Source organism: Notamacropus eugenii, chromosome 7, assembly GCF_028372415.1.
Source record: "Notamacropus eugenii isolate mMacEug1 chromosome 7, mMacEug1.pri_v2, whole genome shotgun sequence".
NCBI classification, from domain to species: Eukaryota; Metazoa; Chordata; class Mammalia; order Diprotodontia; family Macropodidae; genus Notamacropus; species Notamacropus eugenii.
In genome coordinates this window covers 150041964-150111803 of record NC_092878.1, presented here as the reverse complement: position 1 = coordinate 150111803, position 69840 = coordinate 150041964, and the positions used below count along the sequence as shown (strand labels likewise).

Sequence of the window (69840 nt, the reverse complement as noted above, 5' to 3'; positions counted from 1 at the left end):
TTTTTCCCCCATTACATGTTAAAACTATTTCTAAACTTTTTCAGTTTTGAGTTCCAAATTGTATCTGTCCCTCTCCAATCCTTTGCCTGGAACAGTAAGCAATCAGATATAGATTACACATGTGCTACTATGTCAAAAACAGTTCCGTATTACTCATTTTGTACAAGAAGACGAGCAAAAAGAAAAAGACTTAAGGACTGATGTTTTGTCCTAGTTAGAGGCTGAAATCTACCTTAAATTTAGAGCAAGCCTGCTTTTCTCTTGATTTTTGAAGTTAAAAATGAACATCTAAAGGGACATTTCTATATATAAATAATAAAAAGGCTTGATACTGTGAATTTATTCCTATAGCTCTTTAATGTGTCTTCATCTGAAAATGATATCTAATATAGAAGCACTTATTTGCCCTTTTATAGGTCATGACAGCAGGTATGCATGGTGCCTGGTTGGAGCTGAACTAAAGGGTGGGACTTCCCTAGCACTTACCCTCTAGCAGATAATCTGGAAAGGAACCCTAAGTAATGATATAACTGTAGAGAAACAGAAGTAAGCTTTCAACCCAGACTTGTACAAAATTCAGAAGCCCCAGTGGAAACTAGGAGGGGAGTTTCACTGGGAAGTAATGTGAACTCTGTTAAGCATGCCAGGAACAAGCTGGAGCTCTGAAGAGGGTAGGAAGGAGGCTGTGAGCTCTAGTAATGGAGAAGATGAAGCCACATCCTAGTCCTGACCTGTCAGACCTGATAAGGGGAGAGAAGGAATTGTGGGGTTTATGTAGTACCCATGATGTGGTGGGCACTGTTAGAGCAGTAAGTGCTTTTACAAATTTACTTTGATCCTCACAACAGTGCTGAAAGCTGGGTGCTATTCACATTTTACAGTGGAGGAAACTTAGAAAGTTTGTGAAAGTTGCTCAGGGTCACATCTTGCCTGAGGCCAGGTAAAGTAACTCCAGGCCGAACACTATCTGCTGTGCCACCAGCTGCCTCGAGTGGGAGGCCTTTGGTCCCTGTAGGTGTACAAGGGGGTCAGGGATGAGCCTCAACAAGAGTTAGTGTCAACTTCAGTGTCTGTGCAAGGGTGCCTTCATGGGTCCCTAAGAGAGGTCAGCACTACAAGCTGGGATGGAGCCATCTCCTGATTGTGGTTTGTGTAAGATGACTGAGGGAGTGGGCCTAAGTCATCCTAAGTCTAGAATGGCAGTGACACAGGTGTCCGGAGTATAGAGGAAGCAGGACCGAGTAATCCTATGTAGTTGACCCAGTCTAGGGTATTAAGAGACGGTAGAACCGGACTGGCATAAGGTCCCAAGCTCTGAAGGAAAACAACACAAATACCATGGGTCAAGAGATTCCAAAGAAATAAACCAGAAGAGGATAACTCCTTAAAAATTACAAACTGAGAAAAAAAAATGTTCAATACTTTTTAAGTATAGTTGGGAAGAAATAATTCTGGGGAGGAAAAATTGGATGGAGAAAAAATAGCTTAAAACAGAAGATGGAAAAGATTATTCAAGTGGCAAATGCACTAAAAATTTGAATTAGCTTATCAAACAATTCAGTGACTCCAGGATAAGAAATAGAATAAGATCAAGGAAGAGGTAAGGCATCTGTCTACTATAAAAACTAGAAAACGGTTCTATGAGAAATAACCACTGGACTCTGGAAATCATGACCAAACAAAAACCTATACACCATGTTTCAAGAAATAAGATGCTAGAAGGAAATAACCAGAGAACATGAAAATAAGAGACCCCAAACTGAAAACACCAAGGAAAGTCATAGCGAAGATCCAGACTTGCCAGGTCAAAGGGAAAATTGCAAGTAGAGAGGAAAAAAAAATTCATGAACTAAGGAAACAAGATTTCCCTTCCAGGTTTCCCAAGACTTGGAAGGGACTGCTACAAAGTAGAGATAACCTTGGAATATGATACTCCAAAAGAAGAAGGACAGTGGCTTAAAACCAGTTTGCCTTGCAACACAGGACTGGGGAAGGAAACGGCAGTCGCTCTAGAGAGTGTCTTTGCCAAGAAAGCCCTAAATGGGGTTACAAAGAGATGGACATGACTGAAAAATGACTGGAAAAACACTGATGGAGTAATTGCATTTTAACAGAAAGAGTGGTGTCCTTTGAGACATGGCTTGGGTGTGGTTTTGTTCCTTTTAAGACAAAAAAGAAGAAGGAATACACAGCAGAAGAAAATAAGGCACAAGGGAGATGATCTTAACTATTTTGCAAAATTGAATTGTACAAAAAAGGCATGCAAGCGTGGAGGAAGGACTGGGATAGAATGGACAGTCTCATTTGGACTGACTAAAGGAGGGTTGAACACCTATAGTTTGGAGTGTGAATATATCAAACTCAGCAGGGAAAAGGGATGAGCAAAGTGGAAGAACAGTAAAAAATAAAACAGTTGTAATTACAGAGGGTGTGATTAAAAGAGATTAAAAGTAAAAACCGGGGTTTGGTGAAGAAGGAAGAGCGAAAGGAATTGGAGCAATGCTAATCATGTTCCTTCTCTTTATTTCTATATAAAAAGGGGGACATACTGGAGAAGAAGCGAAGCCAAGTTGTCTAATTGATAGTGATTTAGAGCATTTTTCCATGTGACTATTGATAGCTTTGATTTCTTTTTCTGAAAACTACCTGTTCGTATCCTTTGACCATATCCCAAATGGGAAATGGCTCTTATTTTTGTATATTTGTAGATTTATAAAATATAAATATTTGTATAAATATAAGTATATTTTTATACATTTTTATAAATATGATCGTTCCCTGTGTATTTGAGAAATGAGGCCTTGTTTAGAGAAACTTGCAGTAATTTTTTTTTTTGATTCCTTGTTTTTCCTTCTGTTTTCAGCTGTATTGGTTTTGTTCAAAAGTTTTTTAATTTCATGTAATCAAAATTATCCATTTTACTTCCTGTGATGCTCTCTATATCTTGTTTGGTCATCAACTTTTCCCTTACCCATAGATCTGACAGATTCATTTTCCCATGCTCCTCTAATTTACTTATGATATCACTCTTAGACTTAGTCTAACTCATTTATCCACTGTGATCTTGGTATATGGTATGAGATATTGATCTATACTTAGTTTCTTCCAAACTGTTTTCCAGTTTTCCCAGAAATTTTTGTCAAATGGTGAGGTCTTGCCTCTAAAATCATGGGTCATTGGATTTATCAAACTCATTCACTGTGCCACCTACCTACCCCATCGTTTATTAGAGAAATGCAAATGAAAATAATTCTGAGGTGCCACCTCACACCTATCAGATTGACCAACAAGAAAGAAAAGGAAAATTAAAAATGTGGGAACACAGAAAAAATTGAGATACTAGTGCATTGTTGGTTGAGTTGTGAATTGGTCCAGTAATTCTGGAGAAGAATTTGGAACTATACTAAAAGGCCTATGAAACCCTTTGTCCCAGGAATACCACTACTAAGTCTGTATTCCACAGAGATTGAAGAAAAAGAAAAAGGATCTACTTGTACAAAAATACTTACAGCAGCTTTTTTTATTGTCTTGGAAAAAAAATGGAAACAGCAAGGATGCCCGTCTTCTGAAGAATGTCTAAACATTTTGTGACAGATGATTGTCATTGAATACTATTGTGTTATAAGAAATGACGAACAAGATGGTTTCAGAAAAACCCGGGAAGATATTTATGAACTGATACAAAATGAAGTGAGCAGAGCTAGAAGAACGTTTTGTATAGTAACAGCAGTAATGATGATCAACTCTGAAAGATTTAGCTGCTCTGATCAATACAGTGATCCAGGATAATATTGATGGCCTCATGAAGAAAATAGTATCCATCTCCAGAGAGTGATGTCTGAGTTAGATTGAAAAATAATTTTTTCACTTAATTTGCTCACCTTATTTTTTTGCAACATTGCTAATGTGAAAATATGTTTTGCATGATTTCCCATATTTCTTGCCTTCTCAATGTGTGATGGAGGAGCTGGAGGAAGGGAGAGTATTCATAACCCAAAATTTTTAAAAAGTGAACTTTAAAAATAATACATGTATTAAAAAGGAATACATGATAACTGATATATAGTTAACAAAAGAATAAAAGGGCGGTTTTTTTTTTTAGGATATAAATGTATGGTCATGCAAACCATTTCCATAATAGTCATGTTGTGAAAAAAAAAGCAGACCCCCAAAAAATCTCAAGAAAAATAAAGTTAAAAAAATATGCTTTAATCTGTATTCAGACACCATCAGTTCTTTATCTGGGTATGAATGTCATTCATCATAAGTCCTTCTGAGTTGTCCTGGATCATTATACTGCTAAGTCAGCACTTAATTGTCTTACAATATTGCTATTACTTTGTACACAGTACATTTCACTTTGCATCAGATCTCCTGACCTGTGCTCTGGTCTGTGAGTGACCGCAAGTACTCTTTTCTGCATGGCTCCACCGCAAGCCCTGGTGAGCTAGTGCTTCCCCTTATCCTGGTACCCAGGTCTGGGACCCAGATCTAAGTATGGGCAAAACAGCAGAGTCTTGCCTCAGACCCTGGTAATCTCTTTCTGATCAGTTGTTCGATCCCCTTACTGTGTGTTATCTAAGATCTCCAGAAGTTGATTCAGCGGCTTCCAAGGCCTGCTTCTAGTTTGCTGGGGCCTGTTCTGTGCTGGTATACCTTGCACTGGACCATGCTCCATTTTTCCACAGGTATGACAGACCTTTCTATGTTGTCTTTGAGCTGGAAAATTATTTCATTCCATCCTTTTGTGGATTCTGCTGCTTCGGCAATTGTTTTATGGCGTTATTGAAAGGTGTTTGGAGAGGTTTTGGGGAGAGTTCAGGCGAATCACTACCTTTTCTCCTCATCCTGGCTCCACCCCCCAGATTTGTTGATGTTTATCAAGTTTAGAATAGTAAAAAGGAGAATTCTCTAACAACTGGTTCTGGGAGAAACATAACAAGATGGTTCCTTGGGTGCCTCTTGCTGGACTACCAAGTATAGGAACTGTGGAGTAGTCTTGAAAATTATATATAGGCACACGGGGGTTTATGCAGACCTCTGCAGAGTTTTCACTTATTCATTCATTTCTCTAGATGTGTCATTTGGAAGTAGTCTTCATAGAGATCTAAAAAATATTTAGCCGCCATACCACAGTTGGCAAACTTGTTACCAATAATGTAGTAATGTAAATGTAATAGGCTCTTCTCAGTCTGCATCCTCCTTGGCCTCTCTGAAGCCTTTGGCAGCGTTGACCACCTTCTTCTCCTAGACATTCTGCTCTAGGTTTAGATACTGCTCTCTCCAAATTTTCTCTATGAACCTGTTGACTACTCCTTAGTCTCCTTTGTTAGACCTTCCTCCAAATTTTACCCATGTAAGTGCCCCCCAAGCGTCTGTTCTTTGGCTTTGTTTTCTCCTCCTCTGTTGTCTCAGTTGGTGAATAGTGGTGATCAGCTCTCAGGGTTCATTGATCATCTTTATGTGGATTATTATCAGTTTACTTATTGACCCTTAACCTCTCACCCAGATTCCAGTCTTGCAATACCAACTGCCTGTTGATCACATTGAACTGGTTTTCCCATAGACATCTTAAACTCACTATGTCCAATACTAAACTCATTCTCTTTCCTCTCCTTCCGGACTTTCTGTTGAGGGTGTCACTAACAAAGTTCACGACCTTGCTGTCATCCTTGATTCCTCACTGCCACTCACAGACATATCCAATCTGTTGTCAACCCTTATTGCTTGAACCTTCATATCTCTTGGACACATCAGCCACATGGCCACTGTCCTGATACAGACCTTCATCGTCCCACACCTGGACAATTGCAGTGGCCCTCTGGTTCATTTCTCTGCCTCGAGTCTCCACCATATTAAAGCATGAAGTAGCTAAATGGGACCCAGAAAACTAACTTGCAAGGTGAAGTCAATCGCTCAATCAATATTTATAAAGGGCCTACTACGTCAGGTCCTGTGCTGGGGATACCAAAGGAGGCCAAAGGCAGTCTCTGTCCTCAAGGATCTTACAAACTGAAGCCTCAAGAAATCTGACCTGAAATGGATAAGGTTTAAATATTCTGAGATTTAGCCTACTTAGGCTTTGATAACTTTTAGAATGTTTTAATGACATTCTGATGAACCGAATTTAATTCAGATAGCCAAGGCAATGTTAAACACTAATCTTTTTCTTAAAATTCCACTTTGTTAGTTCAGCATAATTATGAGCATATGTTCAGTGTTTTGTACACCCTATAAGGAATGGAAAGCCTTGAAGTCGAGGAGAAATAGATCTTCAGGCTCAATATTTGGCCCATTGGTCAGGCCCAAATTATTCATTTACTTCTTTATACAAAATGATTAATTAGTCTGTAAAGATTTGAAGTTGGCTAAGCTATTCATTAATGCTCAGAGTCTTAACTTTTGTAGTGCTTGAACTGTCTGGAATTTTGTAAATTTAGCCAGTTTTGCCTTTTAACCAATAATACTCATAGAACATCACCCTTATTGTATGTTTCTCATCAGTCAGAAAATACTTATTGAGCTTTTGGTGCCTAGACTGACTAGAATAGTTTGGCTGTCCTGAACTTGGTCTTTGTCAAAGGACCAGAGGGGAAGGGTGCGCTGACAGTGGGTTTTGCAAACTTTTATTGTCATTAACATGTTTAAAAATTTCAGCTTCACCCCCCCAGCCCCTGCAAACTGGTAGACTTATAAAGATTGCTGTTGAGTTTTGCTGAGTTAAGCAGTAGTGAAATGGAAATAGATAAATAAATGGGGAATGAGACTACACATATAAAAATTTAAAAACTAATTTTTGAAATGGAACTAATTAGAAAACTAATATTACCTCTATATACATACATATCCATAAATATGTGTATATATACACATAGATATACATACATATGTACACACATATATGTTTTTTCTTGCCCCACAATATACTTTGGAGTAAAAAATCTGGTAACCTGTTATTTTCTTGCGTATTCCAAGAGTGTTATGCCTATATAGACATATATATATATATATATATGTATGTATGTATATAAAAATAAAATCATTACTTGAGAGTTCTGATTATTCTCAGTTTTGCCATATCTTACAACCTACCAGCTATTTTCTATTATGTTAATACTAATGAACACTTTCAGACGGATCAAAGGTAATTTCTTAAGCATTATTCACGTGTGAGTATTTTAAAATGATTGTTTTTCTCAGGTTAGAGTTTCTGGTCAAGAAAGTATTGATTTTTGAAGTACAGCTGTTTGGTTGTTGATCAGAGCTGCCACCTGAAGGGAGGAACTTTAGAAAGGAGAAAGGTGAATATGGAAAGTGAACAGCTGGTGTCATGAAGCAATTAGAGAAGCAGAGATTGCTTTATTTTTGTACTTGTAATTTTGTGCTTGTGCCCCCAGTGGTACCTGGCACGTGAAGGTGCTTAATAAATACTTTTACCACTTCATACCTATCAGATTGGCTAATATGACAGAAAAGGAAAATGATAAATGTTGGACATGTGGGAGAACTGGAACTTTGATGCACTGCTGTTGAAGTTGTGAACTGATTCAACCATTCTGGAGAGCAATTTGGAACTGTGGCCAAAGGGTAATCAGAGTATGATCCAGCAATATCGATTCTAGGTCAGTATCCCAAAGAAATCTTAAAAAAAAGATGTACAAAAATATTTATAGCCACTTCTTTGTGTTGGCAAAGAACTGGAAATTGGGGGGATGCCCATCAATTGGAGAATGGCTGGACAAGTTGTGGTATATGAATATGGTATACTGTTGTGCTATAAGAAATAATGAGGGGGCTGGTTTCAGAAAAACCTAGAGGGACTTACAGGAACTGATCCCAAGGGAAGTGACCAGAAACAGGAGTACATACAAGTAACACTGTGCATTGGTCAGCTATGACTTAGCCCTTCTCAGCAACGCAATGATCTGAGACAATTTCATAAGACTCGTGATGGAAAATGCTCTCCACATGCAGAGAAAGAACTAAGGAGTCTGAATGCAGATCAAAGTAGACTATTTTCACTTTTTTTTTTTTGCTCTGTTCCTTCCTTTGCAACATGACTGTGGAAATATGTTTTACTTTATTGCACATGTATAATCTATATCTGTTTACTTTCTGTCTTGGGGAGGGGAGAGAGGAGGGGAAGGAAGGAGGGAGAAAAAACTCAAAATCTTTCAAAAATGAATATCGAAAATTGTCTTATATGTAATTAGAAAAAAAATAAAATACTATTAAATGAAAAAAATATTTTTGATTTATTGGACAAGGGCTTTAGATACAAAAAGGATACACAGTCAAGTGTGTGTCAGACGTTCCTGACTCTCCGACCTCTTGGGCCTTGGTTTCTTCATTTGTAAAGAGGAGTTGGAGATCTTCAAAGTCCTCTCTGACTTAATATCCTGTGATTCTATCAGCATTGGGGCATCTCCTGACTTGTATGTGGGTCCCCTAGACAAGGGAATCTCAAGTTCAAGGTGCTTTGTAGATTTATCTTTGCTTAATGTTTATGTGACCATACTGATGAGTTTACTTCTGTCAGTCAGAAGACACGATTAGTATAAGCAAAGACTTTTGAAATAGTAGAGCACACCTGAACTCAAGTCAAAGAGGCTAGGAAGTGACGTGAGAGAGAATGCTAAGAAAAGAAGCAACACAATAGTTTTACTCTCAGATGGGCAACTGAGTGGCACTGTGGAGAGAGTGCAGACCTAGAGTCAGGAAGACTCATCTTCATGAGCTTCAATCTACTATGTGACCCTGGGCCAGTCACTTAATCCTGTTTGCCTCTGTTTCCACATCTGTAAAATGACCTGGAGTAGGAAGTGACAAACCACTCCAGTACCTTTGCCAAGAAAACCCCAAATGGGGTCACCACTGATACATGATGGCACAACAAAACTCTTTCAAGCTGGCCCGATATCCCCAATGGGGCTTCCCTTGTTCCTCCTTCTTTGCTGTTGCTGCTGGAAGTCCTGGCCCTGAGGATACACTATTCTGATTAAAGAGAGGGCCCCCAGCAGACCCCCAATCATGCTGTATGCTTCACTTTCCCTTCCCCTTCCCCCGTTTTCTGCCTCTTGCTCTGGGGATAGATGTTTGATCAGCACTGCCATCGCTGCTGTCCTCTGGGTCTTCTCTGCCCTGGGTTAGAATGTAAAGTTGAGGAAAGGAACTATCTCTTATATTTGTATCCCCAGCACTTAGCACAGTGCCTGACAAATAAGTATTTGAATGCTTTTTCATCTATTCATTGTCTCTTTCCCCTATAAATGTTGCCTGGAGAAAAGGTGATTCCCTACTCCAGGAGTTAAGCTCTTTGGAATATAGAATATCCCATCTAACAAGTGCCTTTGTGCCTCCCCTTAAATTACCACTCACTTTCTGCAGTTTCAGTCAGAAACCACAATCTGATTTAGGGTTAGAAATTCCTTGTGGTTTTCTACTTCCTGTCCAACTGGTAAACTGATGAGTTGTATCAGTCAGCAGCAGTTTAGCAACTACCCTTTCAACAAGTTCTGAAAGCCTTTTGGGTTGGGAGCATCCCAAGTCTCTAACTCAGGGTTATTTTCATTTCTCATGTAAATGACTAGAAAAGGAAAAGGCTCAGAAACGTAACTAAATGTAGGGGGCAAAGTTTTCTTGCTGTTTGGTGGTATTGTCTCTACTATCTAGAGGACACATGCCCAACAAGGTCTAGTACACTGAAGCCTATATGATGGGCTGGGGTATTTATTGTCATGTTAGTAAAACTTTTGTACCTTGGATACAATGCCATCTCAGAGAAAGCGTTAAAGGAATTAAAAATCTGTTATTTGTGCTGAAGGAGAGGATGAGTATTTGTTGATTAGGAGAAAGAAGGAAGGGGTTTGGATGCTAAAGAAAGAAAACTATGCTAAAAGTAAACCAAGTACCTTGATTTCTAAGTCTTAAAGTTTGTATAAAAGAGGAATGTATAAATAGCCTTGCTATATATACTTAAGTGTCTCTATCTCAGGATTACAGATTTAGAGGTGGCCGGGACCATCAAGGTCAATTAGTTCAACCTCTTTATTTTAAATTATTTTTATTTATATCATTAAATACTTCCCAATTACATGCATAATTTTTAAACAATCATTTAAAAAATTTAGAGTTCCTAATTCTCTCTCTCCTTCCTGCCCCTTACCCCTCCTTGAGAATGCAATTTGATTTGGATTATACATGTGAGGTCATGCAAAACACATTTCATATTAGCCATGTCACAAAAGAAAACATGCACAAAATAAAACAATAAGAAAGTTAAAGAAAGTATGCTTCAATTTGCATTCAGAGTTTGTCCATTCTCTCTCTGGAAGTAGATAGCATTTTTCATCATGGATCCTTTGGAATTGTCTTGGATCATTGTGTTGATCAGAAGAGCTAAACTTTTCACAATAGGTCATCCTTAAAGGAGCAATAAATATTTCTTCAATTGTTTAACTGTCTTTGTATGAAAAGTGTCTTGTAATTGTGTTTATATAATCCCTAGGTTTGTCTTGGCTGGTTTCTCCCAAGTATTTTACATTGTCTGCAGTTATTTTAAGTGGGATGTCTCTTATTTCTTCCTGCTGTGTTTTGTTGGTAGTATAGAAAAGTGCTAATAATTTTTGTGGGTTTATTTTATTTGCTGAAATTTTGCTGAAGTTGTGAATCATTTCAACGAATTTTTCATTGATCCTCCAAGGTTCCTAGTTCTGTTTCCTCATTACCTATATTTATTTCTTCAATTTCTTTTTCTTGTCTTATGTCTATAGCTAGCATTTAAATACAATATTGTATTTCTAGGGCATTTCTAGTACAAGATTGAATAATAGCGATAATGGACATCTTTGCTTCACTGTTGATTTTGTTGGGAAGGCTTCACGTTTATCCCTATTACAGATAATGCTTGCTCTTGGTTTTAGATAGATACTACTTATCATTTTAAGAAAGGCTCCATTGATTTTTATGCATTCTAGCGTTTTTAATGGGTGTTGTATTTTGGCAAAGACTTTTTCTGTATCTATTGACATGATCAGATGATTTTTGTTGTTTTGTTAGTGATATGGCCAATTACGTGGACAGTTTTCCTAATATTGAACCAGCTCTGCAGTTCTGGGGGAGCACTCCTGAAGCTTCTGCTTCTGTTACCACCATCTAGAACCACTAGTGGTGTTTAATCTACTTGGGTTCTGGGCCAGTTTCCCCTCCCATGTTCTAGTTGTCTTGCACTGGATGGATGTCTCATTCTGACCCTCTGTTGACTCTGCCACTCCAGAATTCAATTTGAGGCATTATTTTAAAGTTGTTTGGAGGGGAATGTTGGGAGAGCTTGGCCGAGTGCTTCTTTACTCCACCATCTTGGTTCCCCCCCTCCCCGCAACCTCTTAATTTTAAAGACAAGAAATTGAGGCCCAGGGAGGTGGGGGATCTTGCAGTCAGAGGCCAAAACAATTTCACTTTATACAATTCATCATGCTTTCAATTGCATTATTCTTGAGGGTCACTTGTTTTTTCAAAAGAAGGAAAAAAGGCTAAAACAACGTCAAATAATGGGGTTGGCTAAATAGTTTCATCCAAATAAGTAGTAGGTAAGTTGGAAGTTCTAAGAATCAAAGAAGTATAAAGGGAGGCTTAGAAGTAATAGAGATGGGACTAGAGAAATGGAGGAGGTACAAAGATGCATTCAAGGATGTTGGAGGAGGCAGGCTGCTTAGGCAGCACAATTCAAAGCTCTCACCTTTCCCAAAGGCCCATAATATGCTACATTGTAACACCCACAGTGAAAAAGGATGCCCTAATCAAGAGGCTACAAAACTCTCCAATCATGTTTTAGCAATTTATTTGAGGTGTTACTTGGGAGATATATTTCTTAAAGGTTCAAACTGGAATAACATTTGTACTTAAAAGAATGATGATGATTATTATGAAAATGGATGATAGAATTATGATAATTTTGTAGTTTCTCCACCAAATCTTCTTAGAAGTCTTTGTTGTTGTTTTTTGGAAGGCTTTAGTCTGAAATGAAAATCATATAAACAGAGTTAGTTTTTTTCTAGTGACTGGATAGTAGGCATCCCCTCATGTTAAAGAAGTGATTTTTATAAACACACTATCAAAGGGATGTCATATGAAATAATGAATGTAATTCAAGCTTGATCTTAATATAGAGAAGTCCTACTTCCACAGCTGAATGGACTTGAGATCTCACTGGCATAGATAGTCCCTTCACTGGTATAATTGGAACCCCATCTATGTCCTCTCATCTTATGTGACTCTTCTCCAAGACTTTCCATAAATTCTGCATGGATAATATGCTAAAATATGCTAAAATGCTATGCTATATGCTAAAAGCCATCTTCTAATTTCTTTAATGTGCTATAAGCTGCCAGTAAGTAAGTCCAGGGCTTGGCATAGAGGGGATGCTTACATATTTTTTCACTCATTCATTTATTCATTCAGTTGGTTATTCTTTTCTCTTGCAGTTCTTTTCCAGTCATGCATGCCCTTGATATCTCTTTTATGCCACATTCAGATACAAAATCTGCACTTTTAATGTGTTATCTGGTAATGTGCCCCTTGTATAACTTTTCACACATTTATAGACAAAAATTTTTTTTTAAGTGGCCCAGGAGGTGTTTTCAAAGTCTTGTGCTGGGGCAGAGTCAAGATGGCAGAGAGAGGCAGCAACCGAGATGAACCTTCCCAATATTCCCCTCCAAACAATTTTAATATGATGCCTCAGATTAAATTTTGGAGAGGCAGAGCCCACAAAAGGCCAGGATGAGACGTTTTCCAGCCTAAGAGAACTGAAGAAGTCAGCAGAAGTCTGTGACACAAAGTGGAGGGCAGGCCTAGAGGACACACGGAGACAGCACTAACAGGGGGCCTTAGAGGTGACTGTGATGGTGGCAGCAGCATCTCTGGGTGCCCTGAGCCTGGAGAAGGTAAGAAGATCAGACAACTGGTCAGAAAGAGATCATAGGGATTACAGATGACAGATTACATTTGTTGGCACTGGGTGCAGCTGGTGCTGACTGGCATATTGCCCACACACTGTTATGGGTCACGGTTTCAGGGTAGAGAAGAGCACTTGTGGTTGGCCACAAAGGGTCAGGGGCCCTGGTCACAGTTCCAAGGCAGAGAGGAACTCTAGTGCTTGTGTCCACAAGAGAGCAGAGGACTTGGTCACAGTTCCAGGGCCAAGAGGAACACTATCACTTGTGGCTGCAGAGGAGTTGTGACCCTTTTTGGGTAGAGAGCAGGACACAGACTAGGAAAGCAGTGACCACACCTTTCCCAGGGTCACACCACTTTAATAGTACCAAAAACTTGCAGATTTTCAAAAGCAGCTCTGAAAAGCACAAAAAAGCCAGAAGCTTGGAACAGTGCCTCCCCTCTCCAAGGTGAACAAAGCTCAACTTTAGCATAAAGTTCAAAGTCAAGAAATAGGCTGGAAAAATGAGCAAATAACAAAAAAAGAACCCAACCATAAAAAGCTACCCAGGGTAGCAAAGAAGAGTAAAACACAAACTCAGAAGACAGTAATGTGAAAATAGCTACATGGCAAGCCTCAAAGAAAAATGCAAATTGAACACAAGCCCAACAAGAATTCCTGGAAGAATTAAAGAAAGAGATAAGAATGGTAGAAAAAATTGGGAAAACAAATGACAGTATTGCAAGAAAATTATGAAAAGAGAACTAACAACTTGGCAAAAAAAAGTCCTCAAAAATACTGAAGAAAATACACCTTAAGAAACAGAATTTACTAAAAGGATAAAAGAAGCACAGAAATTTACTGAAGAAAACAACTCTATAGAAAGCAGAATTGGCCAAATGGAAAAAAAAGTATAAAAGCTCACTTAAGAAAATCATTCCTTAAAAAGTAGAATTGAGCAACTGGAAGCTTATGATTCCATGAGACACCAAGAAACAATAAAACAAAGTCAAAGTAATGAGAAAAATAGAAGAAAATGTGAAATACATCTGTGGAAAAACAACTGATATGGAAAATAGATCAAGAAGAGATCTTTTAAGATTTGGACTACCTGAAAGCCATGATCAAAGAAAGAACTTAGACATCATATTTCAAGAAATTATCAAGAAAAATTGCCTTGATATCTTAGCTCCAGAGGGTAAAATAGAAATTGAAAGAATCTGCCAATCACCTGCTGCTGACCATTGCTAACGACTTAGAGTATTAGGCCTTTGGACCATAGAATGCTCTTCTACTCAGTACAAGAATCACTTTGGCAGGTAAGCCAGAATAGCTGCAATGCTGCTATGGAAATATTATCTTTTAAACCCAAGATTATTCTAGGCAGCCTGATGAAAAATATTCTTTGTGTAAATATTTACTAAAGCCTCTTTCATTCTTAAATCAAATTGTCTCTTTTATCTCCAGTGATCCTCTCTATCCACATTTGCTCAAGAATTCTTTCTCTGTTTATAGTTGCAAAAGTGATCTCCTTTCCTGCTTATCTGGTTGACTTTTTATTGGCACTCAAGAGGACAAAGACAGGAAAAGTAGCCAGGTCAGATCAAGCATCTAAGGGGGGATCCTTGATTGAGGTGATACGATTGTGAAGGCATTGAGAGACAGCTGTGTAAGTTAGTTGAAGGAGGGGAAGAATCAAAAAGGGTGGAAAAAATCTTGGACATTGTTACTGCCCAAAAAGATGACTAAGAGAAAAATCAATGACTATCAACCTATGTGTCCACTCCCGCATCTACATAAAATCTTTATGAAAGTCATTTATATGCAAATTCACGGCAAACTCAATGAGGGTATTAGCATAAGATCTTTAAAGCCTCACAACTGCCCAGAAGATGCAGAAAACAAACGATCTCATTATTTATGTTCTTGGTTGATTGCAAAAAATAAAATCTACCTGGCAAAAAAAATACCAACTTAGAAGCTCATTTACAACAATACGATCCATGTATCCATGTATCATGTATCAAGGTCATTCAGGATTTCTTGGAAGATTCAGTAACAGAGATGACTTTGGTTAGTGACCCTCAGATAATAAGTCCTGGACATATGAAGCCTAAGCCAGTGAGATATATGCTCACCAAAAGTATTTGCCATTGTGACAGAAGAGATCCCAAGCAGAGTCTAGATAGAGGAAGGATTCCCTGGGGTGGTAAGATTGTCCAGATAGTCCCATTTGCAGATGAAATTACATTTACTGTATCAAGCCTCAAGATCTTGCAGAAACTCCTAGAAGACATCTGTAATCACTCAAAGACTTTGGCTTGTCCATCCACACAGGGAAGACCAAATAGATGAAGAATTTGTATTAGAGTTACATGGTACAGTGATGAACTTTGGAGTAAGGAAGACGAGTTCAAATCCAGCTTTACACACGTTCGTAGGATGGCCATATTCTGAGACCCTTAAGGATCTCAAACAGGCATGAAGCACATGTTGTTGATGGATTATTTCAAGCAAGTATGTCCTTTGCTCTGTCCAATACCATCTACCAGCTGTGAAGAACAGAGTATTGGAGGTGATGTTGAGATCTTGCCAGTCTCTGGTGTCTTCTGACAGCAGCAACTAAAGTCCCTGCAACCTCTCCCTTGGTTTTCAGAGCAAGGCCAAGGTAGAGAAGCTTACAGCAGTCTAGTATAGAGTACAATGGCCTTACACTACCATCTGACACAGTGGAAGGTAAGATTCAGGGTAAAAGAAGTTTTAGTTTTTAAAATTTTATTTGCTGTACTTATTTATAGTACTGTAGATTTCATATGTTGTGAAAATGAATATTGCCAGAAATGATTGTTTTTATTGAGATGTTAGGACAAAAGGTCACAGAATTCTAGGGAATTACTAGTGAGAAAAATGTTTTTCATGTTATCAATTTATTTTGCATACTTCATTTTATGGGTAATTTCATGGCTACTGTGTTAGGAAAAGCACATATTATCAGAATTTTTTTTTGTTGTTATAAAGAATTGTATGCAGAAAAGTGTATTTTCAGCAATCTCTAGTGAAAGATTATAGTTTTGGGTGGTTGCAGGAACCTAACCTCCTATTAACCATAGGTTCAACGTATCAACATTGGCTTTTTTTTTTGAGCAATTTTTAGGGAATATTACTAGGAAAGTTGAAGATTGACTGTACTTATTATATACATACAATCCTTTCTCTTCTTTATGCATAAAAAGGTTCATGCTTTTGATGTTGACTAAATTTATAATAAAAAAGAAAACTTAAATAAAAAAGACCACAAATGACTCTTAGAACTTTTGTTGCTGAAGGTTTGACCTACTCTTATGTGTACGTCAGGATTATTACACTGTACAAAGTTTGCCACAATTTTAAAATCTTGAGCTTTTGTCAAATTTCTATATCAATACAAAGCTGATATGTGTAACCATGTTAAACATTAAGCATGCTTTTGTTTCACATGTCAACTGTACCTATTCCTTTCAGAACAAAGGTTCATTACTATTTTGCTGGAATGATTTCTTCCACATCGAGAAGGGAAATGTTAAATATGATTGAAATATCAAGTGCTTCTGCAGGGAAATGAGAAGATCCTTAGAGAAAGAGAAATGAGGTATGTATTGGCAGCAAACCTAATTTTTATGTGTTCAAAAGTAATGCAAAATCTTAATTCTCTCAGAGGTGAAATAAGTTCTGTACCCTTTTGAATCCTGACATATCTTATTAATCTTTCAGTCAGCAAGCCTGTATTAAACCTATATTCCAGACAAAGTCTGTTTATGACAGTTATACTGTACAGTGTTAAGTTAATAAAAGGTCATGCAGATTGGGCAAACTTTTGTGAGTAAGCTGATACATGAAGATAATGGAGAGAAGGTACCTCATTTTGCAGTGTTAATGAATTATTCTCCATGGAGGCTTGATGTGGAGGTGATCCTGGGTTCTCAAAGGCATTAGATTGCAAATTCTACTAAACCGGAAAGACATTAATTAAGTAAATCCTCAGTGATAGACTGTATTGCACATGATTTGTTGTATTGACTGACTGCTGCCTATTTATGATTCACAAGGGTATGAACAATACCATCAGAAGGAAGCTAGAGAACAGTGATAATATTTACAAAGTGTTGGGCAAGAAATTGAAGACTTTAGGGGTATGGATGGTATTTTTTTTTTTAATCATTGCTGCCCATGGAATACAGGGATTTTGAAAAGACAGAGATCTGAGAAGTCAATAAATAGCTGGTTAAGAAGTTATTATCAGAGAATAGAATTTAGATTTCTTGACTGTAGCTGAAAACATAGGAATAATTTGCTTTTACCCAAGGAGAGAGGACACCTAGCAAAGGCTAATAAAATACTTGTCTAAAATCTTTGCAATCTAAATAAAAGAAAATTAAATGGAAAAGAAAAGGACATTGAGAAAGGTGACTGTATATCCAGTAGGAGGTAGCTACAGTGTAGAAAGACTAACAGTAGAGACACCTCAAAATTCACGAGACAAAAATCAAGAGGATCCAGCAATAAAACTCATCATTTGTCTAGACAGAAATGCACAAAGCAGCAAGCAAGATGAGTGAGAGATAATGATGCGAAGAAGCAAAGGTGACATCATAGATATCACTGTGACTTGGTGGGATGAAGGTCATGAATGGAATATGGCTCTAGATGTTAAACCTTATTCAAAAGAAATTAAGATTACTGGAAGGAGTGGAGCCAAGATGGCGAAGTAACAGTATGGTCTTTCTAGAGCACTGCCCCCAAGCCCAGTCAAATACCTGTAAAAAATGATTCTAAACAAATTCTGGAGTTGCAGAACCCACAGAATGAAGGAGTGAAGCAAATCTCCAAACCAAGACAGCATAGAAAGTTGTCGGGAAGTGTTTATCTTGCCACAGTGGGGGCAGGGCCCAGTCTAGAGTGGGCCACACTGGCACAGACAGGACCTGAGCAGGCCTTGGGGAGACTGAGTCTCTCACACCTGTGGCAGTTTCCAGATTTCAGGATCCCAAAATGCTGAGAACAAATTGGAAGGTCAGTGGAAAAAGCCTGTGGAGTGGAGTGGTCCAGCCCCAGCCCCATGGCTGTAGAGGGGGGAGGGAGTGGAGGAACCTATGGTAGCCATAGCAGAAGCAGGGGTATGAACTGTTTCTGGAGCACTAGGCCCACAGACTGTGGGGGGATTGAGCAACTGACAGTACACCCCCCACCCCGACTGGAAGCAGAGATCTACCTTGATAAAGAACTCAAAAGTGTGAAAATGAACAAAAACCGAAAAAAGAATCAGACTATAGAATCTTACTTTGGTGACAAGGAAGACCAAAACATGCAAACAGAAGACAGTGAAGTCAAAGCTCCTCCATCCAAAGACTCCAAGAAAAATATGAATTGGTTTCAGGCCATGGAAGAGCTCAAAAAGAATTTCGAAAATCAAGTAAGAGAAATAGAACAAAAATTGGGAAGAAAAATGAGAGTGATGCAACAAAATTATGAAAAATGAGTCAACTACTTGCTAAAGGAGACCCAGAAAAATGCTGAAGAAAATAATATTGTAAAAAATAGAGTAACCCAAATGACAAAAAAGATCAAAAAGCCAATGAGGAGAAGAATGCCTTAAAAAGCAGAATTGGCCAGATGGAAAAGGAGATCCAAAAGCTCACTGAAGAAAACAATTCCGTAAAGATTAGAATGGAGCAGGGGGAAGCTAATGAGTTTATGAAAAATCAAAAAATTATAAAACAAAACCAAAGGAATGAAAAAATAGCAGGCAATGTGAAATATCTCATTGGAAAAACAACTGACCTGGAAAGCAGATCCAGGAGAGACAATTTAAAAATTATGGGACTACCTGAAAGCCATGATCAAAAAAAGAGCCTAGACATCATCTTTCAAGAAATTATCAAGGAAAGCTGCCCTGATATTCTAGAACCAGAGGGTAAAATAAATATTGAAAGAATCCACTGATCACCTCCTGAAAGAGAGCCAAAAAGAAAAATTCCTAGGAATATTGTAACCAAATTCCAAAGTTCCCAGGTCAAGGAGAAAATATTGCCAGCAGCCAGAAAGAAACAATTAGAATATTGTGGAAATACAATCAGGGATAATACAAGATCTAGCAGCTTCTACGTTAAGGGATCACAGGGCTTAGAATGATATTCCAGAAGTCAAAGGAACTAGGATTAATACCAAGAATCATCTACCCAGCAAAACTGAGTGTAATACTTCAGGAGGAAAAATGGTCACTCAATGAAAGAGAAGACTTTCAAGCATTCTTGATGAAAAGACCAGAGCTGAATGGAAAATTTGATTTTCAAACACAAGAAGCAAGAGAAGCATGCAAGAGTAAACAGGAAAGAAAAATCATAAAGGATTTCTAAAGTTGAACTGTTTATTTTCCTACATGGAAAGATAATATTTATAACTCTTGAGACTTTTCTCAGTACTAAGGTAGTTGGAGGGATTATATACATTTAGACAGAGGGCACAGGGTGAGTTGAATAGGAAGGGATGATATCTAAAAAAGTAAACTTAAGGAGTGAGAGAGGAATATATTGGGAGAAGAAAGGGAAAAATAGAATGGGGCAAATTAGCTCTCACATAAAAGAGGCAAGAAAAAGCTTTTTCAATGGAAGGGAAGAAAGGGGAGGTAAGAGGGAAAAAGTGAACCTTACTCTTGTCACATTTGGTTAAAGGAAGGAATAACATGCATACTCAATTTGGTATGAAACTCTATCTTTCACTACAGGAAAGTAGGGGAGAAGGGAAAGAGAGGGGACTGGGGGGATGATAGAAGGAAGGGCAAATGAGAGGAGGGTGTAATTAGGAGAAAATATTTTAAAAGAGGGATAGGGTCAAAAGAGAGAATAGAAAAAATGGGGGGCAGGATGGGATGGAGGGAAATATAGTTAGTCTTTCACAACACAACTTTTATGGAAGTCTTTTGCATAATTACACATTTACAACATGTATCAAATTGCTTGCCTTTTTAGTGGGGATAGGTGGGGAGGGAGAAAGGGTGAGAAGTTGGAAATCAAAGTTTTAAAAATGAATGTTAAAAATTCTTTTTACATGCAACTGGGAAATAAGATATACAGGCAGTGGGGTATAGAAATCTCTCTTGCCCTCCAAGAAAACAGAGGGATGTACATAAAAGAAGTGAGGGGTGTAATAGGAGGGAGAACAGATTGGGGGGATGGGGTAATCAGAATGCATGTTGTCTTGGGGTGGGTGGAGAGGAGAGATGGGGAGAAAATTTGGAACTCAAAATCTTGTGGAAATATTGAAAATTAAAAATAAATAAATTAGAATTAAAAAAAGAAATTAGGATTGTTAATGGGTAGAGTAAAAATGTATATTAAGGAGAATTGGTTAGGAAATACAGGAAGGGGAGCATGGTGGAGAGTATTTGGGTGAAAATCAATGAAGGATCCAATAAAAGTGACATTTCTTTGGAACATACCCCAGACACATGGACACAAACAGGGCCCCCCAGCTGATATGTGTCAAAGGCTGGGTTTGATCCCAGTTTTTCCTGGCTTGAGAGCAGCTCCCTCCCCACCACACCATACTGGGCTCTGAGAAGCTGTCAGAAACAAGTGATGGTCTGACACCCAAGTTCATAGTCAAGGTGTTTGAGTTTTGCTATGGAATCTCGGTGTGCAAGGAAGACAACACTCAGAGACCTGCAGAGAAAATCTATCATGGCCATGCCTTCCCTCGTGGGCAGTCAGACTACCTGTGAGTAGAAGGATGGATCACTAGAAGGTCATTCATGGACACTTCTTGCCAGTCTGAGGAGGGCCTTTTCCTCAATGGCACAGAGAATCTCAGAGCTAGAGAAAACAGTTTGGAAGCTGACTGTGTGAAGCAGTTGGTGTTGGTCCCAGATGGAAGGGCAGGCAATCAACCAACTCTGCCTTGACCCTGGGAAGACCGCTATTGGGACAGAAGAGAAAGGCTGATCCTGGGGGTACTGATTTCTTTTTCTAATGCTCCAATTGCAGACACATCTCAGGAACACAAGGGGTATCCAGTGATATCTCTTGAGGACAGAGATAGAGCCTCATTCTGAGAGGTGTGAGAACACTGACTGGCAGCCTGAACCAGCCACAAACCGAGGAGGTCATGGTAGACTTACTGGGCAGGCTTACAGATGCTGCTTCCTCTGTGTTCATATGATATTGAGAGTCCCAGCACAGTAAAGCTGGTATTATTTATAATTGCAACATATGTTTGTTGGCCAGGCAGCATACTTTTTCAATGTCATCATCGTATATGCTAGAGGGCAATGGGGATGTATTGTCTATTTCTCTATGTGATCTAGGATTGGGGTGGGGAACCTGTGGCCCCCAGGCCACATGTGGCCCTCCAGGTCCTCAAGTGTGGCCCTTTGATTCAAAGACCTAGAGAGGTGTATGGTCACTCTTATGAGAGCCCATGTATTTATTACTGTGCTGAGCTTTGTGTCTTAAGTTTCTCTCCCAGGAAGACCATTCTATCCCTATAACCCATTCCTCCATCTGTTCCATTCTTTCTGGAACCTTCATATTGAAGGAAGTAGCCACTGTTACGCTAGCCATGTTCCCCCTTCACTGGCCTTTGGGTTCCCCTCCTGACTTCTTTCTCTCCTGTGCTCCCATCTGGCAATCTTCTCCCCTGCCGCCTTTTCTGTCTCCTTTTTCTGCGTTGTCTTCCCCATTAGGATGTAAGCTTGGATGGCAGGGACTGCCTTTCTTTTTGCACGCATCTGTAACCCAAACACTCAGCACAAAGTTGGTGCTTAATAAATGCTTGTTGACTTGACTTTTGTCTTTAGTTTAATGTATAATTTCGTACACACTATTGGCAGTTCCTGATGCACAACGTTCTAGTGTGAATGGTAGAGATTAGGTCCTTGCATGTTCATGGTACTCTGTAACTGAATGTCATGCTTAGATGTTGATCTATCAGATCACAGATTTAGAGCCCTGTGGGACCTTAGAACAAGCTTGCTCTGACCCCTTCTTTGGAGATGAGGAGCTGAGATGTGTAGCTCATGTGGACCGACTTGCCCACAAGTCACGGAAGCAGATTTTCATTGGTATTTCATGTAATTTGCTGGGACTGAAATTTATTCACTGGGAGAATATGAAGGGAGACAGTGGGGTTTTTGTTGATCACAATATAGGCCCAAAGCAATGAGAGCTTTGGTTGCTGCTGTCAGATGCTCACGGTAAAGGTGGAAATGCAGGTTGGGAGGTGGGCAACAATGACTTTGCCTCAGTTTATTTCTTGTTCTGGCTCAAAACCATACGTGTGCTATGCCAGAGAGCATCTGAACATGCCTAACCCTAAGTGCAGACTTACAGGGCTGTGATCGGAAGGCAGACATAGGAGCCAAAAAGCAGACTTTGTTGGAGCCTGAGGTCACTCTGCTTGGGAACCTGGGACTGAGCTGGATGGGTCTGTTAGTAGAAACAGTGCCCAGTGCAGACTGTATGGCTGGCCATTCCCAGGAGAGAGCAGAAGAGCCTTTTCTAGCTGAGACTCTCTGCCTCCAGTGATGGCCAGTGAAGCAAAGAGGACAGTGGAGACACTGCACCGAGGAGGCAGGTATAGCAAGAGTGGTCCAATGATGTCACCGGAAACCACTGCTGGTCCCTTGTATGTCTTGGGGTTTGTGGGGGGAGAAGAGGGGCTGCTCATGCAGTTCATTCTATGCCGTGATCTCTTACTTTCCCTATGAGTGTGCCCTTCCTACACGAGTGCTAGGAGCATCACTCTCCCCTCTGAGGTATGTGTATCTGTGGGAGGGTGTGCCCAAGGTGGATTGTGATTTTTTAAAATTGTGACTTTTCTTACTATGATTTCACTCAGTGCCTCTGCTTTGCACTAATTGGTTCTGGCTCACTATTGGTGGGAGTTTGTGAGCTGCTGTTTTGAGTGATGCTCCCTCCTCAGGTATACTGCACTGCTTTCCTGGTTCCATGGGCTCCAGGGACTAGACTCCACAAGGCTTGCTTCTCCCCACCTCCTCCGATCCTCTAGTACCCTCCACAGCCCAAGGATGAACCCTGTGGATGATAATAACATTCCTGAAGTCATGCCTTAACGATGAACATATTTTCACCCTGTCGTACACATCCCACCCCAGTGGTTCTGAACCCCCATTGACATTGTTCAAATTCCATTTTCCATTCCCTATTCACAGCTCCCTTAGACACGGACCCCTATTCAATCCCAGCCTAGAGCTGTCCAGCCCTTTCCCTATGCTCTCTGGAGTGCCTGTTCCATAGTTAACCAATGGGATTTTTATCTTTAACCTTTCTGTCTCTTCATCCCTCCATTTTTTTGCACTCACTGAGACCTGGCTCCCTCCTGAGGGCATGGACTTCTAGTTACCCTTTCCAACACTGATTGTGCTTCCACTCATATCCCCTGACTGTCATGGTGAGAGTATTGGATTACTCCTGGCTCCCCCTCTTTTTTTTTGAGGTTTGTTCAATATAGGTCTATAGACCTCCAGGACACTCACCTTTCTTCCTCAGTGAATTTAGTGCCTGGCTCCCATTCTTTATCTCTTGCCTAACTCCTGTCCTCATGCTAGGGGACTTCAAAATACATACTTTTGCTCCCTCTAATGCCATAATCTCTTAATTTCTCAACTTCCTTTCCCCTCCTACTTCTTCTGCCCCTCCACAGCTACACACAGAGATGCCCTTCATCTTGCCATCACTCATACATGTTCCATATCCATGGTCATGAATTCTGAAATACTTTTTTTCTGATCATAATCTGTTGTCAATCTACCTCTCCCTGTGTTCTTCATCCTTCCCATGACTTCCAATCCCTCCACCTCTAATTTCTCTTCCAGGAATAATGATTCCTTCATTGGCTACACTCTCTTTCTCTCCCCATCTTAACCCCTTGGTGAACTAGTCCAACTGTGCACTGTCTCTTGAGTCCTTTGTCCCCTTTTCTTATTGAAGATTGTGTCCTTCCAAACCCAAACCTTGAGTTAATCCACTCGCACTCATGCATTACTGAATGAAATTAGAGAAAATCACTAAGCCATGACTGGTCTACTCAAGTTTAGGTTACATAATCTCAACTGGAACCTAGGGCAGCAAGGTGTTCCTTTCAAACCTTCCTTATTGCTTCATAGTGATCTCATTCACTGCAGCATTTTTTCTAAACCTTTTCATTCTCCTCACATCTTTCATGGCTCCCCTTTCTCCACCCCCTCAGCTGAGAACTTTGCCTCATATTTCACAAAAAAATTTGAGGCAACTCACCATGAGCTCCCACCTCATGTCACATCACTGAGCTGCCTTCTGCCCTTGTCTCCTTCACCCCAAGCTCACATGGAGAGATGGTCCCTCTCTTTGCCAAGCCATACTCCTTTATGTACGTAAATTATCTCATTCTAACATCCCCTTTCTCTCACTAATTTTCAGTCATTCCCTGTCTACTGGCTCCTTCCCCATTGCCTAGAAACATGCTCCCATTCCTTGATCTGACAAAGCTGTGCCCCTTGATCCCTCCCTCCTCACTAGCTATCACTCTCCATTTCTCCTCCTTTTTGTAGCTAACCTTATGGAAGAAACTACAACAGGTGCCTCCTCTCCCTTTCCTTTCATTTTCTTAACTCTTTGTAGTCTGACTTCTAACCTCGTCATTCAGTTGATACCGTTCTCTCCAAAGTTACTAATGATCTTAAATTGCCAAAATGAATGACTTTTCCTCAAATCCTCATCCTTTTTGACTTCTCTCAAGGCTTTTGCCACTGTCAGTCCTCTTCTTGATGCTCCTTGGTCCAAGTTCTACTCTCCTGACTCTCCTCCTCCCAGCCTGCCTGCTCCTTCTCTGTCTCCTCTGCCAGATCTTTATCTATGTCACCACCCCTAACCAGGGATATCCTTTAGGGACTTTGTCTTGGACCCTTTTCTGTCACTCTATTATTTCACTTAGTGACCTCATCAGCCCCCATGGATTCAACGATCTCTATGCAGATGTTTCTAAGATCTATTGGTCCAGCCTTAACTTCTTTGCTGATTTTCATTTTCACATCTCCAACTGCTTACTGGACATCTCAAATTGAATGTGCCTTAGAAATCTTAAATCCATCATGTCTAAAACTGTACTCATTATTTCCCCCTCAACCCTCTTATCTTCCTAATTTCCCTATTACTATCCAGGGCTCTATTATCCCCTCAGGCTCACATCCTAGGTGTCCTTACTCTCTCTCACTCCCATATCCAATCTGTTGCCAAATCCTGTGGTTTCTGCCTTGGTCACATCTCTTGTACATTTCCCCTCCTCTCCTCTGACATTGATGTAAGCCCTCTTCACCTCAGGCTTAGAGTACTGCAGTGGCCTGCTGGCTTGTATTCCTGCTTTTTCCTCTACTCAACTGTCAAACTGACCCTTCCAAAAAGGCAAGTCTTTCTCCCTTCCCCTCCTCTGCCTCCCCCATGACATCAACTCCAGCGGTTCCCTGTTATATGCAGGATCAAATATAAAATCTTCTATTAAGCTTTTAAAGTCCTCCAGAACCTGGTCCCTTCCTATCTTTCCATCTTCTTATACCTTACTCTTCTTCACCTACTCTATGATACAGCGACATTGGCCTCCCTCTTGTCTTCACATCTTAGCTTCCCTGGTTTCCTTCAAGACTCAACTAAAGCCCCAGATTCTCCAAGAAACCTTTCCTAATCCTCCTTAATTTTAGTGCCTTTCTTCTGAGATTACTCATTTTATCCTCTATATCAGTGGTTTCAATTTAGAACAGAAACAGGGGAACTGTGCATAAGGATCCCTGTGGGTCACAGATTGACTTAGAAAAATACATTAACCTAGTCTTACATATTACTAATATTAACATTATCTTTGTTCTGTTGTATTTTTGTTTGGTTAAATGTTTCCCAGTTGCATTTGCTGTAGTTCATTTTGCTCGAGTTCAGGCTGTTCAACACGTGGGCTGTATATATCTTGCTTATACTTAGTTATTTGCATGTTGTCTCCTAGAATCCCTCCTGCCCCCTTTAGCCTGCAGGCTTCTTCAAAACAATGATTTTATTCCTTTTTTGTTTTGTATCCCCAGTCCCTGGCACATAATAAACACTTAATAAATGCTTGTTGACTCTTCCCCTCTCCTCAAGTACTTTGTATATTTTGCATGTTGACTTCTAGCCTCTTGCCCGCTGCCAATCCCTATGGGAAACAATCAGCACCTGGCCTCTCCAGTATGACCAGAAACAGATTAAGATGTGATTGGGAAATATTTAACAAAAAAACTAAAAGTAGAATAAAACTCTAAGTCAATATGCTGCCTGCAGGAATCCCTAGGCATGGATCTGTGTGGCCTCATTGCTGGTGGAGTTTGACACTTCTGTACCTTCCCAACTTGGCACCTTCATACTCCCAATTTGGCACCTTTGTACCCCCAATTTTGCACCTTTGTACCCCCAATTTGGCCTAGAGATTTTCTGATCAAGCTCCTGTCAAATGACTGAACCTCAGAAACTGACATGCTTCTATCAGTAGAAAGGACATCACAGAAGAAGTCTGATCATCTGCCTGGTAGCTGAACCTTCCCTCTGTTTCCCCATTTGAATATCCCGGAGGACAGCGACCAGCTGACTCCTCCATTGGTATTCTCAGTGCTCAGGGAAGTACTGACACACAGGACGTGCCTAATAAAGGCTTCCATCGTTCATTTCTTTTGCATATACATACATGTATATATGTATGTACATGCTCTCTCCCCTTATTAGAAGGTAAGAGTCATGTAGGGAGGGACCTTTAACTTGTGTCCTGGTCATCCCAGTGACTGGCATACTGCTTGATACTTAATAGAGGGGCAGTAATGAAGATAATAGAGCAGACAGAAAGACACAAGAGCATCAGGTTTGAGGGATGACGGTGTGCAAGTCGTGTGAAGGATAGATTAGAGAAGGCTCATGGGATCCTTATGAGGCAGGATTTGAAGCCAGGTCTTCCTGACTCCAAGGTCAGTACTTTCTACTGCACCTTGGTGACATGCCTGCAAGCAGGGGTGCCAATTAGGAAGCTATTGCAATAGCCTAGGTCACAGGTGGTAAGGCCAGAACTAGGGTAAGACTGACTTTGAGTGGTGAGAGATGTTGTGATTCACCAGCCTTGGTGGTGATGATGATGACGATGACGATGATGATGACGACACCAACAATATAAACCCTTCAAGGGTTTACAAAATCTTTTCTGCAGCAGAGTGCTATAGGGGCAGGATGACTGGATTTGGAGTCCTGCCTATGCCATAAACTACTTGTGTAGCAAATGTTATTCAAGCTGCTCTGATTAGTCAGCTTGCTTGGTCCTGTTTCCTCGTCTTTAAAATGAGGGAGTAGGGTCAGTTATGTCTAAGGTTCCTTCTAGCTCTCTCATTCTAAGGTACAATGTTCCATTTTTAGGGGGTATAGTAATTTTCCTTCCCCTAATTTTGCTCCACTAAAAATTAATGCTTGTAAAACACTCTCATTTTTTTTTTATTTAAAATGGAAAAAAAACAATTCTAGCCACAGAGGAGCTAGTGAGTGAGGCAGGGCCCTCCTATAGGCCTGCTTTGCAGTGAGGGGACTTTACTTGCTGCTTTCCTCAGGGGTTAGGTTTGGAGACCCCTTGAGCACCCTGCTTCCCCAGTCCTTTCCAAATGAAGCTCACGGGTGACTGCTTTCTGGCCTTTTCACAAAAGGGAAGGGAAACAGGCCCAGGGTTTGAACTGGTCTTGAGTGGTCTCTAAGGTGATGAAACTATGGGCCCCAGGCACTCTTCTCCTCTCCCTGGGCTGGTCACAAGCAGTTCCCTCTGAGGGCCCCGACTGCAGCTGTCTTCCCAGGCCAGCCCACCACTATAAAGTCTAATTTGCTTGCTGGTTTTATGCAAGTTGTGGATAAAGGTGCAACAGACTCTCATCCAAGTGTAATCTACTTTCCCTGGTTATTTAATTCCATTGGCTGGAACCCTTTGCTCCTCCCAGACTAATTAAGGACCCCTAGTTTAGTGCTATTGATTGATTCAGTAGAGCTGCTGGACCACAGAGCATCCCATGAAGTGACTGACTCAATTGGCCACCACCCTGACAAAGCCTGGCTGCCTCTGTAAAATCAACCATCCCAAGGAGAAGGAGGGGACCCCTCTTTATTGACACCCAGAAGGTGTCTTGGTAGGCATGGAGAAAAGGTGATGGGTTTTAGGGTTGGACTAGGAACACTGCAACTGACTTTTTGAGAAAGGTGAGGTTAATCACGACCCTCTATAACAATTAAAGAATGTTAATTGTTTTATGGGACACATCTGTATTTTGCAGCCTTTGCTGGGGTATTCCAACCACCAGACTTGCAGTCTCCTTGGAAGAGATGGAAAAGCTCTTGTTATTACACAAAGACAAACAAGGACTGACAAAATATCTTTTGGGAGTGGTACCAAGTTAACTTGTTGGCCTTAACAGATACCAAGGAAGTATCCGAGGGAGCAATGGTTTGCAAGATATCAACTTTTCATTTAAACTAACTTTAAGCTAATTCCAAGGGAAAACAGAATTTCCGAGTTCAATTCAAGGACATAGAAAGATGGCTTTGGGCAGATGCAGACTCAATTATAAAATTAATACTGCATAAAAATCAATTACATTGTAGAATCAATACAGTAGAAATCCACACAGTAGAAACTAGAGCTAATATTAATTTTTGTCTTAAAATGTAAAGTATCCAAAGGAGAGAAAAATGTCAGGGTTTTGGAAAAAATCAAAACAAACCCCAAACCAGAGAGAGACCTTGAAAAAGGGAAGGGAATAAGTGTATGTGCCAGGAACTGTGCTAATAATGATCTCATTTTATCCTCACAACCACCCTTTGAGATAAGTGCTATTATTATCCCTACTTTATTACTGAAGAAACTGAGGCAAACAAAGGTGAAGTGACTTGCTTAGAGTTACACAGCTCCTTGAGTGTCTCAAGCTGAATTTGAACCATGGTCTTCCTGACTCCGGGCCTGGTGCTCCATCTATTTCACCACCAGCAGCCTTAAAACATTGACTGACTTTTATGCCTACTCTCCCATCTCTATCTATGTAAGGATGTAGGCCTCCTTGGTGAGGGGATTAGCAGAGCATGGCAGGCTGTTGAAGGCAACATTTAGTATGGCTTCATCAAGAACAGGTCATGCCAGTGTAGACTCATTTCCTCTTCTGACAGAGGAAGACATGAAGAATGTTGTGGACATAGTTTACCTAGACTTTAGCAAAGGTTTTGATGAATTATACCATACTCTTTTTTGTGGAAAAGATAAAGATATGAATTACAAGAGAATACAATCAGATGGATGCAGAATTGGTTGGATTGGCCAGATGCCAAGAGCTGCCATTGATGGTCCGATATCAAGGTGGTAGGATGTCTCCAGTGGAGAACCACATGGATCTGTGCTCTTTGACATTTTTATCAATGACAGATAAAAGCGTAGAAAATATGCTCATCAAATTTGGAGAAGATTCAAGTTGGAAGGAGGAGTCAAGACACTGGATTAAAGGGTCAGGATCCATCCAAAAGGATCTTAAGAAGCCAACACAAGGCTGAATCTAAGAAGATGAAATTCAGTCTAGATAAATATAAATTCTTGTACTTAGGTAACTAAAAATTAGCTTTACAAGTGCGAGATGGGGGAGACCTGGGTTGATAGCATGTGTTCTGAAAAAAGATCTATGTAGTGGATTGAAATTACAGTTATTCCTTCCACATTGCAACTTTCTCCATTGTGGTTTCAATATATTTTGGGTCGGCATAAGAAACTAAATGGGAATTTGGGGGGAGTTTTGTAAAAGTGGCAACAACATGTGAAGACCAGCCAACAACACAGAGTCTATGAGCAAATACTTAACCCAAATATAAAATAAGGTACCGTAAACACCGCATAAAAAAAAAAAGGAAAAATTCAGATGTCTTCTTTGGAACGCAGAGAGGGCCAAAAAATTTTACTCGGATTTTCTGGATTGTGGGGTGCCAGGCCCCTACCCCCCCAAATGTGGAAGGGATAACTGTATAAGTTCCATGTGAGTCAGCACTGAGAAGAGGCAACCAACAGAAAGAATTCCACCTTGTTCTGCATTCAAGGGGAAGGTTCTTTCCTGCCAAGAAGCATGGTTAAGTAAAACACCCTGCCTCTGGGTCTTTCTTTGTCACTGGTTTTCCTCCCCCACGTGTGACCCGTCCTTCTGAGGCCACTTTCTGGGGACATCATTCTTATCACAACCATTTCCCACCGTGGCATGTCAGAGGGCTGAGTCAAGGAGGTAGAAAGTAGAAACAAGGCAAACCTTCCTAATAGCAAACAGTCAGACACCGACAGATGCGGCCCAGCAGGTTCCTATCTGTGGGGATAAATGGAAATCAATGGAAAAGCCCCCATGGGAATAAAGAATCTATGAGGTCCACAGAGCTCCAGGCCTTCCTGATACTGGTTTATAGAGGATTCAGCAAAGAGCAGTTCTCAGGGCCTTGGGCCCCTGGGCTCCAGGTCTCCATGACACAGGGCTCCTCTGTGCCCAAGGCCAGGCCCTGGTTCTGGGCATTGAGGATGAACACCCCAAGGAAGCTGCCTACATGCCCACTAAATAAAGGGCAAAGAGATCACAGCCATGGGCACTCCCCCTCTCCCCCCCAGGCAGGACGACGGAAGACTGCTGGGGGCAGGGGGGAGGAACCAGGCAGCAGGGCTGACCAGAGGGCCTGATCGGCCGGACCGTGGGGGTGACCAGATGACTGGAATAACCCAGCTGGCAGGAGTGGCCGGAGGGGGTTGGGGCCGTGGTGACCGACTGGCAGCGGTGGCCCGACGGGGGATGGATGTGATGACCGGACGGCGGGGGTGACCAGACTAACAGCTGCACAGCGGGCCGAGAGCCGGGCTCGCCGAGGTCTGCCCCCTCTCCTCTTCCTGGATTTTTACCCACACACTGGGCAGACGATGAAGGAGGAGGCAATGTCTCCTCCCGGCCTTTGGGTCTGAACTCGAGCTGTTTACCCTGCCTCCCCTCCCACTCTGCCTTCAGACCTCGTCATTCCTCCAAAGTTAATAACCACCCCTTCAGTGCCAAACCCCAGAGCCCCACAGAAGACCAGGCAGGGGAGGCGGGGGAGCAGCGCAGAGGCCCCTAGGGCTTTGGGCTCTTGTAGCCCCCCTTCAAAGAGAGGGTTGGGACGGGAAGGGGGGCGCCCAAGGCCGGCTGCGCCCCCACTCTCGTGCCCCACCTCCCATGTCCCAGGGCACCGCTTTGAGCAGCCGGCATGGCCGAAGCTGGCTCAGCCTCACTTGTCCCCGGGCTGCTCCCAGAGGGTGCCACCCTGCATTGTTGAGAGTCTTCCTTTCCTGGGAGTTTCCCCTGTCAATGAAACCCAGGTCTGTCCCATCCTGGTCCCTATCATGTTACTGAAAAGGGATCAACCATATTTCAGACACAATAAAAAGACCACTATTTAAAGAAACACGGATGAATCCTAAAGTGAAAAATTCCTTTGTCATGCACATGATCACCCTCTAAATTCTTATTTTTTTGGACTCTGAAAATTAGATTTTCTGACAACTCTGAGATGAAGAAGGGGCTTACAGAAAGTCTGCCACCTTCACTTTCACCAAAATCCCCTTAAAAGCACTCAGTGGAGGCAAATGACCTATGGGCCCTAGCATGGAGGGATGGCAGGAGAGGAGGCAGAGACTTACAGCCACTTGAAGATTGTTGGTTCTGTCAATAAGTATATTCAGTTTTTCTTCTCTTTTCAACATTTTGTCAATATTCTGTGACATTGAATTTTTGACATCCATCACTTGACTTTTCAGACCAGAAATCATGAATTCACCTTGACTTTGATTGTATTTCATCTGTGAGAAAAAGAAGAGGCTTATTTTGTACAAATATCCTTCATGTACATGTACATGTAGCCATTGAAGCACAGGTGCAGAAAACTTGTCTCAGGTGAGGGAGACACCCACAAGGCGCAAGGAAGGCAGTAAACATCCAATTCCAAAAAAGCGCAAAAGCATTGGATTGGCTCGACCCCACGCCACACCTCTAAAAGGTAATAGGGGATCAATATCAGCATATTCAATAAGTATTCGATCAAGTCTGTCTAAGTAAACTACCTTTGTCATCTTCCTGTAGGTGACATTGAAGCAGACTCGGAGGGGCACTCATTATGTCAGACCTCTGGTCTGTAAGGTGGGAGCTGAGAAAAAGCCCCGAGGAAGCTGGAACTTGACTTAGAGCATCAATAGATGGGGGGTTGGAAGATGGGTTGAATTCCCTCTCCCTCCCTCTGTGGCCAGTTCAAGGCTTGTTTCGGACATGTCCCATTTCGGCACTCCTCCATCCACTCTGCACCTTTCCATGGATGGCCTTTTCTGGTTGTGGGTAGGAAGGAGGTAACTTAACTCTACTCACCTGGGACCCAAGCAGCTGCACACACAATTTTCCACCACCCCTGTACCCAGCCTGTCCCCAGATCATGATAGTGTTGGGCTCTGGGCTTCAGGTGCCCAGTACATACAATCTATTCCTTCCCCTAATATATACATACACACATACATACATCCATTACCCCCCTCTTCCTTTTTGTAGAGGCAGCTGGTGAAGCCCTGTATAGAGTACTGGGCCTGGACTCAGGAAGACATGAGCTCAAATCCTCAAATCCAGCCTCAGATACTTACTAGTTGTGTGACCCTGGGTAAGTCACAGGACCTAGCACATAGTACGTTGCTATATAAATGCTTCTCTTTTCCCTCTCCTCCTCTCCCCTCCCCTCTTCTCCCCTTCCCTCCCCTGGGAAACAGAGAGTAGTATAAGAAGAGCAAGCAGGGATTGATTACAATGACATTATCTTTTCCCTAAACCCACACATGTGAGAGAAATTATTATTTCTTTTATATTAATAACCAAGTATTAATTGAAATGAAGGTTTTCCCTTTTTTTCTCATTCAGAAATAAGCCCCTGTAGGGTACGTAGCCAGTCTCTAAAAGGACATTGCTGATAGATGAGTTTGCCCAAATCCTTGGGGTACGTGCTTATACCATCTTGGGTTGGACCCTTTCCAAAGAGAAAACCTTACAAAGAGAACGTAATCTAAGAGAAATTTGACTCTTGTGCCACTCAGGCAGACTTGGGTAGAGGTAAATCCCTTTGCCTAGATTGCCCAAGGCAGAATAAAGACGAGTAAAGATGAATAAGAGGGATATAAACCAGTCAAGTCCCTCAACCCTCATTAGAATATCCCTGCCTCTCATTATAATATTCATTTTCTCATTGTTAACCAATCCGGGTTGATTTCCACTGTTGGAAACAATCTTCCAAGGGCATATAAACACTGAGAGTCCTCCATGATTCTTTGGTTTAGGAGAGAAAGCTAACTGGCTATTTTATTATCTTCTAGCCACAATTAATAAAATTATTAATTACCCAGAAACTCTCTCAGACTTTTCATCCATGTTTTCACACGTTTTCCTTCTAATTTTATTTGCATTCATTTTGCTTTTCAACTTTAAGGAATCAAATTTATCTATTTTACATACTATGATCTCTATTTATCTGTAATTGTGCTAAGTATTTCCTCAGCTCCTCTAATTTGTGACAAAACCTTATATTTAGGTCATATTGGAGCTTATTTATATTATATGGTATAATATATTGTCCTAACTCTAAATTTTGCCAGATTGCTTTTTCAGTTTTCCCAGGAGATTTGGTAAAGAGTGAATCTTTACCCTAGTAGGCAGGGTCTTTGGGTGTAATGAACATCCGGCTATATTTTGATTTTTCTATTGGTTGATGTTCCTATTTTTAAAGAAGCTCAAGAGAATTTTGATTATTGTTTTTTAGTAAAGTTTGAGATTTGGCACTGCTAGGTCTCTTCTTTATTTTTCATTTTTCATTATTTTCCTTGATATTTTTGTCCTTTTGTTCCTCCAGGTAAATTTATTATTATTTTTTGAGCTCTATAAAGTAGTCCTTTGGTAGTTTGATTGATAAGGCACTTAAAAACTGAATTTAGTTAATGTCATTTTTATTATATTGGCTCAGTCTACCCATGGGCAATTAGTGCTTTCCTAATTATTTAGGTCTGTTTTTGTTTCTGTAAAGAGTGTTTTGTAGTTCTATTTATAAAATTCCTATGTATGCCTCAAATATCGCATCTATTACGCAGTTATTTTGAACGGAATTTGTCTCTTCCTGCTAGGTTTTGTTGGTAACATATAGAAAAGTTGATGATTTGTCTGGGTTTGTTTTACATTTCACCACTTTGCAAAAGTCATTAATTTTTCCAAATTTTTTTTTGTGCTTGGATCTCTAGTCCTCAAAGTTAAATATGATTTGGAGAAAGTGACAATAAAAGCATCTTAAAGGTTAAAGAGGTACCATCAGTACTTCTGCTTCTTATCCTCTCACTTCTTAGCTCTTTGTAAGCTGGATTCTGACCTCATCATTCACCTAAACCTGCTCTAACCAAAGATACCGATGTTCTTTTAACTACCTGATCTACTGGCCTTTCCTCAATCCTCATCCTTCTTGACGTGCTTGCTTGTTAGCCTCTGAAACTGTGGATCTTCCTCTTTTCCTTGACAATCTCTTGATAATAACTTTTCATGATATTGCTCTGTCCTGATTCTCTACTCTGGCTGGATCTTCACAGGTCATTTCCACTAAATGTGGGTCTCCACTAGACTCTGTCCTGGGTCTTCTTCTCCATCCATACTCTTTCATTTGGTGATTTTATCAGCAGCTGGCTTCAATGATCATCTCTGAAGGATGACTCCAAGATTTCTTTGTTCAGCTTGGACCTCTCTCCTGACATCATCTCATACATTTTTTACTGGATGTCCTATGGACATCTCAAAGTCAGCATGTCCAGGGTACCCCTATCTTCCCAGTCACACAGGCTCAACACTTAGGCATCATCCTCAACCCTCCCTCTCTACCCAATCTGTTGCCAAGTCCTGTTGTTTCTCCTTTCAGAACATCTATTGCATATGCGCCCTTCTCTCTTCTGACTCTGCCCCCACCCTGGTCCTTGTCTTCTTCATACCCTCATACTGGGACCATTGCACTGGCTGGCTCGGTGGTCTCCATGTCTCAAGCATCTTCCCCAGTTTAATCCTTCCTCAAATCAGCTGTCAAATTGATCCTCCTAAAAGACCCTATCGCCTCCTTATTCAATAACTTCCAGGGGCTCCCTCTGACCTCCACGATCCAATATCAAGTCTTATTTGGCTTTTAAAGCCCTTCCTCCCTTTCCAGGGGTCTTCTTGCCTCCATGTGCTCTGTGATCCTCACAGACAGCACTTGAGCACTTTCCCTGGCTGTTGCTCTGCCCTGGATTTCTCTCCCTCATCTCTGTCTATATTTTAATGTTGAACTTAGCGGGAATACTCAGCCACTGAGCCACTGCAGCTCAGATCTCCCGAGCTCGAGAGACTCCCTAGCAGGAGGGATCACAAGTGTGCATCACCACACTTGGCAGGTTGGGTTCTTTAAATTCTCTCTTTTGGTCCTGTTCATGTGGGCATTTTTATGCTGTTCAACTAGTCATTAATTTCATTCAGGTTATTAATTGTGTTGGGTAGAATCAGACAATCTCTGGTAGTTTCATTATCAGTTGTGAACTCCTTTTCATTTTGGGTATTGGCAGCTTGGTTTTCCTCTCTCTTTAATCAGATTAATCAATGGTTTCCCTATTTTATTAGTTATTAATATCTCCTACAACCTCTGCTTTCAATTTTAATTAATCTTCTTTTTCATCCCCGGTAAGGTTCTACTTTCCAGAATGAGCCTTTCCTAGTCCTCCTTTATCTTAGTGCTTTCCCTCTGAGATTACCCCCAATTTATTCCATATAGATCTTGTTAGTACCTAGTTGTCTGCATGCTGTCACCTCCATTAGACCGTGAGCTTCTTGAGAGCAGAGACTGTTTTGGTTTTTGCTTGTTTTTTGGCTTTCTTTATATCCTGGTGTTTCTCACAGCACCCAGAAAGCAATAGGTGCTTAATAGATACTTGTTGATTTGGCTCGACTCTTTCTGCTTATTGCCTTCATTCCTTTAACTTGTTTTCTAGCCACAGCAAGCATGCCTGGCACTACATAAAGTAATAGTGGTGGTAAGGATATCCGTGCTTATTTCTGATCTTGTGGGAAAAGTCTCTAGTGCTCTTCCATTATAGACAATGCTGGGTCTTGGTTTTATATAGAGACTTGTTGTTGTTGTTTAAGGACCATGACGTCAGGAAGACGACTGGCGAGTGAGTTGGATTTAAGTGAGGCAGGGCTGTGCAAAGTCAGCAGCCTCCTCTTTCCTCTGCAGCCATCTGGGTCCAGTGGCAAGATGCAGATCAGAACAAGTGAAGATGGCCCCAGATGCAGTGGGAGACTCTAGTCTTTTCGAGCTAAGATCTTTCCTAGGTCTCAGTTTGTCTGAGACAATGCCCATTCAACCATTAAGCTAGGTAAGAAATGAGGCAGAGAATGGCCTCTTTGCCTAGTTAAAAAAAAATCAATTTGGAAGGGGAAGACTCTCAGGCTTTCTGGGGCAAGAGGTCTTCTATCATATAATGATTTATTCCTTTTGTTAAATCTATACCTTGGAGTAAAAACTGCACACAGCAAGTATGCTTCTCTCTAGAGCTGAGCCATTATATTGGGTTCTTCTAACGAGGGCTAATTGAAACACAGCTGATCCAGTGAGGAGGAAGGTGTTTTTGAGTGATACCAGACATTTGAGAGTTAGTCTGATTGGATGAATTTGAACTGCTTTCTCCCTTTAGGCTAAATGACAAGGAGCTGCTACCCAGATAGGGATAAAGTTAGGGGATCAAGGTCTCTAGGAACCAGAGAAAGCCTCACACTTCCTCAGAGGTCTCTGTTGTTGGAATGAGATAGGGACTTAGCAATGCCTGGTTCTTTTGGTGAGTTGGATCAGGTTATTGGCAGCAGTGCCACTTGATGATTAAACAAATGTAAGTGATAATGCCATCCTTCAAAAGGTGGACAAAATGAGGAGGGGGTGTGCTCTTCTGAACTTGAATCTACCCTATGAGGAGGAACTGGTTCCTCATGTGGGAAGGCTGGAAACTGGGAGGAAATGAATACTCTTCAAAGCCTGGCATGGCCTGAGAGGCACCTGGGATATGGGGAGAAGAGACTGCAGAACATCAAAAGAAAGGATTAGGAGGATCCCAAGGATCTTGACTCTAGGGGAAGTCAGTTCAAAAGGGATGAATGAATGAATGAAATTCTGAAGATAAAGAGGGAAATAATTCCAGAGAGGAGGGGAAAGGAGAGACTGGTTTGGCTTTATGGAGAATGTAATGACCAAATTACATTTGATAAAGATTCTGATTGAATGAAATAGCACTTCTTTAGTGCTTACTACATACAAAGTGTTTCTACTGATCTCTGGGGATATGTCAGATATATTTACAGATTGAATCTGCATCATTAACATCTTCCTCCATTACTTTCTTAATTCTATACAATCAACTAAACAGTAACTCAAACTTGGATTTGTTGTGTTGGCTGACTTCTGAGAGGTGAACACTCACTGTGAAAATTCAACCACCGGTTCTTTGAGCCAGGATGGCCTGAAACCAGTTCAGTCCTGATTGTATCCCTGTGCTCTGGCTATGAGGGGCTTGGCTAGAGCAGGGCTGCTGCTCTGGGAGTTTGGATGCTTCTGGGGCCTTGGCACTTACCAGCAGTTGGTTAGGGGTTGGTGATGATAGTGGAGATGAAGCCAGGGCAGGCAACAGAGGATAAGCACCAAAGTATGGTGTAGTTAATCCCATAAAAATAGCACCCCTCTTTTTGTGGTTGCAAAGAACTGGAAATTGAGGGAATGTTCATCAATTGGGGAATGACAGAAGAGGTTGTGGTATGCGATTGTGATGGGATATTATTGTGCTATAAGAAATGATTAGCAGGATGTTCTCAGAAAAACCTGAAAAGACATATAAACTGATGCTGAGTGAAGTAAAAGAACCAGGAGAACATTGTATACAGTAAGGGCAACATTCTGGGAAGATCAACTTTGATACATCTAGTTTTTCTCAGCAAAACGAAGATCCAAGACAATTCCAAAAGACTCATGCATCCAGAGAAAGACCTATGGATTCCGAATGCAGATGGAAGCATACTATTTTTACGTTTTTTCTCATGGTTTTCCCCTTTTGTTCTGATTCTTCTCTTACAGCATGACTAATGTGGAAATATGTTTACATGATCGTACACATATAACTTATATCAGGTTGCTTGCCATCTTGGGGAGGGGGGATGTGAAAGAAGGAAGGAGGAAAAGTTTGAAACTCAAAATCTTATAAAAAGTGTATGTCGAACACTATCTTTACATGTAATTGGAAAAAATAAAATACTATTTTAAAAAAATGCTCCCAGAGTGCTAAAATGCATAATGAGCTGAGGCTTGGGAGGAATGTGAAGCATCGTAAAAGGTGGTTTTGTTTTCTGAAGTTCTGTTCCAGAAAAGAGAATATTCTAAGCCTGGAAAAGGCCACAGCTCAGGGAGCTATAATGATGGTAAATGAGCATGGAGCATGGAGCAAACCCAGAACCCCTCCATTTTCCTTACTATTTGGGCTGAGAAACATAGAACAAAATCTAGGAGAAGGAAGAGACCACTTTGAGGGGTTAATCTGTGAAAGAGCATGGGAGGGGTGCTGAAGCACAGGCCAGGGGCCAGGATGGTCCCAGCTGTTGTCTCTCCTGAAGGAACCAGAGGGCAGTCTGTCATGGAGAGGAGACCAACCTTGTCTTTGATTCCCGGCACCATTTGTGAGAGGCCTCGTTAGTGAACACCAGAAAAGTGGCTTCATCGATGCTGTCGACTAGGGATTTAGGGCATTTCTGAGTCTGATTCCTTGTTTGGTTCCAGAGATCAAAAAAACCTCACCATATGTGTGCGGAGGGCCAAGTAGTTTTGATGATAAGTGCTGTGGGACATAGTCTTCAGTCTGAAAATGCTCACTCCCTCTTTGTTTCAACTTTCCCCCCATTATTTCCTTAGAGTAGAAGATTCTAGGCTTTTTGTTCCTCTGAGTGAAGTTTTTTATTGTCTGGTTTTGTGAAGTGATCCTTTGGCAGTTGGGTCCAGCATTTGTAGAGCATTTCTCATAAATTGGGAGTTGACCGAGAATTCGGAGTACAATGGCAGCCTCCTTGAGGGTGGGGGATGCTTTGCTCTGTTTTTGTATCCCCTATACTTAGGTCAGTGAGTGCCACACATTGGGTGCTTAATAAATGCTTTCTGATGGACTCCCCATCCTGTTTAGCTTTTGTCCAAGTTCTCAGTCAACAGTAAACAATTAAAACTCACCATGTGCCAGGCACAGTGTTAAGCACTGGGATTATAGAATATAAACGGAAATACAGTCCCTACCCTCAAGGAGCTTACCTTCTGATGGGGAAAGCCAACACATAAAAGGAAGCTGTAAAGTGGTGGGGGTGAAGATGCCTAGGGTGTCTTGGGGGATGGTAGAGAAAATCCTGAGTCCAGATTGGAGAGGAATGAGACATGCCTGGCCTGGATGCCCCTTCCTTAAATGGCAGTTCTGGGAGAAGCCGTTCACTCAGAGGGAGGACCCCAAGGGCTGTGGGGGCTTCCAGTGGCTGAATTTCAGGGCTGGTGGGAGCTTCAAGGATGAAGAAGATTCCAGGGCATGGAGTACCCCAGGTTCTCCCCAAAGTTTGTGAGGGTACCAGTGGGGAGCTGGCTACCTGCCATCTCTCACTTTTGCCATGTGACCATCCCCATCTTTTTTTCACGAGTGTACTCAGTTTGTAAATTCCTAAATAATTAATAGAAAATTATTATATAAACTGATTAATTAATTTAGGTAGTTTTTTTTACTACATTGACGCAGCCCAACTATGAGCAATGAGTAGCTCTCTAATTATTTGTGTTTATATATTTCTGTAAAGAGTATCAAGTCTTATAGATTCTGCCTTTTCCATACCTCTTGAGGTGACCCTGGATAGATCACTTAATCTCCCTAAACCACAGCTTCCTCATTCTAACTGGAGGTAATGATACTGGCAGCTCTTACCATATACATTGTACAACAGTATGAAGATCAGATGACCTGGGGCTGGTCCAGCCTTTGGTGAAGTCTTAGAGCAACAGAAATGCCAGCTATGACTATTATTAACTCTACTAACATCCTAGCCCAATCCCTCATGTTAAGGGCTTAATATGGACCTCTGGAAGGTTTGCCAGATGAGCACCAATGGTGGCAGATTCTACCAAGGCGGAGAAGCTCAGAGTGTGGGTCCAACAATGGACAGCAAGGTGCCCGGCCCAGACTCAATGCTAGATGGTGGGGAGGTGATGGATTTTGCTTTTTCTTCAGTTATTCAAGAAGGCTCAGAAATATTTTAACCTGTATGGTGGAGGACCCATCCACACTGTTGTCCTCCGAGCTCTCACAGGGAAATATCATGCTCTTCCTTTAGGTCTTTTGAATAGGAGCAGAACTCTCCAGCCTATGGTACCCATGTGTCAGAGCACACACACACCTTTTCATAACTCCGAGGTACACCTTGACGTACTTTTTAAGGATCATGGCCACAATCGCACCAAATGGTCAGTGGACTTCCAGGCTGCTTACCATGCATCTCCCCAGCACTTGTTGAAAGTCTGCGACAGTTGAATTTGAAGGAGGAAAAGGTTCTTGGAACATCAAGGGATTTTCAGAAAAAGTTCTACTCACCTAGAGAAAGCAATGAAAACATTCATCTATAATTACGTCTATGGAAAAATAACTGAAAAAATTACAAAAAAGTGAAAGTACATTTCAGGTTCATAGCAAAGGCCTAACAATACAAGATTTTTAACTCTTTAGAAGCATAGTGTCCCCAGTATTTAAAAATGTCTCCAGATTGCCTCTGTTCTGGTCTTGGCTATCCTAGCTCTGTAAAGTGAGGGAATTAGACTAAATGATTTCTAGCGCAGGCTGCAGTTCCCTCTGGAAATAAGAGTTATTCACATTTGAATCTCATTTAATCATAGAATTTTCAAGTTGGTAGAAGGTGGGACTAGGCAATGTTTAACAATGGGCTCTCTGAAAAAAATGTACCCACAGCCCACTTTTCAGTTTAATCTGCATTATTAATCTTTTCCCCTTCACTGTCTTACCTCTAGACATTCAACAAAATGATAAATCAATCCCTGGTTGGTAGAGCTTCCTAATTTCTGATGTATAAATGCTCACACTGAAAATATGACAATTGTTTCTCTGGAGCTGGTTTGAGATGGCGTCAGCATACTTCTGGTTGGAAGATATCTTAGAGGTGATGGGGTCCAACTTTTTTTGTTTTTCTTTCTTACCTTGCTATCTCCAGCATCTGGCACACCAGACTGCACATAGTAAGTGCTTAATACATGTGTGTTAGTTGTGAGCAGGTAAGGGTGTGGTGTCAAAGAACCCAACTCCCAACCAACCTAGGTGGACCATGTACTGCCTGGAAGTTGGTGGAGAGAAGGCTGGTGTGTCGTTGTGTGACTGAAGGAGGGGGAGAGCTGGTATGGGAGCTTTGAAGAGGACAGACATATACACTACCAGACTCTCTTTGGGATGGACTCATGACAAGAAAGAAAAAGAAAGACTTTGGAAATGGCAGACAAGTAGGGGAAGCTAGTGACTCAAAATGTCTCTGATTTTCAGCTTCCTTCCTTAGAGACTTTGGGGAATTTCCTTGTGGGTGAGATCAAGGCATCTCTTCTGGCTGAGTCGAGACCCCACCCCACTTTTATACTCCTAGAGGGAGAATGCTTTAATTCTGTGCATTTTGTGGTATATTCCAATCTGTAGAATATCTCTGATTTCTGTTTGGTATCTGGACAAATGGTTCTACTCATTATTTAATAATAAAATACTAATCCTACGATGTGCTAGGCAATGTGATAAGAATTTTACAACTATTTTCTCATTTGATCCTCACAACAATCCAGGGAGGAAGATGCTACCATTACTCCTATTTTATAGAAGAGAAAACTGAGGTACACAGAGGCTAAGTGACTTGCTCAAGGTCATCCAGTTAGTACATGTCTGAGGTTGGATTTGAACTCAGGTTTTCTTGGCTCCAGGCCTGGTGCTCTATCTATTGTACTACCAGTTGCTTGGGATGATCTTCTGCGTAACCAGTGTGTGGTCCATGTGGACAGACATCATCTCTACAGGCATCATACACATTTCACATGGTGAGAAGAGCCATGAGCTGGTGGCTGCCTAGCCCCATCAAAGGGTCTAGGGAAGCTTTTCATAGTCCTCTACCCCCACAGCCTCTGCAGCCCATCCACAGACTGGGGTGACTCTATATATGTGGCACCAGCTTCCTGTCTATGGCTCATCTGCCCAGTGAATATTTAAAACTGGATTCCCTGTAAAAATCTCAAACTTTACATATGTAAAACTGAATTCATTATTCTTCCCCCCGTGTGGCTCTTTTTGTCAAGGGTCCCACCAACTCTTGAGTCAACCAGGTACCCATCCTCAGTGTTATTCCTGATTTCTTACCCTCCTTCATCTCATATAGCCAATCAGAGGCCAAATCTTGTCCTCCCTACCCTAATGAATGAATAAATGAAAAAGACTTCAGTGAGTGCCTCCTACGTGCCAGGTTTCATGCTGCCCCATGCTGGGGATTCAAATACAGAATGAACTAGGTCCTACCTCCTTGGAATTTAGCTATCAGAGTAGTGATCCAGGCCAGTAGTGACTAGGTTAGTCTGGGGGATGGTGAGGAGGGCAGCAAGGCAGCTGATTGACGGGTTCTTACCAGGAATGATATGGATCTGATTACTCTTCAGAGAGTCACCTCAGCAGGCATGAGAAGGCAGGGCTGAAGGCAGGAGTTGGGTTCACAGGTGTGAAGGGGGAGAATCTCAGAAAGCATGGTGTCTCTGGAGCAGGGAGGTTATGGAGAGTGCCCACCAATCAGAAGCAAGCTGGCATCTTTCAACTCTGGGCTTGCTGCAGCTGTCCTCACCTCCTGCCAAGAGCCTCTATGTCAGCTTCCTCGCCTCAAGGCTCTCCCGGGCCAATGCACTGTACACACAGAGCTGGCCAAATGCAGGGGCATCCTGTCCTCAAACTCCAATGGCTCCCAGTTGCTTCTAGGATCAATGTAATTTCCTTTGTTTGACTTTTGAAGCCCTTTGCAAACTGACCTGGACCTACTTTGCTAATCTTATCCATTAACCCCTTTCCTGTCCTCAGTGGTCTAGCCAAAGGGCTCTTCTTCCCATCCCTCTTTATGCCTTTGCCCCCACTCTTTCCTAGACCTGGAATTTTCTCCTTACTCAAGTTGCTTTCCAGATGCCCCTCCCTAAGACCTTCCCTGCCAACAGGTGGACCTTGTAGTTACTTTTTACTTGTTTTGTTATGCATATATATATATATATATATAGATAGATAGATAGATAGATAGATAGATAGTAGTTGCCCCCCTGTCCCTTCCCCGCCCCCACCATGAGAGCTTCTAGAGGTCAGAAATGGTTTCATTGACTTTGTATGCCCAGGGCCTACCCCATCGGGCACCTGGCACATAGTTGGAACTTAGTCATCTTTGTAGACTGATTATTGTACAGGTTAAACAGGTAAGTGGCCAAATGACTGTTGATTCTATGTGTGTCTGACTTAGAAACTGAGCCATGTAACCAAAACTTTAGCACACATGGATTGACATGAGCAGAAGCTGCATTTAATAGTTTTTGCTGTTTTCTTGTGTTCAACTCTTTGAGACCCCATGTGGGTTTTTTGGGGCAGATACTGGAATGGTTTGTTATTTTCTTCTCCAGCTAATTTTACAGATGAGGAAACTGAGGCAAGCAGGGTGAAGTGACTTGCCCAGGGTCACACAGCTACTAAGTGTTTGCTGCTGGATTTGAGCTCAGGACTCTAGGCCCCACATTCTACCCATTGCACCACCTAATTGTCCTCCATTTAATTGGAAATGGAGATCGACACAGATGACTCATGGATACAGTTTGTGAGTCACAACAGTCTAGCTTATTGATTTTTCTATAAATTCACATTTGTTGAAATCTCTAATTTGAACTGCACATTGGTCAATAAAAATGAAAACTGAGCTTGTTCATGCCTTATCTCTTGTAAGGAAACCACACAATATTTGAACCACAGCCCCGAACCACCAGGAGGCCAGGATTGGGTGCTTGGCTCAATCTCTTTCTTTTTGGCTCACAAGTAATATATAAGAAATAGTGATTTATGGTCCACCAAACTGCTAGATACTTTTAACTAACAATAAGCAAGGACGAGCTATTGAAATGATGAAGGTTCTAATAATACTCGTATTATAAGGAATTTATCCTATATAACATCCACTTATTGGTTTCAGATATGTATGTGTGTATGTGTGTGTGTGTATACACACTTATTTCAGTAGGTGAAAGCATATTTTGTGATTTCATGTGTTCCAGTACACCCTCTCTCAGTGGCAATTATCATCCATCCCCATGCTTCCGTGTAGCCAAATGGTGGCCAATCCTTCGGGTATGAGCAATTCTGAATTTAGCTTCTTGGATGACAAATACACCTCCAACACCCTGGGTCAGGTGGCGCCAAAGTGCACAGAGCACTGGCTCTGAAGTTAGGAATTCTTATCTTCTTGAGTTCAAATCCTTCCTCAGACATCTACTGTGTGACCTTGGATAAGTCACTTGACCCTGTTTACCTCAGTTTCTCATCTGCAAAATGAGCTGGAGAAGGAAATGGCAAAACACTCTTGTATCTTTACCAAGAAAACCCAAATGGAGACAGGGAGAGTCAGACGGACTGAACAAATGCGCCTGGTTCAGATACAAAGTCTTTCTAGCTCGGTATCGGATTTTCTATAGAACTCCCTCACCCATACAGATATACACACAAACACCCCTCTCCCTCAGACCTATGATTTCACCATCTGATCATGATTCTCCCTCTGCCTAACAGGTGTCAGCACCTGTTTGGACTCTTCTAGAGTGGCCTGGGCAGCATGATGTTAAATGCCATGCCTGGTGTCAAAAGGGGTCCGTCTGAATGAGGACTTGAGCTCAGGTCTTCCTGACGTCTAGTCCTGCTTTCTATCTGCTCCACTGTGCTGTCTATCATGTGTACACATACACACAACATAAACACTGATATTTGTGAAATGCTTTGTAAACCTTGCAGTACTGTAAAGTAACCAGTCCTTATGATCATGTCTGCCATGTATGCATTCTTAGCCAATTTTCCAATTGAAAAGTATCCTGATTTTTCTGTAAGTTGTCATTTCTTGATTTTTTTCTCATCAATCACTCAGGGTAATTGAGTCAGATTCCCTTTTTCCAAAACTTCTCCAGAAAAGAAAGATATAAAAGCAGGGGAAAAGGTGAAGGGTAAGATTGAGGATGGCCTGAAATCTTCATAGATCATGACTGCACCATTCTCCATCTACTCAGTGCTAGTTTTTATAGTCAGAGTCCTACATATTTGTGATTTTGGTCTCTGAGGTTAGACTGCTTATTTCATGTATGAATCAGAACACAGAAATCTTACAGAAATTTGTAACTGAAATAGAGTTCTTAACTAGCCTAAAAAATTCCTTACCTCATCAAGAAATGCAGACGGTACAGTAACATCCAAAGGATTGTCTGTGGTGCACAAGTAAGTGATTCCATCAAGCAGGAGAGTATGGTAGACATAGCTTTGAAAAGATACGTACATTTTCATGATCATTTTGTAGAAATGCATCTACCTACTACATAGTTAACAAACAAAATGAAGAGAAAGACAGGTGGCTTAATCGAGCTGCCTCTATCTAGGAAACTCTAGCTATGAAAGAGTGGACATTTTCCCTAGTTAACCCCAATGGGATGTGGATTTCATGCCATCTACAGCACAGAATTTTTAGCTTGTCGCAAAGCATAGCTCAAGTGTTCCCTTTGATATGTTTTATGTTTTTCTTGAATTTCTTTTTTGTTCAACTGTGTGTAGATTCTGTCTTCCCCACTACCTCCTCCCACTCTCCCATAGATTGGAAGCTTCTTGAAGGCAGGACTACTTATGTCTCTGTAGGTCTTTCACTTAACATGGTACCTAATAAATCTTTGTTGAAATTAAATTTAATATATTTAACATTTGCAAATAAACTATTTATGTTCTACCCAAATGCCATCTCAATCTAAGTATACATTTCAAAATAGCCTTGTCAGATGCCACTCATTTGCCCTTGGGGGTGGGGTCACATTTTTGTGCTGGCTGTATAGAAAAATGTTCATTTGCTTAAGCATCTCTTTACTTTTGGAGAGGAAGGTCCCCAGTGCATAGCACAGGGCCTTGATGCACAGTAGGTACTTGACATGGGCTTGTAGATTTGCAGTTTATGTTTCTGGCACTTGTTTACTGTGGGGGATGTGGGAAAACTGAAGGGAGGTCCCTTTGGCACATCCCCTATGCCTCAGTCTACTCAACCATTCTATCTTAATTATATTCCAGTTTTTGATAGATTCCCCAGTCTAGGAGGGCTGAAGACAGCTAGATAATTTAGGAGCAAATTTATTAAGTGACAGTCTTCATTTTAATGAGGGGCCATTATCACTGCTCAGTTTGACCCAGGCAGGACCAGCCTTTGCATATGAAGGAACTATTAGCAGACTCTAGAGTCATGGGCCAGGAGAAGTAGAAGTGACAAATGTATCCTTTCCATATATAAATTCTCAGTAGTCTTTAACATTATCCCTTCCACACTGGGACTTTCTCCATCATGGTTTTGATATATCATGGGTCAGCATAAGAAATTAAATGGGAATTTTTTGGGAGTTTTGCAGAAACCACAGATGACACAGAAGTTTAGAAACTCAGAAATGCATAAATTATATGTACAGTATTGTATAATATCAACATATTTTATCTTTGAATATCATAAATATTCAGTTCTTCTCTGGTGTGAAGGGAGGGCCCAAAGATTTTACGTGGATTTACCAGATTGCAGGGGCACTGCTCCCCTCACTCCTTTGATGTAAAGGAGATAACGGTACCCTTGGTTTACTTAATTTTTTTTGACAGTGAATAATACATGAACTCCTTCCCTCTAAAACATCTTTATGTCTAAATCTGGATATTTGTTGAGAAAAAAGTTTCTAATTTTTCCAGACACCAAGGTAGTTGTTACTGTGAATCACTTGCATGATATGAAGGGAAGATCTTGATCGTTCAAACCATCTTTAGTATAACTGAATAAAGCTACAATTAGTCTAATTAAAGTCATTTTATAGTATCATTTACTCTGCACCCTATTTTTAAGCAGTAAGATCATTAAGTGAGAGCAGCTAAGAAGTAATCTGCGCAGCCCACAACCCTAGGACCCCTCCCCCTTACCTTCCAATTCGGGCTGTGGTCTTTTTCTCAGCTTTTAGAAGCACTAGCTTTAGCACTGATGAAACTGCGTCCTAAAAATAAACTATTAATGCTCAGTCTGTTGTAGAGAAACAAATAGGAGATGTATAAATATACACTTGCTCTTCCTTAATAAATGAACTAGATCATGATAAGCTTAGCCTGGTTTGTGAGTAATAAATATTATGTGCATTATAAATATTCATGTCCACTGGAAGAAAAAAGGATATAAATCATAGATGCACAAGCCACACAAGAAAATCAGTTTCAGTGCTGCATAACTGTGTTTTGATTCGGTTTCTACCATGGACAGGACCACTTAGTCACATGGTTTTTCATCAGCACTAGTCATCAGGGGACCAATTTGAACTGGGCATTAAAATATGGCATTTTCATGGAATTACTGTCAGATATTTAAGGATCTCATCTGAGCCTCTATATCTATCCAGACTCAAGAGTTCAACTGAAACTCAGTCAAAAAAAAAAAAAAAAAGCTTTATGATTCATTGCTTTCTTTTAGAAAGAGGAGAGATTGCTAAGTGTCCTCCCTATTTCTCTTTACAAATTCAATATCAATCACATTTACACTAGCCAGCGATCCCCAAACCTTTTTCTCTTGACAAGTGCCCTGAAGAATTCTGCACATTGAAATTTGTGTCAGCGGGCAGGGCTGTGTGGGCATCTGCCTTTCAAAAAAAGCCTCCAGTTTTGTCTGGTGTCTTGCAGGCTGATGATACCTGGTCACTGGACCCAGATGACTCCAAAGGACAGACTGAGGCTGGTGACTTTGCTCAGCCCTCTCTCACTTAAATCCAATTCACTTGAAAGTCATGGCATCACATCCCTGATGTCATGGTCCTCTTGGAGAATGAAGTACAGACCTCTGCATGCTCATGACTGGACCCTACCACCATTTAGGGAGTTTATCCATTGAAACTGATTAATCCCACCCTTCTTCTACTTCCCAAACCTCAGAAGAGGCTACAGATCAATATTCTAGATAGTAACATTGGAAAATTCTGGGTCATTGTTAGGAAAATGGGAAGAGGGGGACAAGTGAAAAACAAAAATGCCTCTGCAAAAGGAATTACCAGCTTCATAGATCCAAAGCTCAAAAGGACCTTGGAGGCCAATTAGTCTAACTTTTATTTTACAGCTGAGGAAACTGAGGCCTGGGGGTTATTAGGTCATAAAACTAGTGCCAAGAGAGAGGCACTTAAAAAAAACCCTTAAATTTAAGTAAATTAAATTTTAAATATTTCAAAATTTAAAAGGGTCAGAACTATTACTTTTTATAATAATAATAATAATAACTAACATTTATATAGGGTTTATACTATGTACTAGAATATGCTAAATGCTTATAAAAGCTGACATTTACATATGGTTTACAACATACCAACACAGTGCTAAGTGCTTTGCAAACATCTCATTAGATTCTCACAATAACCCTGGGAGATAGGTTCTATGATGATGCCTGTTTTACAGAACAGAAAACTGAGGCAAACAGATGAAATGACTTGCCCAGAGTCACACACGTGTTTCCTAGTGGATCATCATGGACTTTCATAACTTTCATCATATAATACATATACTATACATATACAGCAGTCATACACTACACTGCAGTCTCAGGGAGCTCCTGGTCCACTTGCCAGGGTCCCAGCTCATCCTGGGTCAGAGGCAGGACCTTTCCCCAGGTCAGCTCTTTCCTAGACTGCCTCTCCTACACTAGAACTAGGGAGAAGGCTTGTGCTCTCGTTCTCTTCTTTCCTTCATCCCTCCTTCTTGGGGAGCAAACTCTGCCTAACCGTGGCAAGTCTCACTTTCTTGGCAATTGATCATTTCATGGAACTGCCCTGGCCCTGGGAGGTAAAGCCACTCAGCCAGGATGGGTCAGAAGTGACACTTAAACTGTAGTCTTCCTTTGTGGTTGAAGTCAACATTCTGGCTCCGATTGCTAAATGAGATCCTCTGTAAAGCGCTTGATTCAGCACCATGTACACAGTAGGTGCTTAATACATGCTTGTTTCCTTCATTCCTTCTCCCTCCCTCCCTAAAGCAGGGGCCCAGAGGCTTAGAACTGCACCAAGACTTTTGGTACATGAAAGTCTCATGAAATACAAGGCAGGAGTTGGGCAGATCCCATAGGTATGCATATGGTGGATAGAAATATACAATAAAATGTTTATTAACTCCATAGCTATACAATCAAGTGTATAATTAATTTAATTAAAATGTAAATTAAATTAAGATAGGGTCTTAATTTTTTTTAAAGTCAGGAGCTGTCAAAGGCCTGGTAGATGATGAAGGGGGATTCACTTTCCTTTCCATTGGTACTTTGTCATTGCGGACTCCCTAATTACAAAGCCTTGCCCTAAAGCGGGACAGCAGGGAGCATAACCACAGAAGAAGAGACTGTGGTCTCAGAGGACCCCTTGAGGTAACACGTAGTGGGGCCATGAAGGGGGAGGACCTCGTGGCCCGGAGGGGCGGCTACCTGATAGGAGCCTCTGGTCAGGGCCAGCTCAGCCAGGATCACCCGGCCATTAGCAATGCAGCTGTACGTGATGGTCATACCGGTTCTGGGCTCCTCAGCCTGGGTAACCGCCCCTAACGGCTGAGGCGCCGCCAGCGCAGGCGCAGTGCTGTGGAGGGAGGGCCACAGGTGCGGCCCAGGTGGAGGTGGTGGGCCAGTGAGGCCAGGAAGGGGGCGGGGCTTCATTACGAAGGGGCGGGGCCGTATCAGGAGGCATATATTTTTCGCGTAAATTAAAAAAATCATTAGGTCAGTTTTTGTGCTGTGCTCATTCAGCGCCTCACACCTAAAAACCTCATCTGCAAAATGAAAAAACAACATTTGTAAAGTGCTTTGCAAACCTTAAAGCATGTAAATGCTAGCTGTCATCATTATTAGCTTACTAAATGTTCTACCTTATCTGTCTTTATCTGCTTCAGTCTGTCTCTCTGTTTCTGCCTCTGTCTGCTCTCTCTCTCTCTCCTCTCTCTTTTCTCCCTCTCCCTTTCTGTCCTCTCTCTGTTTCTCTGTCTCTCTGTCTTCTTCAGCATTATTTAGGTGCATACTGTATATACAGAACTATGCTAGCTATTGAACAGATACAAAATTTAGATAAGATGGGGTACCTTCCCTCATGCAGTTTACAGTCTGATACGAAGATAAGACACAAACCATGATAACTAGGCTTCACTCATCTGGATTCCTCTCTCCAACATCTCCTACCCCGCTGGATGCCTTGCCTCTCCCCTGCCCACCTCACTTTTCAGCTTCCTTTTGTGCGTTGTCTTCTCCCAATAGAAAGTAAGTTTCTTGAGGGCAAGTACTGACTTTGGAGTTTCTTTGCCTGCCCAGTGCTTAGCACACTGCCTGGTATATTGCAGATGCTTAGTAAATGCTTATTGACTGACTAGAATGTAAAATGTTGAGTGAGAGGTGCATGAGACTGGGGGATTCCAGGGAAAATAGCTTGGCTTCCCACGTACCGTCTTCAACCAAAGAGAACGCCACCTAGTGATGTGACAAAAAAATGGGAACAGAAGAAATCAAAGGGATAAAGGAAAAAAAAGAAATGAAAATGTTGTAATCACGTACTGCTCCTGACACCCCTACCTCCCTCCTGCTCTCAGCCTTCCTCACACGAAGCCTCTGTGGCCTGGGGACCCGACCCTTGAGAAGGTGGCCGGTTTAAGTATCCCCTTTTAGAACCAGAGTCAAGGAGGACCCCATTCCTGGGGAGTCACTGAGGGCTATGAATCAGATTAGCATCTGAAGTTCTGGAGGAGAGAAAGGTGTATCTCCAGGAGAGGACAGTGAGCTTGTATATATATATATATATATATATATATATATATATATATATATATATATATATATATATATATATATATAGCCCCAGCTATATATTAGCATTCCAGTCCTGCCTGTCCCAGCCGAATCCTTTCACTCTGTTTCAGTGACTTGGGACCCTGTTAACCGGACCAGCTACAGAAGGCAGCCTAGGAATTGAAGAAAGTCAGGGACTGTGGGAGAGAGAGGGATCCTGAAACGCAAAGCTGGAGATAGAGGGGGGAAAACCGGCAATAACTGAAGGAAAAGAGCCGTTATAACAAATATGTACTTCAAAGTAAAAGAAAATTAACAAAAAATGCGAGGAGATTAAAAGATTTATAATAACGTAACCCTAATTTAAATAAAGTCCTGCACATTAGTACTGTAACTTTCAGAGAGATGGGGTAGAATCTTCTTGTTCATCCTTTTCTAAGAGCACCAATGACAGGACGAGGTGATGTCTTCACTTGCCCTGAACTGGGTTTAAGTAAGGTGGAAGTGCACAAAATCATCTCCCTCACTGTCTTCCAGAGTTATTGAAGTGCAGCGGCAGGATAAAAGTCAAGGCACCTGGCGGTGGTTGGAGATGCAGAGGATGACTTTGGTGTCTTTGATGTCTGGCCAAGCTCTAAGCTCTCCACAGAGCCTGCTTCAATTGCCTTGCTGGCCTTTGGAACAAAATTTTCTCTTCTGCCCATTCTCCCTGGGGAAGTTTTCACGTGCTTGGCGTAGACGCCCTCCTAACTCACCGTTGGGGTTGACGCTTATCAATTACCCTCAGCCTGGTTTAGCCCAGTTTTACCTGTGAGTTTTCCTGCGATGTGGCCACTGTGCACGCCACAGCTTTTTTTTTTTTTTTTGAGAGTTGGGTGAACATGGACTTCAGTGGTGTCTTGGAAAGAATCTTGTAGAGTAGAGTTAAACATGCACCCTATAACACTTCTGGGTGAAACCTAAACCAGGTTTAAAAAAATACAATTGGGAAATATTTAGCAAAAGAACTAAAATACAATAAACCATAGATAACATTACATTTTAAAACTAAGTCAACCTTTGGTCCTCAGGGATCCCTCTGGATTAGTGGCCCCTAGTTCATTTCTACTTGAATTTGACATTCCTGTGGTAGATTGACAGTTTAACTATTTTCTAGGTACTGGCTCCTGTCCTGTCCTGTCCTGTCCTGTGCTCTCCCCAAACCTTAAACCTACTGCATTCTAAAACTGAGACTCCAATGGGACCCTGTCTAAGGGCTCCTCTGGACCCTCCTGGCTTTAGAGTGATTATCAATAGTAATTGTTACTGTTTCTGACCCAGCCTGATGTCTTTCTTTTTCTTGACCTTATTAAAAAAGGGCTACTTCTTAAACAGGCCTATTCAATGAATGGGTGTTGCCTCACCCTAAGTGAGGACCTGCAAAGAGCCAAGGTCTGCCAGTGCATCCTGGGTCATTTCTAGTCATCCTGATGAATATCTGGTCACTGGACCCAGATGGCTCAGGAGGAGAAGTGAGGCTTGTGACCTGCACAGCCCTCCCTCACTCAAAATAAAGTCCAGTGCAAGTCACGTCATCATTTCTCTGATGGCATGGTCTTCTTTGGCAACGAAGGAGGAGCACAATTTTCTGGGGAGATGCTATTGAAGCTGGGGTTACGATAAACATTGTGAGGCCCCAAAAAATAACAATGAAACTATTCCAAGAAACTCTACAATGTTTCAGAAGAGAATTAAAAGAATTAAATGAAGATATTTAAAAAGTAACATAAATTAGAAATCTCAAAGAAGAAATCAATGTCTAATATGAACATAGAGATTTTAGAAGAAAAGACAAATATTCACCAAGATGAAGTATTCTCTGAAAAGGAGGCAGAACTGAAATGCAAAATTATAGAGGCAAGAGGAAAATTGAGTCAAGTAAAAGGCAACAAGATTGGAAGAATACATAGCAATAGCAATGTAAAATTTAGGAAGAAGGAAAGGGTTGGGGGAGAGAGGTCAAACTTTTCTGTGCTTCATTTGAAAAAAGAATTACGCATATGATTTTTGTAATCTTGTCTGAAACCTCTGCTTTTCTGAGTTTATCTGAAGCATAATAAATTATGCGCTAGTACCTTATTTTAACTTTATGTGAATCTTTACATTTCAAGTAACTTTCTGATATACAATATTCTGTTGGATTTTGCTTTTAAATTCATGCCACTGTCTTCTTTCACTTTATAGGTGAATTAATCTCCCTTGAATATATAATTATGATGATTAATTATATAATTTCTTCCTTCCTTTCCATTGTACTTTTTCCTCTTGTACCTTCTGTCCTCCTTTTGCAAATGCAAGATATCTGTGTCCGTGTGGGATAGATTTGTCCACATGAATCATCTAAATGTATAGACATAGCACATGGGCATCATGTTTAGATGTCTATGGAATCTGGCCCACCCTTCTCCAAGGGAGATTGCTTTTTCTACCCTGAAGAAGAAGGAGAAGGGCTATTGATAGGGGCTTACTACTTCCCTTGCTTATTTCCAAAAGGAAATAAGAGTGCTAGAATTTGTACATAAATATACTTATATGATTTATGCATATCATATATGATATGATAATATACATATATACTATATATACACATATGTATATCATATATGCATGAATATATTTATACAATATATAACTATCTTTATATATGATATAGAAAAGTACTTTATTTTAACATATTATATAAATGCATTTATATTATATATAATATAAATATATTATATAAAATATATTTATATATTATATATTTATATATCATGTACATATATTATATAAAATATATTTATATATTATATGTATATATATTTACATATATATTTATATATTATATGTAAATACATTTGTATTATATACAAATATGTTTATTTAGTATATATAAATGTAGTTTTATATATTATGTACACATATTTATATACTATATATTACACAATATATTATATATTTGTCCCCCTCAACCACACCTCTGGTCTAGGAGCATGATCTTTACAGATTCAGAAGGAGAGCCATTTTCCTGATGGCTCTGGGCAGGGAGGTATCTTTTACCATCAAAGACTGGTTACATAAAAGGCCATCACAAGTAGTGAATAGCGAGTAAATCCATTTATCCAAGAAAAATGAGCAGAGACCAGAGCACTTATATAGATTAGACTATACCAGAAAAGCAAATGATCTCTTTAGCTGGGAGTAGAATGAAGTCTCTGTTCACACTAAGACAGAGGCTTTGATCTTACTAGAACAAAAGTCCCTGAAGTCTCTAGGAAGTCAAATAGAAATCATTGTTGTGTTGAGGAGAAAGTCTTTCTTTCTCTCCATGTGTCTCTCCTGAAGAGTCTCTGGATACACACAAGTCCCTCTCCCAAGAAACTCTGAACCAACTCCATCTTTTATGAAGGTAAGCAGTACAGCCTCAGCATTCTCTCAATTTCATGTGATGACTCCTTAATACCAGTAAGACACAAAATGCCCTAGTCTTAGTTGGGAGCCCACTTACATCTAAGTACCAGAGAATCACAGTTTCATGTGCTATCCTCCCTTTTCTACAGTGTACTTGGAAATGCTCATTTTATTTAGCGTTTGCTAAGTTCAGAATAAAAATAAAACAAAACAAATATATTACAAACTATACTCATAAATATGATTCAGAAATAAGGAATGAAAGAGACCAAAGACTGGTGGACTCCAGAAAGTCCATGTCAATAGATGATGAATACTTTCTTCATAAGAAAGAAGAGAGGTAACCATGGTATACTTCCCAGTTAGAATGTCTTGGTTTCAAATTCTGCCACTCATACTTTACTAGTTGCGTGACTACAGGCAGTTTCCATATTTGTAAAATGAAAGAGTTGAACCAGATGACCTCTGACGTACATTCTAGCTCTAAATTTATGATCTTGGGATTCAAAAAAAGAATCAATAGATGCTTGACATGGTAAGCATGGAATAATATGATAAAAATTGAAATTGATTATATTTTCACAGATAGAAAGTGACTCATTACTGATGTGGGAGTCATTCCTGACTTAGCTGTCTATATACAGTCAATGGAAACAATTCAGTTTTAGACTGTGACACCATAAAATAAGAATTAAAAAGGGAATATGAACACTAACACTGACTTAAGTGGAGATTAAATAAAGATGTTCCAAATAATGAGTAGGTCAAATAGATTATAAAAACAATAAATAATGTTAAAGAGTATGATAGGAATTATGCACTCAAACCAAAGGGATACCGCTAAGGCAGTCCTCAAAGAAAAAAAATTGTATATCTCTGAAAACATTTTTTAATACAAAAGAGAAAAAAAGAAAGGACCAATGAACTGAGCATACAATTAAAAAAGAGTAGTAAACAGATTAATAAGTTCCAAGTCAATATGAAGAAAACTATCTTAAGATTTGACAAGAGAAACTTCAAAATGAAATGAATACAAAAATGTTAAGCAAAATTAAGAATTGATTCCTGAAAAAACCCCCAAAATTGATAAACCATAGGCTGAGAGAAAGGAGGGGAGGAGATGAGAGACAGAGACAGAAGAAACACTTAAAATGGAAAGATGAACTCACAACAGAGAGGAAATAAAGAACTTTAATGAGAAATTACTGTACACAATCACATGTTAAGAAGACTGAAGGGAAGGATATGAGATCTATGAAATCATAAAATACCAAAATTACCAAAATAGGAAATAGAAATCTTATATGACATAATCTTTGAAAAAGAAATCTAGCAAACAATAAACTGCAAAATTTTAAAAATCCCCCAAATCCCTGACCAGATGGATTTACAAGTGAAGGTTATCATTTAAAAATACCTACATTGTAAAAATTCTTTGAAGTGGACATTAATCCCCGCCCAGCCCCCCCCCCCCCCCCCCCCGCTCCGCCCAGAGTCCCTGGGTTGAGAAATGTCCGTTGAGTTTCTAGGCAGGGTTGGGCCTAGTAGCCACTTTCTGTTGTGCCCCTTTGCCTAGCAGCCACTCTCTGTTGTGCCCCTTTGCCTAGCAGCCACTCTCTGTTGTACCCCTTTGCCTGGCATCTGCTTGGGCCCCCCTCTCTGTTGTGCCCCCTTGCCTAGCAGCACCTAGGAACCCCTGTCAAAACTGTTCTGTGAAAAATGTGTGCTATTAGAACCGCAAGGCTGTACCAGGGGATGCTGAGATGCTTAAAAGGCACATATACCTTTGTTCAGGGCTGCCTCCTCTGAGGACAGCCGCCGGCTAATAAAGATGCTCCCAAATTCTCAATTGACTCTTGCCTGTGCTTGTCTCGGTCCATCCATTTCATTCTTCACAAAAATATGAAGACACTCTACTCAGCTGGTTTTGTGAGACTAATGTGATTCTGGTTCTCCAAACAGAGACAAAAGAGAAAGAATTATAGACCAGCTTTAGAAAGAAATAATTGTGAGATGGCTGAGAACAAAATTGTGGGTCTTTAAATGATAGAAAGTGCAGTTGGAGTGACTGAGAGAAGACACTGATGTAGTGTTGGTGAAACTGTGAACTGATATCTAAGAGGCTTCCTGGCTATGCCCCCCGGGGAAAAGGAGTCAAGAGTCTGGGTAGGAGGTAGCCATGGCCACTGTGGGAGTGGCTGGTCATGGCTCCCAAGGCCACCTCTTTGATCAAGGGACTTAAGGTTAGAAGATGAGGAAGGTTATGGAAGCCAGGAGGAGAGATGCTGAGGGTGTGGTCTATTAGAGGTGGCCAAGGACAGCACTGATTCTCTGATCCCTCTCACCTCCTTTTTCAGTTAGCTGAGACACTAGACTCGTTTGTTTTCCCTCTATTGCTTTCAATATAGATATTTTTATCTACCATAAAACTTTGTTGTCCAACAAAAGTGCTAAGCTGTATATATTTTATTTCATGCTTACAAATTGGGGTGAGAGATAGAGACTCACATAGACAGGAGAGGAGATAGAGAGGAAGAAAGAGAAGAAAAAGAAAGGGAGAGAAAGAGAATGACAGAGACAGGGAGGAGGAGGAGAGACAAAAAAGGGGGGGAAAAGAGGGAGGGAGAGAGAAAGTGTGTGTGTGTGTGTGTGTGTGTGTGTGTGTGTGTGTGTGAGAGAGAGAGAGAGAGAGAGAGAGAGAGAGAGAGAGAGAGAGAGAGAGAGAGAGAGAGAGAGAAGAGAGAGAAAAGAGAGAGAAGGAGAGAGAGGAGAGGGAGGGGGAGAGAGAGGGCAGAGAGAGGGAGAGAGAGAGAAAAAAAGAGAGCGAGGAGAGAGAGAAAGAGAGAGAGGAGTGAGGGAAGAGAGACAGACAGGGAGAGAGAAAGTCCTTATTTTAGGGAGATAAATGTTTCACACTAAAACTGGAGCCTTGGAGTAAATATAAAACAGTTGAGCAAAGAGGAAAGGTCAGTGTTTGTATTACACTATTCAAGTTTGTCAATGAATTCAAAGTTCAGATATTCTTCAGCATAAAACTGAGAGATGGAAAGAGCATTTGACTGCACAGGAAGAGGGCAGGTTTTCTGCTTTCTCTCCGTTTTTCTTGGGTGGTCATCTACTGTACCTGGCTTTGAAAAGAAAGCCACTCTCTGAAGTGGAAGAGATGAATGAGCATGCTCAGTAGGTCTTCTGGTTCAATGAATGCCTGATGACTGTCTCCCCAGCTCCCCAGCACTGCCTGCTTTTGCCGGTTTAACACTTCTGGATAGCAGTTTGGAATTATGCAAAAAAAGGGATGAAATCATTCAAACTCTTTGATTCTACAATTCCATCAATGAGCATAGAACCAGAACATAGAAGTCAAGGAGAGATGACGTTCCAACATATACCAACATATTCATGGCAGCACTTTTTTGTGTGTGTGTGGTGGCAAAGAAATGGAACCAAAATGAGCTTTTATGAATAAGGGAGTGACTCAGTAGGATTGAGCAGTAAGAAAGAATGAACACGAGGAGTCTAAAGAAACAAACGAAGGATCATATTAGCTAATGCAGAGTGAACCAAACCACTCCAGGTTAATAGTTACAACAATGTCAATTGTCAAGATCACTAAAAGGAAGACAAACTCTGAGTAACTGAAAAGGCATTTGAAGGTGAGGTAATGAAACATACCTCCTTCTTTTTGGTAGAGACCAGTGTTACAGGACTAGTAAATACGTGAGTCTGGATTTGAACTCAGGTCTTCCTGGGTCCAGGCCAAGTGCACTATCCATTTCCTCATCACTTGCCTCAGAAAAAAGTCTTTATCAATGAGGGCACAGGGAAGGCTTTGTGGAAGATATGGCATTTGACTAGGGCTCTACAGTATGAGTAAAATCTATGTGTCAGGCAGGCAGCTAGGTGGTACAGTGGGTACAGCACCAGGCCTGGATTCTGGAAGACTCATGTTCCTGAGTTCAAATTCAGTCTCAGACACTTCCTAGCTAGTCACTTCCTCCTATTTGCCTCAGTTTCCTCACCTGTAAGAATAAACTAGAGAAAGAATTGCAAACCACTCCAGTATCTCTGCCAAGAAAACCCCAAATGGTGTCACAGGGAGTTGGACATGACTGAAGAAAAACAACAAAAGAGTTTGAACTTTAGTTGATGGGCAATAGTTAGGAACTGGATATTTTTGAGAAGAAAAATTGATCAGATCTTTGCATAAAAAGAATATCTGGGAATAAAGCCTGGATTGGAGAGGGGAGATTATTCTGGTATAGAGGATGAGTCAGAGAGGGGAGGTGTGAGAGTCTGTTAGAAGACAGTGGGAGAAGAAGAGGGAATGGATGTAAGGAATATTACACAGATAGGCTTCATGGGGCGTGGTCACTGAGCATATGATAAGGGAGTCTAATGCAATGCTAAGGTTTTGGACATTGGATGCAGGGGTACAAGTTGATACAACAGAGAGAGACAGTAAAGTCTGAAAATAAACACAAGAATGGGGGAAGATATTAAGACTGGTTTGGGGGGATGTTTACTCTGAGGGCTCAGGAACATTCAGATTGAGATATACTGTAGGCTTCTGGATCAAAAGGTGGGGGCTGGAGACACAGAACTGGGAGCTAATCAGTTAATCAGCAAGTATTTATTAAGTGCTTACTATAGGTAAAGCTCTGTGCTAGGTGCTAGAGATATTGGAACTAAGAAGGAAGCAATCTCTGCTCAATGAACTTAGGTTCTAATGGAAGAAGCAAGTGTGTATGAAAATATGTACAGCAGAAACATAAAGGGGATAAATTAGTATGTGTGTATATATACACATGTGGTTAACATAGGCTTAACAAATATGTATGTATGTAATATACATGTGCACATGCATATGGATACACACAAATATACACACATGCATGTAGACATATATGTATTCACATGTGTATGTATGTATATATATGCACATTCCAAGGTAGTTTTGAGGAAGGGCATTAGCAGTTGATAGGAATCATAAAAGACTTCATGCAGAAGATGATGCTTATAAGATGTCCTCTCTATGAGGGGGAAATAAGGAAGGAAGGGTATTCTAAATCTAGGGAAAGTCCAGTGCAAAGGTATGGAGATGGGAGGTGGACAGCTGTGTTTGGGGCCCAGAGAAATGACCAGTTTGACTGGGTTACAGATGGGGGAGGAGGTGTTCAATCAAGCTGGAAAGATAGACTGTGGCTAGGTTGTGTGGGGACTTAAAAGTGAAAAGGGAGTTTACATTTGATTGTAGAGAAAACAGGAAGCCTCAAGAGTTGGTTGCATGGGGGAATCTCATGGTCATCTGTGCTTAAGGAAAATTATTTTATCAGCAGTGTGTAGGATGGGTCAGAGTGGGGAGAGACTTGACACAGGAACACCAACTAGGTCAAGGTCATATAATTTATAATGCCCAACATCAACATGGATAAACATAATGACAATAAGGAAAGAAAGAATGAAAGAAGACACCTTTTTCCATTTAATAAACAGTTAGGGAACTGACAGACATAAACAAACAAAAATAAGTCCCTATGTGACATTTATTCAGATATTCTTTAATTTTTGGCCACCTCCATAGTTTGGAATCTCTTTTGCTATACAAAAATGATCCTATAAAATTTGTTTTTTAAGCATATGAGTCTTTTTCCTTTTTCCTTTTTTATTTCTTTGGGCTATATCCTCAAGTAGTGTTATTGATGAGTGGCGCATCTGTAGATATTTTATTGTGCATCTGGGACTTAACAAATGCCTGCAACACGGAAAGCCCCATCATTGAATATGGGAGTTCCAGATATAAAAGCAGTTTGCCCAATCTGATATTACTTTTTGGTATCCCCTAAAGTACTTATTAGTGCAATGTTCTATGTATATAAGTCACAATACAGATAATATTTTGGGCCAGGCATAACTCAGGACAGTTAAATAATTCTGGCTCGGGATTAGAATATAATGAGATGCTAGAATGTCTAACAAAGATGCTTATATAACTTAAAAGGCTCCATAAAGATGCATTATTGATTTAGATAGATGAGGCTTCCCTCTGAATCTGTTATGGTGGCAATGCTCACTCAGAGACGTAGGTGGGATTCTCATCAAGCCTAAGGGCTCCCCATTTTTCAAAGACTGGGCTTTCTATACCATGGGAATCTAGGAAGCCATTCAAATGGTTCAAACCTTAGTGCCTTAGACCAATGAAATCCTAGAGATGGTCTCATTGTTTTTTGAAAGAAAAAGCTGCTTAACACAAGCAATACAGATGCAGCCCCTACTACAGATAGTGTGTCTTACTTTTTGACTTAACTACCTAAGCAGTCAGTCAGAACAAGTGCCACCTGTCATCCTGGAAACCAATCACAGGAATTTCAGGTGATTTGTGGAAGATAGAAAACAGTTTTGTATTGGACTTGTGTTCTGGGGTGTGACTGCACTTCCTTTCAGGAGGCAGCTTCAAGGAAGAAAACAGTATAGGAAATATTGGGCTATCACTGTAGGAGTACCCTGCTATCTATCTGTCTGTCTATCTGTCTGTCTGTTTATCTATCTATTATCTATTTTTCTAGTACTTGATAATAAACTTTGGATAAAAAAGGAGTGGTACAGAGAGAAATCTCAGAATATTTCAGTTTGAGATATTTCTTCTTTAAATCACGTTTCATGTCATGACAGGGATGTCTCACTTCTTTGCTGGGATTATGCTTTTAAAAACTTCCTTATTCATGTATTCATTGTTCAGTTATTACAATTGTGCCTGACTTCATTACTTGATTTGGGATTTTCTTGGCAAAGATACTGGAGTTCTTTGCCATTTCCTTCTCCAGCTCATTTTATAGATGAGGAAACTAAGGCAAACAGGGTGAAATGAGTTGCCTGGGGTTACACAGCCAGTAAGTGTCTGAGGTGAGATTTGAACTCAGGAAGAGGACTCTTCCTTATTCCAAGCCTAGCAATCTATGCACTATGGCACCACCTAGTTGCCCTTTTAATGGCATTCACACACATTAAAATAAGCACCTATAATCCAGTCCTTTCTGACTTAATCATACCCAGAGTGATTTCTTTTCCTGGGTTTTGAAGTCATCAGTCAACTAATCAATAAATCAGTCAATTAACAAGCATTTATTAAGCTCCTCCTATGTGCCAGGTACTTATTAGGTGCTTATGCATGTAAGTAAAGCCAATGAAACCATCTTTGCTCTCAGTGAGCTTACATTTTAATGGGGGAGACAAGTACACATAAATATAAAATTTATATACATATATATACATATTTATAAAGTAGTTAAATATGTGGTAGTTTGAGAAAGAGGGCACTGGTAATTGAGGGGATCAGGAAAAGTTTCATGAAGAAAATGGTGAATTTCTTCTTAAAGGAAAAGAGGGACTCTTTGAGGTGGAGGTGAGGAGGCATAGGGGAGAATCAGGGTGAGGTCATGGAGATGGAGATGGAGTGTCACATGTGACAAACAGAGAAGGTGGTTTGACTAGACTGCTCTTGTTTGTTCTTCATTCTTGAAGAAGACCATGACATCAATAAGATGATGCCATGACATGCAAGTGAATTGGGTTTAAGTGAGGCAGGGCTGTGCAAAGTCACCAGCTTCACTTTCTCCTCTGGAGTCATCTGAGTCCAGTGGCCAGATATCAATCAGGCCCCTGATTAGATTGAAGAATTTGGGAGAAGGAGTAATGTCCAGTGAGGCTGGAAAGTTAGGTTGTTGCCAGACTTTGTAGGGCTTTAAAAGCTAAAGAGAGGAACTTCTGTTTTAGGGGAGTCAAATCTGGGCTTAAGGAAAACAACTTTAGCAGCAATGTGTAGGATGAGCTACAGTGGGGAGAGACTTGAGACAAGAGAGACCAATTAGGAGAGACTAATTAGGAGGCTGTTGTAATAATGTGGGCAAGAGGTGCAAGAACCTAAACTAAGGTGGCAGCTCCGAGTGGAGGGAAGAAGTCTGATGTGAGAAATATTGTGAAGGTAGAAATGAAGAGGTCTGGCAGTTGATTGATTATGTAGTATGCTGGGAATATGTTACCCTAGTCCATTTTAATTTTCGATACACACAATGACCCAGATTAGGAAAGTATGTTTGTGTAACACCTCAAACATGGCAATAGGTTTTGGTCTAAAAGAAAACTGAACTTCTCCTTTGGAGCCAGCAGAGGGAACACAGAGTATACCTTTGAAAGAGAATCAAAAATGGTCTTTTAACATCCCTGAGAATGTTTACACAAGGTTGGACAGACATTTGAGAGAAGAGGGGAAGTTGGGGAAGTGAGTGTATCACCTTTCTCCTCCTTCCTTCCTTCTCATATTCTTCCAAGAATAAGAACCACTTCTGCGCCCAAAGGACTGGGCTGCCAGATCCTCTCCCTCTGCACTAAAAGAACTTTCTCTGCTCTTAGCACATTTATATGGTCCAGATTGGATTATATCCTGAGGAATCCTGACCACCCAAAAGGCTCAGAGCACTTTCTTCCCCACTCCCATTCTTTAGCTTATTACGCTTATTACACTTTGGGGAAAATTGCTTAAAGCTTGGTTTTTGTTCACACGTAGGGGGTTTGCCTAAAGTGTGGAATACAAAGGCACTTAGTAAACATCACAAAACAGGTAGGAGAGAGTAATTTATTTCCTGTATGCAAAAGAAATGCTTAACACCCAAGACTCTCAGAAGTGCCAGTTAGTGAAAGCTTTTGAAGAGCAGTAATAATAGCTAGTGTTCTTCTTTCCCAAGAAGTTGAAACTTAAAACCTATCAAAATGTAGCATTTAGTGGGAGGGCTACTGAATCCATGTTTTATCTTTCACCTAACCTCTGCAATGTCCAAGCAACTCCCTCGAGGTCCATGCTTTCTGGCAAGTCAGGCCAGTGCTTGGGTATATTCTCTTATTGGTGATTCATCTTCTCTGAGACAGAAATGCCTAATTACCAACAGATGGACCACAGAACTATTGATTTCTCAAATTCATGAAGTAAACTCTGCAGTTTTGGACACTGTTGATCATTTTCTCTGTCAGGATATTCTCCCCTTCAGTCTTTTAGAATATTGCTTTCTCCTGGTTCGCTTCCTATCTGTTGGACAGCTCCTTCTCAGTCTTTAGTTTTTCTTTTTAATCTCTTTCATGAGCTTTAACCATGAGTGTCCCTTAAGGTTCTTCTCTTCTGCTCTGTACTATCTCAGGTGGTGATCACTCATAGGGTCAATTAATATCTTTTTGCATATGTTTCCTAGATCTCTATATAGTCAGCCCTGGCATCTCTGCTTTTTAGAAATCACAATCTCTATGTCTTGTAGGCATCTGAAATTCAATATGTATCAAATACAACTTATTACCATCACCCTCCCAAGTGACCCTTCTCCTGAATTTCTCCATTACCCTTTTTTGGGGTGTGGAGGCAATCAGGGTTGTGACTTGTCCAGGGTCACACAGCTAATGTTTGGGACAGGATTTGAACTCAGGTCCTCCTGCCTCCAAGGCTGGTGCTCTATCTACTGCACCACCTAGCTGCCCCTTCTTTATTTCTTTTGAAGCCACCGTCATTCTCCTAGTCACCCAGGCCTGTAACCTTAATGTCATTCCTTCAATTCTCACTCTTACTCATTCCATATATGCAATCCCTTGCCAGATTTTATTGTTTCTACCTTCACATATCTTGTATGTACCTCTCTTTCTCTGCTTATACAAGCATAGCTAGGTGGTTCAGTGGATAGAGTATCAGACCTGAAGTCAGGAAGACTTAAAATCTGGTCTCAGATACCTACTTGTTGTGTGACTCTGGATAAGTCACTTCACTGTGTTTGCCTCAATTTTCTCATCTGTAAAATGAGATGGAGAAGAAAATGGAAAACCACTCCAGTACCTTTGCCAAGAGAACCCCAAATGGGGTTATGAAGAGCTGGACATGATGGAAAACTGCTGAAACAACTATTTATGCTGCCACAATCCTAAATCAAGCCCTCAGCATCTCTCATCTGCACTGTTACAACAGCCTTCTAATTGGTTTCCTTTTCATATGTTTCTCCAAGTCCAATCCATCTTTCACTCAGCTGCCAAGGGGGTTTTTCTAAAGCACAATTTGGATTATGTCATTTCCCTGTTATTCCCTATTATCTGCAGGATAAAGATATGACCCCTCCCCCTTTTGGCATTTAAAGTTTCTCATAATGTGGCTACTTTCTACCTCTCTGCTCTTCTAACACATCACTCTCATGCAGACACTCTGTGATTCAGCCATACTGGGCTGCTTGCTATGCCTAGAACACAACCCTCTGGCTCCCATTTCCATCCCTTTGTATTGACTGTCCCCTGTTCCCACAATGCTCTGCCTTTTCATCTTCATGTTTGGCTTCCCTACTTTCCTTTTGTCCCCTAGATGCTAATTCTTTTCCCTTTCAGATTAATTTCATATACTCTGTATATATTTTGTAGGCAATTATATATTAGTATGTTGTTCCCCTCACCATTAGAATGGATGATTCTTGAGAGCAGAGATCACCTCCGCCCCCTTCTTTGTATCTGCAGTGCTCAGCACAGTGCCTAGAAGTTAATAAATGCTTATTGACTATTGACTGAGTAACTGACAAGGTCATTGCAAAGGCTGGACACATCCCTCTCAGGAGTGTTGTTATTTGTTCACCTATCATTAGGCAAAGATACACAAAATAGAAGAGGCAGCTAGAGGCTCAGACTCATTAGCTTATGTGAGCTTTTTTCTCCAACTGTCACATTGGACCCATGGCCATACTGCCATACTAGTGGGATGGGGGAAAGTCTTTTACTCCCACTCCTCCTGGGATAGATGAGTAATCCAGATATGATCTGTAGGTGGGAAGGGAGTGACAAGTAAGAATGAGTCACTCCCTTTTAAAGATATATTGAGTTAGCTCTTCTACCTGTTCAGTGTTCATTAAGGGGACTCCATCATCTCAAAGTGTTGAGCTTCTTGGGGGTGTCTGGAAGCAGGCAGAGAAACTTGGCACCTGCACTCTGGGGGTTTGCTACAATTCAACCATCATTGCAATCTCTTTTAATCAAGCCCAAGCTTTCCTTTTTCTCTGTCCATCCATTTTTTCTTTCCTTTCCCTCAACTAATTACACTGGTTTGTTATCCTGGGATGCTATAAGTTAGCACGTAAGCTCTGACCCAGAAGATGAGGATGGAAGTGAATCTTGTAGATCTAATGAAAAGTGGATTTATTAGAAAAGAGCTTGGAGTGGGAGAATTGAATGAATTTGGGATGGTTCTCCATTATGGCAGAAAGGAAACTTACTTGGAGATATAGAGTTGGGAGAAAAGTGTGGAGAGAGGAGGAGAGGGAATGAATGATTCTATTTTGCACTTGAAAGAATGTGAAGAGACAAATGAGTACTGTCTGTGAAGTTATTCAGAATATGAGCTTTACTTTGGAGAATAGTTTTGAGAGTGATTGGAAATGCCAATTCTCATTAAAATGTCATGCAGGATTCATGGAATATTCAGAATATTATATACTATACTATATTATACATCATACTATACTATACTATATACTATATAAACTATATAGAGGTCAAATGAATGGATTTTGGTGATACTCAGGCAATTAGACAGTGATACACATGAAGTATATCTATGAAGCACTCAATTCTATCACATCACTCACTTGCTTAAAAACCTGCAATGATTTCCCCAGACCTGTCCCAGATGGTAAAGTCCAGATCCTTCATCATGACCTTCAATGATGTCCATAATGTAATCCATATTAATCTTATCTTTCATTACTCTTCAGTATACCACTCTCTTCTAATTATGTTGATGTCATCATCCATATGTAGCCTGAGTCTGGCATAAGATCCACATGCAAGGACAATGTAGCCTTTGGGAATGACTTCTGACATAGCACCTGTCACTTACCTCTACCCCTTTCTAAGATGATTCACTTTCACCTTATGAAGTAAAACTCAAGAAATCCACCTTTAAGTCAAGTATATCCTTATATAATTTTCCCATAGTCCCTAAACAGTTAGTTGATTTACAGCTTCTATTTTAAATGTCAAAACTCTAAAAACTGTCACATACAAATGGGTTACTGGATCACCACCATGCTTAGTTGCCATGGTTACTTCAGTCATTGTTTTCCCTTTAAACAGGTAGGTTCATCTGTGGGGCATTTTCTCTACCTGGTCTTCAGAACCTTAGTGTTTCTCCTCAACATTTCATACAACAGGCTGTTTCTTCACAGGTTGATTTGATCAGCTTTACTTACATACTTTTCAACAACCAGGCTGTTTACATATGAAAGGGGCAGTAACATGCTTATAACATACCCAATTACTTTCAGACTTGCTCTTTTCACACACTGCTCACTTACCAATCCACTCACCATGTCCATGTTTTTTCCTCTAATCTGTAACAGTCCAAAAATCCTTTAGTTCACACCCCTTTCTCTCCAAGTGATCTTCTCTGGCTCCTCAGCTTACAGAGAACTCTTCTCTGAACATTTGTAGCCCTTAGTGTCTAATCAGTGTGATTCAAGGCTATAACAGAGAATCAGAGGTCTTGGGTTTGAATCTTCTAATCTAACACTTGTGACCTTAGGCAAATCACATCACCTGTCTCACTTTCCTCATCTTAGGGCATAACTAGTCTCTCACAAAAAGACTTTGATTCAAGGAGATATATAGGTTCTGTTCACACTTGGGTCTGACTGATTCAATCAAAATATGTTTTAAGCTGAGAAAGGTTATTATTTTTAAGGGGTGGGATAATCATTGTGGCCCTATCCTTACAATTTTAAAAATAATTATACAGCCAGGTTGATTATTAGCTAATACCATTAATTCTCTGAAGTCATTTGGTAGGCTGCATTGTGTCATTACACATGAGTTCCTGTGTCATAGGGGTTATCAGGGAAAGCCTCGTGTTGAACTGCTGCCCACTTGTCTGGAAGGATATGTGCTCTAGCTCAATGCCAAAGGGCTCATGCTTTGAGATAATACAGCAATCCTTTATTAGTCCGCAGGATGGAGGAGGGAACAGTTATGCCAAGAACTGTCATACAGAAGTTCCAACTCCTCCCACTCTTTCATTTCCCCTCTATTCAGCATAACAGGATTGTTTGATTCCCTCCTTTAAATTTCCAGTGGGGACTAGGAAGAAGGAGAATCTGTCTTTCCTCTCTACAGGGCAAAGGTGGTGAGATCTCAGATGCCCAGCTGCTTCTTCTGCTTTGTGTTTTGTTTTTTCTCTTGAGCACAGGTGACCAAACAGCAACCCTAAAGTGGATGTTTCTAGCCTTTGTAGCAACTTCATGAGTTCGAGAGGGGCCTGGTGCTGGTTATCTAATAGGACGTACTTTTTATGGCTGTGCCCTTCAAGGAGGAGGTTGATGGGAGGGTTAGCCATTCATGCCAACTTGAACAGAAGATATGAACCTTGAATAAGTTGCTTGAGCAATACAGATCCAAAGTGAAAGTGAAATTTAGAAATTCTGCAAATTATTAAAATGTTTGCTGGTTTCATTACCAACTTTCCAGGAGAGCATAATATGGGTGATAAATGATAGTTTCTGTGTTAATATGTACTAATACATGTGAATGAATCTTTTATGTTTCAAGCATTTCTTTTGCAGGTCAAAGAAATAAATATCTTGACCTGATGTACTTTGTACATTGAGTGTCTTACTAGAAAGGAACTTTTTTTATTCCTTTTGGGCAGACTTTAGACAAGCCTAAACTTTGTTTAGGAGATTTTACCCGCAGGTATAGCTTATGTTTCAAATATGTGTGAATGCCCACTTATCACCCATCACTCCCACTAGACTCTTCCAGGAGGTTGATAAGTAAAAATTTGAAATATGAAATACTTTATGAGATTGCTTCAAAGATATTGTACTTGACCTCTCTATAGCATAGTTAGTTCCTCTACATCCTAAGTTACAAACCTGTCTTTGGCTTATAAATGATCTTTGGAATATAACTTCATGTAAAGTTAGGGAGTTCTTGTATATTACATCAATGACTGGAAAGAAAACATTTTGAAACAGATAAAACTAATCAGAAGGAGTAATTTGAGTGACTACACTAAGAAAAATGAAAGCAAAATTCTTTTCTTTTTGTACCTCAATCTCCCCTTGCCCCAAATCTATTTGAGTGAACAATTATTTTCTGAGATACATTAAAATGTATGATTTACTGTTATTCCATAACTATGGTCTTATATTGTGGAAATTGAGAGTAATTTAATTTTTTCCACATGGGCTTGCTTTTATGATCTCTGTATACATCTGAGAGTTTACCATAATGATAAGTTGCTGAATGAAGGATGGTTTTATTTACTGCCATGCTATTCTCTGGGAAAGTATTCTTACATCTGTTCTATTAATCTCAGTCTTTATTCATAGTAGAGAAATTATGATTTCATAGCTTTTCCCCCCTTGTACTTGCTAAGAGATTATACTTGTCTGGTATTTGATGACCACTTCATAATTGAAGAAACTCAATTTTTGAATTTGACCTTGCCTTCAGTGAGGAAGATTGTTATTTAGCTTTGACCATCTCCATGATGCCCCCTAAGGAATTAATAGATGAAGCATGTATATAAATTGTTGCTTGAATGAAGGTATCAAAAGTGAACAGCCAGAACCCCAAAGCACAATATGACAAACTCCAGTGAAATCATACTTCTACATGTATCTTCTCTGCTGGCATTTCTAAGGATGACCAAGCTTACAACTAAATGATGATCGAGACAAGTGAGAATGGCAGATGACTTGCAAAGAAAGAAAATTTGGCACCTGACAGAACATAGTTTACTTATATGACTAAATGACCGAGTGGTTCTCAAAAACCCAAGATTTCTCAGTTAATTGATAGATGGTTAACCTCCTGAAATCTCTTAACTAGCATGACTGATAGGATTCTGTGTGAAGCATTCCCATGTTTCCAAGGGACAGATGAACAAATACCTCACCAAATTCATTTAAAACATATTTCCAGTGTATATTTTTTGCTCACTACAAGAAATTGCAACGAGTTGATATTAACTAGAAGAAATCTCCTATAACTGGCATTGTCTTTCTTTATTTGTTTATTAACATCTACTTTGCCACAGCCCAAGGGCCATGAGACCTTTCCATTGGACTTGAAGCTGAAACCTTCTGTATATGCGATCACCCTTATTAGAATATTAGCTCTTTAAGAGCAA

At 40.7% G+C, this 69840-nt stretch overlaps 1 protein-coding gene across 2 annotated transcripts; it reads right to left on the bottom strand.

The window, feature by feature from the left end:
* Positions 1–11822: 11822 nt before the first annotated feature.
* LOC140514004 (vesicle-associated membrane protein 7-like) lies at positions 11823–50052 on the bottom strand. Of its 2 annotated transcripts, none has more exons than XM_072623951.1 (6): positions 49881–50052; positions 47363–47433; positions 45593–45689; positions 40613–40714; positions 31679–31837; positions 11823–12015 (listed from the first exon to the last, which is right to left on the bottom strand). In XM_072623951.1, the coding sequence occupies exons 1-6, from the start codon at positions 49956–49958 to the stop codon at positions 11878–11880; spliced, it is 645 nt and encodes a 214-aa protein (XP_072480052.1). In that variant the 5' UTR covers positions 49959–50052; the 3' UTR covers positions 11823–11877. The 2 variants fall into 2 exon arrangements, with proteins under 2 accessions (XP_072480052.1, XP_072480051.1); XM_072623950.1 differs by lacking the exon at positions 11823–12015 and adding an exon at positions 22790–23001 and having other exon boundaries at positions 49881–50036.
* Between the last annotated feature and the right edge of the window lie 19788 nt (positions 50053–69840).

Coding starts and splice junctions, on each gene's coding strand:
- LOC140514004 (XM_072623951.1), bottom strand. CDS start 49,958: ATGACCATCACGTACAGCTGCATTGCTAATGGCCGGGTGATCCTGGCT. Junction 47,434..49,880: donor TGACCAGAGGCTCCTATCAG/GTAGCCGCCCCT, acceptor GTTTATTTTTAG/GACGCAGTTTCATCAGTGCT. Junction 12,016..31,678: donor CCAACAATCTTCAAGTGGCT/GTAAGTCTCTGC, acceptor TTTTCATTTCAG/ACTAAAGCCTTCCAAAAAAC.